Source organism: Papaver somniferum, chromosome 9, assembly GCF_003573695.1.
Source record: "Papaver somniferum cultivar HN1 chromosome 9, ASM357369v1, whole genome shotgun sequence".
NCBI lineage: Eukaryota > Viridiplantae > Streptophyta > Magnoliopsida > Ranunculales > Papaveraceae > Papaver > Papaver somniferum.
Window position 1 is genome coordinate 183,931,415 of NC_039366.1, and position 70,395 is coordinate 184,001,809.

The 70,395-nt window shown below is 37.4% G+C and overlaps 5 protein-coding genes and 1 long non-coding RNA gene across 12 annotated transcripts; 2 read left to right on the forward strand and 4 right to left on the reverse strand.

Annotated features, from left to right (window-relative positions):
- Positions 1 to 5,209: 5,209 nt before the first annotated feature.
- On the forward strand, positions 5,210 to 7,979 carry LOC113313181 (CTD small phosphatase-like protein). Of its 2 annotated transcripts, none has more exons than XM_026561921.1 (6): positions 5,210 to 5,729; positions 5,992 to 6,120; positions 6,187 to 6,328; positions 6,413 to 6,494; positions 7,358 to 7,511; positions 7,614 to 7,979. In XM_026561921.1, the coding sequence occupies exons 1-6, from the start codon at positions 5,361 to 5,363 to the stop codon at positions 7,758 to 7,760; spliced, it is 1,023 nt and encodes a 340-aa protein (XP_026417706.1). In that variant the 5' UTR covers positions 5,210 to 5,360; the 3' UTR covers positions 7,761 to 7,979. The 2 variants fall into 2 exon arrangements, with proteins under 2 accessions (XP_026417706.1, XP_026417707.1); XM_026561922.1 differs by having other exon boundaries at positions 5,211 to 5,729; positions 6,208 to 6,328.
- Positions 7,980 to 8,253: 274 nt separating this feature from the next.
- On the reverse strand, positions 8,254 to 9,144 carry LOC113312963 (calcium-dependent protein kinase 32-like). Its single transcript, XM_026561697.1, has one exon. It carries the CDS (start codon positions 9,142 to 9,144, stop codon positions 8,254 to 8,256), a length of 891 nt encoding a protein of 296 aa, XP_026417482.1.
- Positions 9,145 to 16,569: 7,425 nt separating this feature from the next.
- On the forward strand, positions 16,570 to 24,307 carry LOC113309809 (beclin-1-like protein). 3 transcript variants are annotated; one of them, XM_026558327.1, is made up of 12 exons: positions 16,572 to 16,899; positions 17,491 to 17,600; positions 18,366 to 18,665; positions 19,124 to 19,482; positions 19,623 to 19,793; positions 20,344 to 20,468; positions 20,626 to 20,674; positions 21,651 to 21,809; positions 21,977 to 22,062; positions 22,373 to 22,444; positions 22,905 to 23,054; positions 23,939 to 24,303. In XM_026558327.1, the coding sequence occupies exons 3-12, from the start codon at positions 18,524 to 18,526 to the stop codon at positions 24,174 to 24,176; spliced, it is 1,551 nt and encodes a 516-aa protein (XP_026414112.1). In that variant the 5' UTR covers positions 16,572 to 16,899; positions 17,491 to 17,600; positions 18,366 to 18,523; the 3' UTR covers positions 24,177 to 24,303. The 3 variants fall into 3 exon arrangements, with proteins under 3 accessions (XP_026414113.1, XP_026414112.1, XP_026414111.1); XM_026558326.1 differs by lacking the exon at positions 17,491 to 17,600 and having other exon boundaries at positions 23,939 to 24,307; XM_026558328.1 differs by lacking the exons at positions 17,491 to 17,600; positions 23,939 to 24,303 and having other exon boundaries at positions 16,570 to 16,899; positions 22,365 to 22,444.
- LOC113309810 lies at positions 24,214 to 25,612 on the reverse strand. The gene is made up of 5 exons (XR_003340759.1): positions 25,502 to 25,612; positions 25,363 to 25,403; positions 25,175 to 25,258; positions 24,716 to 24,812; positions 24,214 to 24,557 (listed from the first exon to the last, which is right to left on the reverse strand). It is a non-coding gene; the product is annotated as an uncharacterized LOC113309810 (long non-coding RNA).
- A 325-nt stretch (positions 25,613 to 25,937) lies between these two features.
- On the reverse strand, positions 25,938 to 31,797 carry LOC113309808 (axoneme-associated protein mst101(2)-like). 4 transcript variants are annotated; one of them, XM_026558322.1, is made up of 14 exons: positions 30,120 to 31,797; positions 29,330 to 29,477; positions 28,690 to 28,758; positions 28,271 to 28,355; positions 27,995 to 28,174; positions 27,738 to 27,784; positions 27,510 to 27,647; positions 27,301 to 27,437; positions 27,071 to 27,177; positions 26,855 to 26,961; positions 26,561 to 26,642; positions 26,430 to 26,477; positions 26,231 to 26,305; positions 25,938 to 26,041 (listed from the first exon to the last, which is right to left on the reverse strand). In XM_026558322.1, the coding sequence occupies exons 1-2, from the start codon at positions 31,697 to 31,699 to the stop codon at positions 29,426 to 29,428; spliced, it is 1,632 nt and encodes a 543-aa protein (XP_026414107.1). In that variant the 5' UTR covers positions 31,700 to 31,797; the 3' UTR covers positions 25,938 to 26,041; positions 26,231 to 26,305; positions 26,430 to 26,477; positions 26,561 to 26,642; positions 26,855 to 26,961; positions 27,071 to 27,177; positions 27,301 to 27,437; positions 27,510 to 27,647; positions 27,738 to 27,784; positions 27,995 to 28,174; positions 28,271 to 28,355; positions 28,690 to 28,758; positions 29,330 to 29,425. The 4 variants fall into 4 exon arrangements, with proteins under 4 accessions (XP_026414107.1, XP_026414110.1, XP_026414109.1 ...); XM_026558325.1 differs by having other exon boundaries at positions 27,738 to 28,174; positions 30,125 to 31,797; XM_026558324.1 differs by having other exon boundaries at positions 27,301 to 27,384; positions 27,738 to 28,174.
- A 344-nt stretch (positions 31,798 to 32,141) lies between these two features.
- On the reverse strand, positions 32,142 to 40,905 carry LOC113309995. Its single transcript, XM_026558531.1, has 27 exons — positions 40,609 to 40,905; positions 39,943 to 40,102; positions 39,761 to 39,853; positions 39,562 to 39,679; positions 39,269 to 39,437; positions 39,003 to 39,177; positions 38,747 to 38,857; positions 37,832 to 38,332; positions 37,108 to 37,710; positions 36,771 to 36,839; positions 36,388 to 36,504; positions 36,046 to 36,291; positions 35,862 to 35,909; positions 35,634 to 35,771; positions 35,365 to 35,529; positions 35,167 to 35,229; positions 34,951 to 35,058; positions 34,659 to 34,742; positions 34,527 to 34,574; positions 34,313 to 34,387; positions 34,022 to 34,117; positions 33,858 to 33,938; positions 33,693 to 33,764; positions 33,428 to 33,472; positions 33,236 to 33,319; positions 32,752 to 32,858; positions 32,142 to 32,662 (listed from the first exon to the last, which is right to left on the reverse strand). Exons 1-27 carry the CDS (start codon positions 40,818 to 40,820, stop codon positions 32,512 to 32,514), a joined length of 3,939 nt encoding a protein of 1,312 aa, XP_026414316.1. The 5' UTR covers positions 40,821 to 40,905; the 3' UTR covers positions 32,142 to 32,511.
- Positions 40,906 to 70,395: the final 29,490 nt, after the last annotated feature.

The following is a 70,395-nucleotide window of genomic DNA, read 5'->3' on the forward strand; positions in this document are numbered from 1 at the left end:
GGACGGTCCCCTAGCACGAACTAAGAACTATGTAACTAATAACCATCTCATTGCTTCGTATTATCGGGATCCAAAGAAACAATCACTATATGATGTATTGATCATATCATTGTAGCAAATGAAATATTTTTAATATTACATATACATAAAAGAAAAACCAATCTGATCATGGATTGTGATGTGAAACAAAAAAAAATGTAAATAAATGGAAGGGGGAGAAAAATAGAGAAGGAGAATATCAATGATATATAATTCCAATATGTATGGTTTATGAATAATCTCACACAAAGGCAATGTAATAAAGCATCAATATGTATTCGGCCATAATCATAATTAATCATTAAATGAATCTGGTTTATAGAAAAAATAAATACGAATAAAAGAGAGATTTGAGTCAATAAAGACCGAGTAGATTGACTCAGAAACAAAAAATTGAATTATGAGCTCTGTTGCAGAGTTCATGCCTAGCCATTAACCAAGAAGTGATGGGAACGACGGAACCTACTAAAGGATACCAAACACAAGTAATAATAAGCATTAACATTGAAGATGATATGGGTACCCTCCTCCTATAGTCGGGTACATGACAACAACACACATACAATTTTTCAAGGGATTGTTTGTGTAGTTACACGAAACCTCTGTTTATAGTGAATGATCGAGGCTAGGTTGCTTGGAAACAAAACTACCTTGTCTAGGAAAGGAAACACCAAGTAACCTGACCAAAATAGGCCTTTAGTCACATATTCACAGTTTTAGTTCGGGAATTGTTGCCACATGTTCTTATACAATTTCCTATTCACGAATTTAAACTTAGCCACACATATAAGTGTTGTTATATTAAATCACTCATAATTTCTTCGTTATAACTCGGAATTCAGTGATTCTTGGCTCGTTGAATTCGCATTCTCATTCAATACAACATGAAGACCTTTATAGGGACAAAGGTAATTCTAATAAAATATCTTCGAGTGTATACATAAATATATATTTACCGTCTTAGGAATTGTTCCATGGAGTGAGCACTTGTTTCTATAGATAGAGAGATAGAGTAAACAAGAGAACCAAAAGTTTGTTACTAACCTTTAATAAAGTTCTCCAAGATGTCTTCGTGTAGTCTTCAATCTTCATTTCTCAAGGATAGCTTTGATTCTATATTCTACTTCTTAAATCTAATCTAGTCCAAAACTGACATTTAGGAGACTAAATCAAGAATGTGTTTTTCATCTAAATATGACAACTAACTTGACATACCAATGCTAGTGTGCGTTCAACCGAGCAATGCTCTAACACTAATAATGTTCAAAAAATTAACCCAATTCCTGCCTCAAGGATAGAAGCTTTGCGAAATATAAAACGACCATTTGTAAAGACCAGTTGAATAATTTTGGGACACTGTATTAGTCTTAACTTCAGTTATATTCCTGATTGTTCAGCTCAAGAAAAAAAGTTTTGAAAGAACTTCTAGTTCTATGGCTTTAATAAACATGTAAGGAGACAAGAGGTCCTCTTGCTTGAGACCTTTTGATGGTTCAGAACTTTGCTCGGCGAACCATTAATTTTAACTCGATTAGACACTGTAGAAATGCACTCATGCATACGATGAAGCTCCACTTTATTTTATCAGAAACTTGTGATGATAAATCAAGTTTAAGAGCAATATAACCACTCTTAGATTGGGTCTAGTAGATGTTCCCTGCCTCTGTCCATCTCCAAAAAACATGACCAAACTCAATGATCCCGTTCACGTATGCTATTAGTTGTGAATCACTGCGAAAAGATGTAGTGAATGGACAATGATTGTCCGTTTTAAAAAGTAGAGAAGGAATAGTGATTGTCCATTTAACGTTTAAAAACCTTATAACTTAGTGGAGTCGACAGGAAAATAAGTCGGGACTTGCATAATAATCGTACAACTCAGTAGATAACGGATAATTATTAGTAGGAATTACCAATAGGTACCATTATAGTGTTCTTAGTTAGTGACAGGTCCACCCATTAAAGCCCACTAATCAGAGGTCCATAATTAAAAGAAAACATGAAAATGGACCAAATTTTTTAAGCCCAGGTCCTGCACACGTGTGGAACATATGAGGACGTATTTTTAAATACCGAAAACACCCTTAAGTATATAAAGCAGTAACCAAATCCATTTCTTCTTCATTTCTCGATCTATTCTTCTTCTTCTTCTTCATTTTCTCATTTGTGGTTCGGTGAAAAGCTCCGGCTATGAAGATCTTCTGAGGTGTTGATCAATTCGTGAATTCAAAATAAGATTAATCGGTAGGTTCACTTCCTTACTGTTGGTATAGTTTAGGTTTTCATTTTTCCTTTCTTCTTCAAAAGCTAATTTTAATTTAGGTTTTTTTTCTTCTGGGATTAGAGAAATTTTTATGTTTATAGCAAAATCTAATGTTTAGGTATTAGATCTGATGTTGATTCGGTTATATTCAAAGTTTTGTCATTGTTTTTGGATTCTGTCAGCGTTTTTTAATTGATTTTTGGGTTCGATCCATGAGTACGTATATGTAATACTGAAATATTTGTTTTGATTCTGAGGTATTTCGTAAGTTGATTTACCTATACTTATCTTTATTTTAAGTTTTTTATTGATTCTATCTTAATCTGAGATCCAAATCTCTTGATTTCATGGGAAAAAGAATTCAAAATTCAGATTTTAAGGTTCCGAAAAGAGGAATTAAATTCAGTTTTTTTGTGTTTATGATCTTCATGCTTGATTCGTTAATTTTTTACTTCAATTTTGGTAAAAATACTTTAGATTTAGATAGATAGTGATGTTTTATGTTCATTTCATTATTAGATCTGATGTTTTAACTCGGTTTTGTTGGTCTTTGGTTTGTTTTTAGTTTGCTTTTGTGTATTAATCATCAGTACATATATGATGTACTGAAGGTTTTTGATGAAAATAGTCCAGATCTAGTTATAAAATCATGTTTTACGTTTGTTTCGTTTGTAGATCTAGAATTTTAGTTTCATTTTGTTGGCTTTTGGTTTGGTTTCAGTTTAGTTTTATGTATTAACCATCAGTACGTATATGACGTACTGATTTTTCTGTGTTTGTATGCTTCTATATGTTTGGTTTCAGTTTTTGCTTGTGTATTAAACATCAGTACGTATATGACGTACTGTTTTTATGAATCTTGATCGTAATTATTCGATTTTTTGGTTAGATTTTGATGGTTTTAGCCTATTTGAACTCTCAATTTGATTTTCTAGTTATTTTCTTTCTTTATTTTCTCAAAATCATACTAATCATACTTGTTAAGAGTACTAAGAAGCTCTGTGTTGTAAGTTTTGTTGATTTGAATTGGATTGTTTAAGGAATTGTCATGATCTTCGTTGTTGTTGCAGTTTTTGAATCGTTTTTTTGGAATTGCTATTATGGATTATAGAGTGAAAATTGATAATAAATGTGCATATCTTGTTGTTCACTTGTTTCAGGTTATGCTAGATACAATAGGCCCTGAATTGCAAGTTCTTAATAAAAGTGAAAAATCGATTGCACTGAAGGCTGAATCATCGGTTGTTTTGAATCCGGATCAAGATAAAGAAGCAATTTCAGATGTATTGCCAATCAATTATGATGGATTAGCAAAGGTGTGCTGAAATTTTGGTTAAATCATAGTGTAATTTCAGTTTGGGCTTGGGAATTGTTGTCACATAATTCGAATATGTTTGCGTTCTGTTGATGTATATCGTAAAATTGGAAAACAATGATTAGGAAGAAGGATGACACCGTAGATGTTCCCTTGAACCTTCCAATTGTTGTCTTTGCGATACCTGTGTGACTATGTTATCCTAAGCTATATGATTATGTGCAGGCAGTAAAGAAAGGAGACACCATCTTTCTAGATCAATACCTGTTCACAGGAAGTGAAACTACATCAGTTTGGCTTGAGGTACGGCACTGAACTCTGACATTTGGAGGATTCATCAATTCTTTTTTACAGGCAGTTGATTTTTATTTCATGAATACGCAGTACGTATAAGGCGTACTGATAGAAACTTCTTTTGATTCTGTTTTATTCAGAGTTTTGTCACTTTTTTTTGTTTGATCCATGAGTACGTATGCGCAATACTGAAATATGTGCTGATTTATTTATAATTGATTCTAACAGATATGTACTTTACATGGAAGCGGTGCAGCAGATATGTACTCGAATTGTAAGCAGCGGATATATACTCGAATTTGTAAGCAGTGCGACAGATATGTACTCAGATTTGTAAGCAGTGCGGCATATATGTACTCAAATTTGTTAGCATATATGTACTCGAATTTGTGAGCAGTGTGCCAGATATGTACTCAAATTTGTAAGCAGTGTAGACACACACGTTTGGTAGTAGGGGGTATTATGGTCATTTCTATTTTTTTATTAATTTTGGACCTCCGGATAAAAAAAAATTCTGATTGGACCTTACTATAAATAACTATATGGGCTTTGAACCAATCAACAAATTTTCCTAATTATTATCCGTTTTCGCTTAAAAGTTGCGTAAATGGATCCAATTAAGTAGAAAACGGATAATGACTCTCTGTTTTTCGTTCAAAACCAGATAAGCACTACACGTCTATAGTAAAAACAAGTGATCAATACTATGGCTAGGCACTTCCCAGGCTGACATGGAAAGTTGATTTCAGAAGAGCTTGGGAAACTCCATAAAACCCTAGGAGACTCTGTTCTCCCGTGTTAAGAATTCATGAGCTATAATTATTGTCTACTACAATGTTTGTCTTAGCCCATTAAACTCAACACATCTAAGATTCTAGATATCTAATCTAATACCCTTGTCACGAATAAAGAAACAATTATATTGAATCCGTTATGAACTGATTCCAGCTGTGTTTCTCTTGTTATTATAAGCAACAAACAAAATGAGTTGGAATTTTAATAAAAACTTTCCATACTCTTTTCATTTTTATTGTTTTCGAGATACCAAACCCTTATTACGGTAATCGAAAACTCATAACCTACCCAGAACTGGAAATTCTTGATCAGACCTTCATCATTTCTAAAACTCAACACAATCCAAACTATCAAAAATCAAATCAAATCAAACCACAGAAATCAAAAATTTGTCTCCTCCTCCTAGTTTCAATTGGTCCATTTTGCACTCCATTGGTAGGTCCCACACTCTCTCATTCACTGTGGGTCCCACATTAAACTAAAACAAAGACACCCCCTCTCTCCTCCACCATAGAGAGAGAGGAGGAGAAAAACCAAAAACCAAACCTAGATGATTGAAATTTGAAAGGTGGCTTCTTTTGTTCAGTCAATAATCCAATCAACTAACTACACACTCACTTCCTCCTCTCCTGCTCCTGTTCTTCTGCTGTGAAAATGGCAGAGTTGGCGCAGCAAACCAGTACTAGTACAGATGTGTACACAACTGGAACACCTAGCAGTGGTGGTAGTAAAAACAACACAGTATGGAGAGGTTTGTTAAATTGGTTGAGTTTTTTCTTCCAAGTGTTCATTCAATTGCTCAAAGGGACACCATCTTTTACAACTAAGTTTCTTTCGTTTACTCATTTCCGCCATAGATTTCTTCTTTCTTCTTCTCCTTCTTTGGATTCTTCTCCTTCTTTCTCTCCTTTGCCTGTTGTTGATGAAGTTGAACTCGACCATCTTGAGTCACCACCTTCTCATCTCAATACCCCCACCACCAATAACAATAACAAAGATGATGAGGGCATTGGAAAATTCACGGTATGTTGATAAATCTACTGTCTTTTGGATCTGATTCTATGGGTTTTTGTTTCTGTTTTTTTTTTTTGGGTGTCTTGATTCAATTGTTAGGGGAGGAGATTGATTTGATTGAGTGGATGTGAAGTTTTGGTATATTAGGTGAATTGTGAAATGAGTTTTGATTGAAATTGAATAAAGTTTGCAAATTTAGTATGTTTTACTGTACACTTAAGAAAATGGGCCTTAAATGATGCACCCCCCTTTTGGCATGTTGGCATTACAGGTAGTTCTTGATTTAGATGAGACATTGGTGTCTGCGTACGAAACATCGAGTTTACCTGCTTCGATTATTGACCAAGCGAAAGAAGCTGGATTGATGTGTTTTGAACTGGAATGTGTATCTGTGGAAAAGGTATGTGTTTTGAGTTGTAGTTATTGTATGTTGCTTCTTTGTGCTGAAAAGGTAAGTTACTTGAAGGTTAATTGTTTCGAGTTGAAGGATTATGATGGAAAACCGAAGGTGAATCATGTGACGGTGTTTGAGCGTCCGAATCTGAAAGAATTCTTGAAGCAGATAAGTGAATTTGCAGATCTTATACTCTTCACTGCTGGACTTGAAGGTATGCAGTGTCTACTTCTATGTGTTCACATGGGTTTCAACTCTTGTTTTACTTTTTTTGATTGACTCTTGTGCCATCCTTCAGGGTATGCGAAACCGCTTGTTGATATAATTGACACCGGAAATCTATTTAAGCTTCGACTTTACCGGCCTTCGACATGTAGCACGTAAGTTGTCTTTGCTTTTTAAGAATGTTGCATTATGAGTAGCACATTACTTTTCTATATAGTCAAACATGAGTAGATAACAACACATTTTCAGACCTACTTGTCACATGACATTATGTTGGAGTCAACGCATATAGAGAGCTGATAGTCGCACACATTCGTTTGGTGAAGTGTCGGGGATCTACCATCCTACCAGATAACTACTTGGTGTCGCCTGCAACGCTCAATAAATTTTACCTACTCATTTCAAGAAGTTAAACTAATTGAAATGAGTCTAATGATGAGATTTATACTGCAGTGCAGGTCAACTATTGAGCTAACTGACAACTCCATGTTTATAGAACTTTGTAGCAAAGTGAGTACGAATACCAGGCGGTGTATTTGCAAGTACGAGATTTTACTAGCTGCCCCCCTTAGAGTTCTGTGCACTGTAAGAGGTAAACTGGATTATCTGGAATGGAAAGACTGACACACGTTTGAGTTATGAGTCCGTCAGCTATCCTTTTTATTTGTTTCCTAGACAGGAATTTCACCATCGTTAGGAGTATCTTTGCTTGACCTACCAGGTGAATAGGAGTTCATTACTATTGTCTGCTTGTTTGAGCTATCGAAGTGCTAAGTTTACATACCTTCCCAAATATGGCATGGGTCTCATCTTCAAATATGAGAGGAATGCAATGGCAAGCAATGTTTTAACATGAGGGATCACAAGTCTTTCTAAGGAAGCATGGCATAAAAAATGTTCAGCACTATAATGTTTTCTACTGTACCATCAATCTACAACAACTGATTTCTGACTTCTAAAACTGATACAGTTGTGGTTAACTTGTTAATGACCTTGCTAATGTTGTGTAATATAACAGGGAGTACAGGGAGCACGTTAAAGATCTATCTTGCCTTTCAAAAGACCTCAGTCGAACAGTTATTGTAGATAACAACCCTTTCAGTTTCTTGTTACAACCACTCAACGGAATTCCATGTGTTCCGTTTGTTGCAGGACAGCCTAGGGATGATCAGGTATAAAAAGTTACAGGACTTGGCAGTTCCTTAATATATATTTGCTTCATGTTCGTTCATAATTCTAATTGTTCTGTTTATCTGTCTATTATCCTTGTTTAGCTTTTGGAGGTACTTCTTCCTCTTTTAAAGCACCTCTCTCTGCAAAAGGATGTACGACCCGTACTGTATGAAAGATTTCACATGCCTGAATGGTTCGAAAAACATGGAATCCCAGCATGCAATTGGACATACAATTCTGTTTCTTAAGGTTCCTGAACATCTCCATCATTTTGTACACACGTATAATCCAATTAATGATGCTATTCATTGTATATTATATCAGTTCCTTGTGTATTTCCCAGTTCGTTCAGTAGGGCAAGTTGCATCAACTCATAGGGCAAAATTGCCGAACTTTAGCTATGTGATGGTTCAGAATATTGTTATGCGATTTGTTTATATCATATGCTTGAAGTCGTCTTCGTTGTCCTAGGGAGTATTGAGCTGTCTAAGCTGTTCCTGCTGTCTCCATAGCTGCCTGTAATAGCAGTTGTACATGTGGATTAAACTGTAACAAATTTATACAGAGCAAATTAACATTCTTGAATTGAGTTTTGTTAGTGTATCTTCAAAAGATTAGCTTTTGCATCGTCAGGTACCTCCAAACCTAAAATGGATGCATCATCCGTTCTTTTTGAATTTTTATTCTCTGCAGTCTGTTTCTTCTTATCTTTGTCTTGCGGCGTCGTATTGTTCATCTGAATCAATTGTTTGCATTTGTTCGTAACCATGGATGAACAAGAATCTGTTGAGCAGTTAAACGCTTACTTGGGTCATGCACTAGCACTTTCCTGATAAGTTTTTTCCCGCTCTTAGAAATCTTTGGCCATGGATATGTGCTCAAATCCAACTCCCCTTTAAGAATCAGTCTCCCAGTATCTTCGTAAGTGTGTGCAGACCATGGATTGTACCCACTTAACATGGTATACAGAATCACTCCCGCACTCCATATATCGGCCTCTGGTCCATAATTTTTATTGATAATCTCAGGAGCAAGATAATGAATGTCTCCAACTACCTCATCAAACTTCTCCCCGTATTCGAAACAAACTGAAAGTCCAAAATCAGACACTTTAAGAACAGAATCTTCATTTTCATCGACCAGCAGGAGATTCTGTGGTTTCATATCTCTGTGCATAATCCCATGCCTGTGCAACTCGTCGATTACTTGTACAACAGTCTTGAAAAGATTTGCAGCTGTGCGTTCCAGAAAAGGGCCTCGTGCTGCCATCCGATCGTAAAGATTCCCGCCTTCGCATAGCTCCATTACTATCTGTATTGATTCTTTTGCTACATGAACATCTTTCAGTCCAACAATATTTGGATGACGAATGTTCCTCATAACATATACCTCTTGAATATCATCGTCTACACCATCATCGCCATCATCATTGTCACCAATTTCGTCGTCTTCCAGCAGGATACATTTACAGGCATAAGCTTGGTTAGTTTCTTTATCTATGCAACGGTAGACGATCCCAAATCCTCCTCTGCCAATTTCACAACCCACCAGGTACTTCCCGTCACAAATTTCTCTTGGTGTCTCGCTATCACCTTCCAAAAACTGCTTGTTTTTGCCGTTTTCCAAATCCATCGATAATGATCTAAGATTTTTCTACTGCTTCTGGTTTTTCACTCTCAGTTTGTTTGTAACCACCAACTTGGGAACAGATGCAAACAATAAATAGAAACAAAAACTTGGCTAGGAAGAAAAATAAATAGTCCAATTTCTGTCCATAACAACCGACACGGTTTGACCGCGGATAAGTCCTCTTTCGACGATTTTCACGAATTAATCACAAGCAAACACTGCAACGGATAGTAACATCAAAATCAAAAAATTCATTAAAAGACTAAACTGTGATGAGTAAGAAACTGAGAATTACCCAAACTGGATAGCTGGTTTCAAAACTACTTTTCAAAGTCCAAAAATTATAATGCGTCAGAAGTAAGAAGTAAACTTATTTTGATTCACAAAAAGTTGACTTTTTTATTTATAGAAATCGTTTTTAAATATGACACCCAAACTAACTTCCTGTTTTTTGACTTCTAGAAGTAAAAAAAGTTATTTCAGGAAGTGCATCCAAACTAACTTCTTGTGAAGTACATAAGAATTTGTTTTTGGACTTCTAAAAATCGAAAAGTCAAAAATCAATTTCGATAGCTGATTTCAAAACGATTTCTAGAAATCAAAAAGTTATTTATTTTATGAAACAAAATTGTTTTGTTTGTGACTTCTACTTCTAATATTTTTTTTTTATGTGTGAAACAAAATAGTTTTGTTTTAGCTACACATCCAAATTTATTGGACAATGAAACTAATGTTGGAATGTGATAACGGACGAATAAGATGAATGAGGTTTGTAAAAAATGCACCTGTATCTGGACTACTCAATACTCGATATTCAAACTAAAGACAACCAACAACAAGTAGCTTATAAGACTCCACTCAGTAGCATTTGATTAAGAAAGTGAATTAGTGAAATTTAAATTTGAGACAGCACTCAACAATATCTTGGCTAGTGTTATTCCTTAGTCTGGATAAACAATCGTTCTAGTTTTTGGTAAAATCCATACTTTGTGATTGTTGTTGATGTATATAATAATAGTAATTTTTAAGAAAAATTATGATACCTCTGCATAGTCACCAACCCATAATCGATATTTAGGTTTTAACATCACTTTGAGAATTTCATGAACGTAATTTTTTTTTCACATGGACCTTAGATAGTGCGCACGGGTTATTTCTAGTAAAACATACGGCAAACAAACCATTAGTTTTTCTTTTTTTCTTTTTTTCCTTTTCCCTCTTGTAGTTGTTGATTTGTTACCTTTGTTTCTTTATACTGATATAGGAAAAAATCTTTACTAGGTTTTCCATTTTAGGTTTCAATTAAAAGCTGATGATTTTTGTCACTTTGTTTCTAGTCATTAAATTTTGAAGATAACTTGTAGGGTTTCCCTCTTGTAGTTGTTAATCTGTTACCTTTGTTTCTTTATTCTGATAGGAATATTTTTCCGTTTCAACAAAACACCTAACATATATATATATATATATATATATATTATCGAAGAGATAGAAAAAAAAGCGAGAAGATAACCCTACGTACCTCATCCATCGTCCTTAACTTCCATTCCTTCTGAAAAAAACTTCACATCTTGAGAAATAAGAGTGAAGAAGATGAACAGATATTTCCTTTATACTCTCTTGGAAAGTCTTCACCATGCACGGAAAATCAGAAGAGAATGGAAATTTAATGAAGATTTATCTTGTTTCCATCCATGTAAACTAGTGCCTCGCGCGTGCGTATTGGAAGTTGATTGTGTTGTTTAAGGGTAGTGGAATAGGCCATGTGTTATATGGTGCAAGTGGCGTGTGTCCTTGTTCATCTGTTACCTTTGTTTCTTTATTCTGATAGGAATATTTTTCCATTTCAACAAAACACCTAACATCTAACATATATATATTATCGAAGAGACAGAAAAAAAAAACGAGAAGAGAACCCGACGTACCTCATCCATCGTCCTTATCTTCCATTCTTTCTGGAAAAAAAAACTTCACTTCTTGAGAAATAAGAGTGATGAAGATGAACAGATATTTCCTTTATACTCTCTTGGAAAGTCTTCACCATGCACAGAAAATCAGAAGAGAATGGAAATTTAATGAAGATTTATCTTGCTTCCATCCATGTAAACTAGTACCTCACGCGTGCATATTGGAAGTTGATTGTGATGTATCAGGGCAGTGGAATAGGTCCTATGTTATATGGTGCAAGTGGCGTGTTTTTTGGCATAATTCTTGGATAAAAAGTATATCAACACTCAATGCACTAGATAAATTTGTATGTACATCAGTTATATATTTATTTAATAAGGTCAAAATCACTAAATAAGCAATTTACAAAAGACCAAAATGGTGAATCAACAAAAAATACATCATAACAAACATCAACCATGAAAGAATTACATTGTGGTTCCATAACTTGTATCACTCCCAACACTTCTTACATCAATTAGTACACTTCTACCACCAAGTTCTCTGATGGGAGGAGGAATGCCATCTCTTCCTCCTACATATCTCTTTTAAATCCAGCTGGCAAATGCGACAGTAATCCACTTCCAGGATGATACCAAAATGCAAAAAGACCACTCTCCCTTCCGGCATGTATAATCCACTTAACTATCATGCAATTAATCGCATATAGTTCATACTGGTCCGAGATCTGTAAGATCGCTGCTAAGCATTTATTATCTCTTAAGATTATTCCCAGCTCATATATCGTCAGCCTTAGCTCAAAGAAGTCGGCGCCATAAATAAATACCAAGTTAATAATTTACAACAAAGTAAGTTGATAGTTACAAATACAGACCTACAAAAAAAATATTTGCCTTTATGAATAAAAAATAGTTCGTTCAGTTCCTTGAAAAAGGTTATCATGCAACACATGACGTTTAATTCACCATTTAGGTGTTTTGTTGTAAATCATATAAGCCTAAATCATTGGTAAAGCTCACCATAAGTTCTGAAATCAATAGAAAGCTGTAGTTTATAAAGAAAATTCATGTTCAGGATTTGCACGAATAGCACCAGACAAAGAAAAATAGCTACCTTCTCATACAACTTCTTCTTTAAATGTTGCAAGTGTATACAAGCTTCTTGACTTGTATTATCTCCAACTCTAAACTATGACTTCAACACTCTCATATTATCACTTTTGTTCTATTGTAGTATATCTTGACTTATTTCACCAATTTTTTAGGTCTAGTTTTTTAATTATACTTTATGAAGCATTTTTTTTTAAATTTCCAACCCGCCAATATCCTTCAGTGAAAATTAGGTCCTTCAGCCTGAATAGTACAAAAATACAATCATTCGTAATCCGTACTTTTCCTATCTCTCAAGCAACATTGCAGACCGGGAAGAAAGAGATAAAGAAAGCTTATAATGAAGAAAATGAAGTTTAAATCGATGGCAACCAAATAAGGAATTCAAGTAGTTGTTCTTCTAAAATAATATTTAGATGAGCACATCTAAAGTTACTTGTTATTAGTCAGTTCATTCTAAGGATTGTCTTCTACACGATCCCAATCCATCTTTCCACACTTTTCCTCATCACCAGCTACATCTTTTTTTGCACTTGTTTTTTCCTCTTTTCAGCAGATCATTTTGTTTCATACCCAATAATAGGAGATAACAACTAATAGTAAAGATGACATTAGTTTCAAAGTACAAATACGAAACACATCATTTTTCTTGACAATAATATCTAACCAAGAAAGGAGGTAAAAATAGCTTACATGTCAGCATCTCAATTGATACTCACATTTTCATAATGATAGAGAGGAAAAAATCATCCTTGAATTCTTTATTATGCCTTTTTGCATTATCCAATAGAGGCTGAAAATGTGAAGCCTAGGTTGAAAGGATTAAACATCCATTGTCATGCTTAGCTCTTGACCAACTGTGCCAGTTCCATTTTCATATCTCCCTTATCCTCTCTCTTCTCTCTCCTTCCTCTCAGAACCTTAGGATACACCTCTTCATCTGTTTCCTTCTTTGCTCAGATCTGGTACTTTAGGGACCGGATCTGAGCAAAGATTTCTTGCTTTTGTAGTTCATCGTGATTTACAAGTTGATTATAATAAATTTCTTCGCTATTAAAGCGATTTTATTTTCGCTATTAGGGTGATTCAGTGTTTCTTTCTTTTAGATTTGTTCGTGATTCTTTATCGAGATACAAGCACATCGGTGATTCAACACTGCCAAGATCAAGTTCTTCATCAGAAAAATAGATCTAGGTTTTCCGGGGTATTCGCTACACATAAAGAATTTAGGGGAAAATTACTCCTCTCTCATAGGAGCACCTCTTTACAAAGAATAAAACAAATTAAAATGCTCGAATTATAATTTCGAATACCCTTCCTTCTCCAATCTCTATGTACAAGATTTGGGTGTTGTCGTTGTTGTAGATCGCTCTTTCTCTTCGCGATTTATTTGCACGTTGCATCTTGCTTGTATTTGTTTCGTTGTTTTTGATGTACTTGTTTTTCTTGAAACCATCATGTAAACGTTTCTTTTATGGAATGAAATACTTATAGTTTGATTATCAAAAAAAAATCCATTGTCATAACCTTTGAACATGAAATGTATTGTTTTACATCCTCCAAACATTTTTGCAAGAACATACAATTTTTCATGTAATGAAAAAAACATATAAACCAATAGCAGTTGATAAAACATGGTCACAGTTCAAACAATTGAAATTCTTCTCTAATTGTCAGGCTGCTTAATTATCAAAGTACGCAATCGTACTTTATAATACAAGGGTCCAAATACACTACTTCAAAGCAAGTTCCCAAAATTAAATTCATTGTTGCCTTTCATAAAGTCTTAAAATGAAAATAACTTGTCGTTCGAAGATTACCTTCGTGGAGTCAGGTGCATCCGTAAATTAAAATTCAATAATGAATCCTTAAAAAAAATACATAAAAACAAAATTATTTACTTCGCAAATTTTTCCAATTTGGAGAACACAGAGTATCTTTACTCATTTCCTATTTACCTCGTATAATGATTTCTTTCAACTCCACACACTTGGCAAATTTTTGAAATAACATTAATAAGATCAAACAAATGAAAATTAGTATTATGAGCACTAAGAAAACCAACATCCACTGCCAATGGGTGAATTAGTGGCTAGAGAGCATGTAAACATATTTGAGAGAGCACTTCCTAACAAATGCAAGGTCTATAAAATTGTCTCAAATTTTTGGACTGAACAATTATCAGATACAACTGGACACTCAACATGGTTGTGCAACCATTTGATACTAAAATGAAGACTACAAAGGTGAAAAATCTATCAGAATCTCTGAGAAAGAAAATTAAAACATTTGAAACCCATTTTCAGTTTCTAAAAGAAATTCGTTTTCAACGTTTTCCTCGTAAGAGTGCAAATACAAACAAATAAACACTAGAACATGAGTCCAAATAAATTCGTTTTCACCTAGACGGGGTGTTGATAAGGTTGACAAGGGTTACAAACAAGACTTTGTAAATTTTATAACCAAGAAACGAAGAATTACCCAGACTGGATAGCTGATTTCAAAACGACTTTTCAAAGTCCAAAAATTATAGTGTCTTTGGATACAGTAAGCAGAAGTCAGAAGCAAAACTATTTTGCTTCCCATACGTTGACTTTTTTGCTTCTAGAAGTCGTTCTGAAACGTTGCACCCAAACTACCTTCTTGCTTTTTGACTTATAGAAGTCAAAAAAGTTACTTCTGGAAGCGCATCCAAACTAACTTCTTGTGAAGAACATAACAATTTGCTTTTGGACTTTTAAAAATCAAAAAGCCAGAAGTCAATTTGGATAGCTAATTTCAAAACAACTTCTAAAATCGAAAAATTAACTTTTTAAGAAGCAAAATAATTTTGCTACTGACATTTTTTTTTTCCGTGAAACAAAATAATTTTGTTTTATTTACACATCCAATTTTTTCTTTTTTCTTTAAGGAAATTACTATCCAAATGAACTTTCCACTTTTTGACTTAAAAAAGCCTAAAAGCTGCTTCTACATCCAGATTCCAAACGACTTGCTAGGTTCTTGCTTCTAGAGAAGTTACTTCTCCCGGGATTCTGTGAAATAAAATTTTCTATTTCTTTGATAGTTTGTTCTCTTTCAATATCTCCTCTCTTTTCTTCCTCAACACTGGAAATAATTAATCTTCTTTCGATCAAAAACCCATTAAAATACTTTCAAAATTAATATCATTCGTTGTTTTAATCAGAAAAATCGTTAATTTCGTTACTTACGAAACTCCTGTAAAGATCGGCTCGGTAAGTATCATCTAATAAAATCCCAGTTCTCAATTTAAATTTGGTTCGATGATTTTCTTTTCATGTTATTCAAATTCGTAACCCTTAAATTAAAAGATGTAATTTTGTTTTTCTTTGATCATTAAAGAGCTTTGTAGTTCACATCAAACTTTTTTTTCCAGTATTTAGGTATGAATTCGTTATGGCTTGATAAATTGCAACGTGGTTATGCATATAATTTTTGTTGCTTGATAATTCTATAATGTTAGCAGTTAGAAGTTAGATTAGGGTTTTATATTAGAAACTCCCCTTAAGGCTCTGTATTTTTTTATTTTTGGGTTAAGCATTTGGGATTAAAATGTTGTTAGTCTTTTGCTAATTTTGCATTTATTAGGATGAAATTGTTTTCAGATACATGATGGTCGTCTGTAATGTTTGTGTAGAATATGACTTCAAAAGAAGCAATAAAAAAGTTCTTGTCTCGTTGTTTTATTGCTAAGCTGGATTAGCATAACACATCTGGGATATCACCCTAGATGGGGTTGTTGACAAGGTTGACAAGGGTTACAAATAAGACTTTGCAAATTTTATCTACAGTGTCCAAAACTTTGTAAATTTTATAGCTAAGAAACAAAGAATTACCCAGACTGGATAGCTGATTTCAAAACGACTTTTCAAAGTCCGAAAGTTATAGCGTGTTTGGATACGAGAAGCAGAAGTCAGAAGCAAAACTATTTTGCTTCCAAAAAGTCGATCTTTTTGCTTCTAGAAGTCGTTCTGAAACGTTACACCCGAACTAATTTCTTGCTTTTTGACTTTTAGAAATCAAAAAGCTACTTTCGGGAACATATCCAAACTAACTTCTTGTGAAGTACATAAGAATTTCCTTTTGAAATTCTAAAAATCGAAAAGCCATAAGCCAGTTTGGATAGCGAATTTCGAAACGACTTCTAAAAATCGAAAAATTAATTTTCAATGAAAAAATTTTGCTATATATATATAGTCTTAATAGCTTTGTTTTAGTTCCACATCCAATTTTTTTCTTTTAATAATGGAAATTTATATACATCCAAATTAACTTTCGACTTTTGACTTTTTTGACTTAAAAAAAATTGAAAAGCTCATGATTTATAAGGGCTGATATATAAGACAAAATGATCCACAGAATGGTATCCCTTAGTGGGACTGGTACGAGCCCTTATAAATCATGGAAAAGCTGTTTTTACATTCCGTATCCAAACGACTTGTAGGCTCTTGCTTCTAGAGAAGTTACTTCTCCCCGGATTCCGTGAAATAAAATTCTCTTTCTTTGATATAAGTTTGTTCTCTCAATTTCTTCTTTCTCTTTCAATCTCTTCTTTCTTTTCCTTTTCTACCTCAGCACTGGGGAAATAATGAATCTTCTTCCGATCAAAAACCCATTAAATTACTTCGAAAGTTAATATGATTCATTGTTTTAATCAGACAAATTCTTAATCACAAAAATCATTAATTTCGTTACTTACGAAACTCTTGTGAAGATCGATCCTGTAAGTATCATCTACTAAAACCCCAGTTCTCAATTTCAATTTGGTTCGATGATTTTCTTTTCATGTTATTCAAATTCGTAACCCTTAAATAAAAGATGTAGCTTTGTTTGATAATTCGTTATGGCTTGATAGATTTCAATGTGGTTATGCATAGAATTTTTGTTGCTTGATAATTCTATAATGTTAGCAGATAGAAGTTAGATTAGGGTCTTACATTAGAAACCCCCCTTAAGGCTCTGTATTTTTATTTTTGGGTTAAGGATTTGGGAATAAAATGTTGTTAGTCTTTTGTTAATTTTGCATAGGATGAAATTGTTTCCAGAGATACTTAATACAAACTGTACGCAGTGTTAAGATGATATGCATGCCCTATATTAGATTGTTATACATGATGGTCGTCTCTAATGTTTCTGTAGATTATGACATCAAAAGAAGCTACGTTGCCTTTGTTTGAAGATGTTAATGAAATTCACGCCGATGGGTTTTAACTGCATTAGCCATGTTGATGGCAGTTCTTGCACCAGGCTCTTATAAGCTTAGAATAAAAATCCTCTATATGACTGATGCACGTATTGATATTTTTCTATACAGACAATTATCAAGTCCAGCTTAGATTAAGAATTGGTACATCACTGTCTTAGCTCGACTGGTAGAGCACATGGTGTTTAGCCGTATAGATGTGGCTTCGACTCCCGCAAATGGTATAGAATTTCATTGAGCCAAGGCATATGTTCTTTTGATTCCCATTTATCTCTGTAATATGCAGTGTGACGTAGGGACACTAATGTCCTCACGTAATGTCGATGATGGCCGACACTGTTTATTCGGTTAGCCTTTTTCAATTAGTGGATGTCATTTTTCCTAAATTTTGATATCCTTAAATTGGTCAGCGACTAGATTATTGCAGCAAAACGGTCTTATATCATTTTAGAGATGTTAGATAGGTATGTTGGTATCTATTCTTTGTTAAGAACTGGATTGTTTTGGAATAAGAAGAGCAGTGTATTCGGTAATTATTGATAATTACTGAATGAATTATGCAGCGGTACCAATGACCTATGCTTGCTTTGGTGCATATTGTGCCAGTCTTCAAAACAAATACTAATAGACCTGTGACATTATTCAAGCCTTGCATAAACTTCATCCGTTAGCTGCTTGTTTGTTTCCATTACATGCATACAATTATTCGACATAGCTTTATATGATTGTGTGCTTGTGTCTCTGTGTACCCACACAACAATTCTTTAGTTGGTCATTTTGCACAAGGATTCTTTACTATGACTATCAAGTGGTATCCATTTCCTTTAAATTATTTGCAAGATATAGCAATGACGTCAGTCTGTTTGGTGAAGGAGGAGTTGTTTATACTCTATTGGTAGATGTAGAGACCCGAAAATAGTTGATGTTTTGTTTACTTGAGTCGTTATGTGTCAAATGCTAAAATTCTTATTTATTTGTGCTTGCAGGGGCCCGGAAATGCAACACTAACCTCATTAGCTCCCGTATCTGAAGCAAGTACTGCAGCTTCCTAGCCAAGTGTTGCGGCCTCCTCGACTTCAAAGACTTTAAAAATCAACCTAGAATCTCTCTCTGGTTCTGTAGGCAATAAAGAAATCGTAATACCATGAAAGATGATATCTCATCAGACAAAGGAATAAGTTTCCCTGTCGATCCAAATCTTCCTAGATGGCAGTGTCAAAACTGTCGTCACGCACTTTGTATTGTTGGTGTTGATTCTTACGTAAATGAATCCGCTTCTCGTGCTGGTTAGAGTTTTATTCAATCATCTCTTAATTCTTAAATTGTTTTCTTTCAATTTTGACTTGAATTTCTTACAATCTGGAACTTTAAATGAATACCCATTTTAGTAGTTAATCTGAATTAGAAGCTGGGAATAATTTAATTTTAGTTCGAATTTGCTCAGTCGATTCTTGAAATTGAGAAAAATCAATCTGTCTTTCTTCAAATATTGACAACAGTTCAATCTTATGTTGACTAGCTTAATTCCAAGAATCTCAAATTGCCAACTTATATTTTGCTTCCTTTAATCCTGGGTTTCAATGGATTAAATTACTATTTGGCTTTAAAATTGTTTGAATTTGATGGGTAAGAATTCCTATTAGACTCAAATTTTAACCATGTTGCTTGTACTGAATCTTACTGTCTCAGTTTGTTAGAGCTTCAGAATTTCCAATTTAATGTAAAGGATAAGCATGGGTTTCAGGAATGCAGGGCTCTTCTGTTCATGGAGGAGCAGGCAGCGTTATGGCTTCAACTAAAATGGATCATTCCTTTGTTGTTTTATCGAAGCAAAAAAACTCATCACAAGGTGGTGTTCCTCCCCGGCCTCGTGGTGGACCAGGTGATAACCGTGTGAGTGGGAAAGCAATGGAAGATTCCTTTGTTGTGTTGCCACCAGCTGCTGCGTCCATGTATAATAGTGAATCTGGTTCAGATGGAGGAGCTCATTTACCATCATCTGGAGGAATTCCTGGTAACCATTTGCATCCAAACAATTCTGGGTTTCACTCGAGTATAACTGTGTTGAAACGTGCATTTGATATTGCCACCACTCAGACTCAGGTATAATGCTCAAACTTCCTTTTTATCTTTTCATTTTGTTTTAATATTCAAACTATTATCTGTGACCATGAATCTGAAGCTTTTGTTATAACCTTGTGAGATTGTTGCTTTCTCTTGCCTTATCGTTATTTGTTATACAGGTTGAGCAACCTTTATGTTTGGAATGTATGCGGGTATTGTCTGATAAACTTGATAAAGAGGTTGACGATGTGAACAAGGACATTAAAGCGTATGAAGCTTGTCTTCAGCGTCTTGAAGGAGAGACACGTGATGTTATGAGCGAGGCTGATTTTTTTCGCGAAAAGTTAAAGGTGCTTAGTTTGCATCACCAAACTCATACTTCTTGTCTCTTACTTTTTGGCAAGAAAGGGAAACTGTCTTTGCCAATAAGCTATTTATTTACTGTGTGTTAGTGAATAGTTTCTAGTGTATGCTCAGCACTAGAGCAACATGTACAGAGTGACTTCTTATTTCACAACTTGACTACATCATTAACGATGTTCTCTGCTTTTCTTTATAGATCTTATTTCAGTCCTTTTTACTGCATGTTCTATTAATATTGATATAAATAGTGCTGATATGAAATCTATTTCCTCTCTGAAAGTGGTGACAATCAGCTTCTTATCCCCTAATTTGTCCGTCTTTTTAATAGGATTTCTATCTTAACTTCCTAATATGTCCGTCATCTGGTTCTAACCATCTTTAAGAAGCTACTATTTCCTCCACATTTAATAAGAAATTCTGTTACTCTGTTTATGCTATTTGGATTCCTTTAGTATGTAACCGTCTTCTAGTGGAGTTTTGCAATATCCTGTCTTACGTGTTTTTCGTTTTTACTGATTTTGTGGTTACCTTTTCAAGATTGAGGAAGAAGAACGAAGACTTGAAGCAGCAATTGAGGAAACCCAGAAACAGTGCATAGAAGTTGATGCTGAATTGAAGGATTTGGAAGTAAAATCTAACCGCTTTAAAGACCTAGAGGAACGGTAAGTGGTATCACCTATGATTTGTTTATTCACAAGCTGTAGAAGATTAGATTACTATTCCTGAATGTGCATCATTAGTTGGGTCTTCTCTTTCTTCTCCCCACCCCACCCCCAAAGATTGTTGACTATCTATCTGTTGCCAATTGAATGTAAATAGGTACTGGCACGAGTTCAACAATTTCCAGTTTCAGTTAACTAGACATCAGGTATTTTGATCTATCTTATCTGATTGACTCCATCAGCTAGTGCATTTTAAAATCTTTCAGGATTTATTTGTGAATATGTTGATTCCTGGTTTGTGTACTTTCTTAGAACTTCAGATATGCAGACAAGAATTATCTTGTTATACTTTTCTTATGTATTCTATTAAGAAACTCTTTAGATGTTCCATTGAATGCAGTTTTGCCTCATATTTGTCAATATTAATATGTACATAGTCAATGCACCTCATCAATAATAGCTGCAAACCCTGCATTCTGCATACTTTTGCTGTTCATAATTTTTTATCTGGTACATTCTTTTTCACAGTTAAGTAGACCCGTGAAATGTAACCAACGATAACTGGTAGGTTCTTAGGTTAGCAACTATTGATTTGGCCTTGGAACCCTTATTAATCATGCAGCTGCCTTTCTAATAGAGTGGTAAAGTGCTGGGGTGTTGATACCACAACTTGTGTTCAAAACTCATTACCATCTAATTCCTACCGCCCGACCCAATCAAAATGAAATAACACAAACTTTATTCACTTCCTTAGTATATCACCCTTTCACCTCCCAAGTATTATTCACTTCTAGATTTGCTATTCACCCAAAGGGGTTCACCAATCTCAAGAACTAGGGCTTTAGATGTGTGGACTGTGGATAATATTGCTAGGGCGATGACTAGGGCGTGGAAAGCACATCCCATTAAATGAACATAATAATGAAACACTTGCTAGTTTCATTTAACCAGAACCTTTTAGCTTGATCTGAGTAGATTTGGTTAAATCCAGAAGATGCCGTTTGTTCTTTCATGCTATCTGTTAACCATCCTGCTTTTTTACCAGAAAAATAGCATTTTTTTTTATTTTTTTTAAAAGCTTGGAGAATGTTGTACAGAATTGGTGTTTGTGTTCTCTATTTTTTATTTATTGCTTCCCAAGAAGCCAACAACTGTGAACTCTGAAGTTTTCGTGATCTGCAGGAAGAAAGAGACTCGATATTGGCAAAGATTGAAGTTTCACAAGCACATTTAGAATCTTTGAAGCGAACCAATGTTCTCAATGATGCCTTTCCAATATCGCATGAGGGAGAATTTGGAACCATAAACAATTTTCGACTTGGCCGTCTTCCGAAGATCCCGGTATGTAGTTCTGCAACTAGGTCACCCTTATTACTTGCATTTAAAGCTTTAAACATGAGAAATGCTTGCCTCGGGACTCATGAACTAAGGGTCTCTTCTCACTTTTGGTGGTTTCAGAATAGAGTTCTCTCACAGCTTTTGATATGTTTCTTTACTTCAATATTTAGGTTGAGTGGGATGAGCTAAATGCTGCCTGGGGACAGGCATGTCTTCTCCTTCACACAATGGCTCAATACTTCAGGCCAAAGTTTCCGTATCCTTTAATTGATCTAAGTCTTTCTGTATACAAGTTTGCAGTATCACAATTTCAGATTGACGTCATCTTATGGCATTTTCTCACCATGTACACCACTGCCTAGGTGATTTTTTACTTACCAATATGACAACTATTATGTGAATTATCTAGTAGCAGTAAGGTTATGCTAAGTTCATAAGTCACTTGACCTTAGCAGTCAGCACACAATAGATATGTTGATTATCTTTTTTATTGATACCCTATACGCTCAGAAAGTCGTTATTCCATTTAATTGTTCATGAGTTTTCCTTAATTTATAGGTTTCCAGGTATCGAACCAAAATTCTTCCTATGGGAAGCTACCCTCGGATTATGGATAGCAACAACAACACATACGAGCTGTATGTACCGATTATTTTTTATATCTAACTGCATTTGACTAAATAATTCGTAGAAATGGGTGTCTTCAATAAAAAAAAAGGGAGCTTGTTAATGGTCTCTTGGATCTACTGCTTCATGATCTAGTTAGAGTTTCAGTACAAAAGGTAGGTAGGGAGGAGTTTGATTCCACCATTTAGCGGGTTCCACCCAGAAACCATTCCTTGCCACTGCAAACCTAGTTGGAGACTGAAAATGTGGGGGTAAATCAGGAATTCTTGCGCAGGTTGAACTGTCAGATCATGTTGATTTATTTTTGGTAAATGAAAAAATAGAATATGTGCACCTCTTGCCACACAAATCTAGATCTCCATTCAATTTTTCTCCATGTGATTATCGATTTGTTTCTGACTTTTTCATTTCTTTTATTAGGCTCTTTTTTTATCTATTTATTGTAATAACTTAAATTGTTGACTTCAACAGATTTGGTCCTGTGAACTTATTTTGGAGCACTCGCTATGACAAGGCAATGACTCTGTTCTTAACATGCCTCAAGGAGTTTGCTGAGTTCGCAAATTCTAAGGATCAAGAAAACAACATTCCACCAGAAAAGTGCTTCAAGCTGCCTTACAAGTAAGATCATCTTCTTTTTTTCACTGGAAGAGAGATTCGCTAAAATCTCAGTGGTGATACAGGTTTCCAAATGAATTATTTTGTTATGTAGGAATTTACGGGCTTGATAATAGGAAAATAAATAGAAACTTTTGACAAGTGTGTTCTTACACTCTTCCCTTAGAATTATAAACATCATTTAACTAATCCATCTGAATGGTATTGAAAGCAGTCCAGGGAGGGAGTGGGTCCTAGTAGGTTCCCTGGGTGATTAATTGCAGTGATGCTAAAGGCCCTTGACATGCTATGACATTCAAAAATTTGTCGTGCAAACCAATTTTACGGGTGCTTGTGAAATTTGCTGTCTTGCTATCGACCATTCTCTTGTCTCTCTTTCTACTCTAAAGATCTCCCCTCTCTTCACTTTTTTTCCCTCATGCTAATATGAACTCCATTACCACCGACTGCAACTAGTATTTCTCTTGACATCTTTGTGGCCAACTGCAACTCTTAAATTCTCTAACAACTTCATCCTAATCTTTTTCATCTTTGACAAATCTTGGGATCTCTCAGGGTCATTTTCTTTTGTAAATCCAGTGTTCAGTTTGATTCCCTTTCTTCTTTCATACAGTTTAAATGGTTTTTGCTTCATCCATCTCATTTTGATTTTAGTGCAATTGAGTGCTTTGCAATGGCATAGATGACTTCTACAGGTAAGACTGGGCCAGCCTTTGTTGTGCGAGGTACAGTCCTAAGAATTGTGATAGCCTAACAGCCCAAATATCAGTGCTCCAACTGACCAGAAACCACTTGGATAATTTCCATTTTTGAGTAGACATGCCTAGATTGTTTTGATATCTTAATTTCCTGTGTGTGCTAACCTTGTACGTCTGTATGCTTTACAGGATTGAGAATGATAAAGTGGAAACCCACTCTATCACACAGAGCTTTAACAAGCAGGAGAACTGGACCAAGGCTCTTAAATACACACTCTGCAACCTAAAATGGGCTTTATTCTGGTTCGTTGGGAACACAAATTTTCAACCACTTTCTTCAATGGTATCTTCTCCCTCTGAAGTTCCAGCAGTTGGCTCTTTGTATGCGAAAAGGATGACTGGTAGTACCAAGTCTGAATCTCGATAGGATTCGTGAATGAAGATGAATATCTTGTAAATATAGATTGTTTAAAAAAAGTAAATTATTGCTATTCGCAAAAGATGTACATAAACTCTGGTTCTCGTGGCACATTAAAATCTCGCAAGACTTTTTATCCAGACTGAAATCAAAGATATGCCCGTTTGAAATTTGAACCCAACACCCACAGGGAACACATCAGTATCAATCCAGTTACTCAAACCACTGGTATTTTAGCAGGGACTTGCATTGACTAAATTACAAAAATTGCGCACCACCCATTTCCTAGTGATTGTAAGATGCTTCCATTGCAGAAACCGACTCTCAAATCATGCAATCCTTCTCTTGTCCCAAGCTCTACCAGGCTCAGCTTAGCTATCTAATGAGTACCTGAATCGAACAAACAGTTGATAGTAATTAGCTAGCTGTTGACGATTCTTTAGGATTTCTTAGCGTTTACCTATATGTAATATTCATTTCATTAAAATTACAGTTAACAAGAAATTGATCATTTTTATCAAAAAAAAAGAGGTTAGATTGTGAAGTACCTAGGTAGAGAAGATCGAATGCTTGGTGGTATGGCATGGGCAATCAAGGGAGCCTTCAGAGAAGCAGCAGTTCTGCTCAATGCACTTTCCAGTTGCGCTGCAGGTAACAAATTGATAATAATAACTTGGTCAATAATAGTAACCATTTTAATGAAAATGACTTATAACTGGGGCCCAAATTATTAATAGTACAACCCCTTCATCTTAGCAATTCTTGAGGTTCTGAATCTTCTGATATCAATTCAACCTGGGTAATTGAACCTAAACCTATAACCCAATTTCTTAAGCTGCACTCTCTAATGAGTTTACAGACTCTGCTGTCTCACCAGCACAAGTGATGAAGTTTGAAATCTTGGCTATCAGTCCAACGAAGAACAATGCCATACTGGAACGTCACCAACTCTATGTTCCATACCGTGTCTCAGTAAGCCAACAAGGCACAATCAAGGTATAACCTACCTGAAGTAACACTCCAAATGACTGAGGTTGCGTCAGGAGAGCACACTTCAAGAACCCAACCCATAACTTTGGGTATTTCTATATCTGCACTCAGCCAATGCATAAAAACTGTACATAAGGGACAACCAAGTAGATTGTTTCATGTGCAAGTCATCATCAAATTTTAGTATTAGCCAATGACATTATACCTGCTTAGTCACAAGTAGCGAGAGAATCTCCATTATGAAACCTACCTACAATGTCCATATTCACCAATAGTCAAACATATTACTACTATTCAATAAAGCAAGAAACTATTCTCTGAGATAATAGGGAAATGATTCGCACCTCAAACTCAAAGCATAAAGGAGCTATCCACAATTCAATGAATAACAGGCAAATGGCCCAAGTTACCAAGCGAAAGTAAAGTCCCAGAGGAAGCCGAAGCACGTGACATAAATTAATCCTCACCAAAGCTGGGAAAGCACCAATTGCTTGCATGACTGAGCGCACGAACAGCAGGGGAAGCGGAATCTGCTCGACCTGTAGTCGAAAATGTTCAGATTGTAGAAAATTTTAAGAGATGAAAATTGGACATCTAGGCATGAACAAAATCAAGTTTCCAGAGGCAATACCAACTGATCCAACACCTTTGCTAACACTTCTGGTTGCTCAAAACAAGCATTGCATGCATCCATAACCTGTGAACAGAAAAGTACTTGCTTAGCTCATGTGTCCAACATAGTGTAAAACCTGTAAACATCTATGAGAAGTATGACACATGCCTTTTTCATGGCAATCCCATGATTCCCATCTCTCTCAGGAACAATTCCATGAATTGCAATTAAGACTTCAGCTGGGAAGTACTGAACTTGAATGAGATGATCCCTGCATGACAACATTTCCAGCAAGTCATCAGTACAAAGACGAGTAATGATTTACAACGAAAATGAACCTACAGTATAACAGCATAAAGGCTGACATTGAGAGAAACACAAACGAGAAGAAAAAGGAAAGGGATGCAGATACGTGATACCATGGGGAAGTTTTCAAACAACAGTTCTGAAAGAGAATTACCTGCAGCATGCGAGCAGGTGTAGTTTAAAACTTATCTGCCGGAAGGTTGACAAGCTTAGGAAAAATTGGTAACACCTGATTAAACAAACTCATGAATCATAAGAGGGGAAGAAGATCACAGATCTTTGTCAACTATATCATGATAAAATGACAAAACAAAATTGAGATGAAACGGAAAAGGTAGATTGATCAAAGAAACCTTGTCTTCTGGTAGAGATGATATTACTGGAATGAGAATTCCAACATCCTGCAAGCAGCATAAAACAAGATACAAATAAATGCTAACAGTTTTGAATCAATAATAAATTATACACAGATTACGGATGCTACCTTTAGTTTCAAGTCATAACTTTCTGACAGTGGATACTAAATCTGGTGAAGGAACTGTTCCATCCGTTAATATATGTAATACCTATCCCAGAGGACCAGATAAATGCAATATTAGTTTCACTTTGAGATGAGCTTAACAAAGGTACAAAACATATTGCTTGTTTTAGTTTGACTTCCGCTTATAAAATATGTATAACTAAATAAGATTTCAGACATCACCATTTTAAATGCTCATCTTTTATCTACGGAAACTTCATATAACGAACAAACGAATGAACGAAAAGGTTGAACAACCTGTGATAGAAGGCTCTCATGGCCAGAAGGGGAATCTGAAATAATTGCAAGAATCTCGGTGAAGATCCTACTGTGCGAACTAATATTGGAATACGGTGATGAACTGCCTGCACGATATCGTCGATTGAACAGCTGTACTTAGAATAAAGATAACGGTAAAATCTGAAGTAGTTTTACTTATTAAAAACAAAATGTGAAAATAAATAGTTTTCAGACCTCAGTCACAGCCTTCGGAATGCTTTTATAAATAATAAAAATTTCCCTAAAAGTGAGCGTTTCTGTGGTATCTCATCAGAGTTTGTTCAATGAGCGAAACAGTGATACTTGAACACATCAAACACAACAAAGAAACTTAATCAGCAAGAAACTGTATATCAATACATATATATAGATAGCTGATCAAAAAAAAAAATACATATATATAGATAGATAGATAGATATGCTACCTCGGTACAGAGAGCGAAGTAGAGAGACATGCGCCGCTGCGCCTCAAAGATCAAGGATGTTGGCGTATTTGAGGTTGAGCATGGCTGATGAGTGATGGGTATTTGAAGCATCATTAGCTCTGTTTGTAGCCTTTGACCTACGGGGTACATTTTAACGATATTGGATATGAAAGTAACTTCAATCACTAAAATCACAAAGGCCAATATACCTTTTGTGCTTCAGGGGTTGGTCCTTCAGCATCCAATCCTTCTGTAGCATTTCTTTTTGTTACCCAGAGAAGCATTTCCCTACCGAAGTCTTCGATTTGCTGAGCCATGGATGATATTGGCTAAAGCTTGTTTACTACCTAAAAGGATAGCAACCCCAAAAGCACGGAAGTTAACGATGGAAAACGCCAACTTCTTACACTATCAATATCAAGTTTTATATGTTTTACCAGACTATTGCCTTCATCCGTACTTCTTCCAACTGATGGACTGCACTCTGAGAAGGTTGGGAAGGTAAAAAAGAGAACATTCAGTTAACACGACTCATTTAACAAGGTAATAAGGGTAGACCAAAAAGTGGTTCTACTTTCTCCTCATTTGGATCACAATTTCAAGCAGGATGCCAACAGCTCAGAGATCACATGTAAAGCAATTTTCAAGCAGACATCTCAAATAGGAAGTCTTTGCAAAATCAAGCTCCACACACCGCTGAGGCCTTGGGCAACTCTATCACCACTTTGGGTTTCCTCGTCAGTAATTTCGCTGCTTCCAGGAGAACACAAAGATTCTAACAATCAAATGCTGGCCCTGGCAGATAAGGGACTTCACCCAACAATCTACTCATAGATATGTCAGACGCTGGAAAAGAATCTCGAAGCATCTCAGCCTACATGAATATAATTTCCTTATTCATCAACTTTATGAGAATATGTCTTTACTATATATGTAGTAAAAAAAATCTAAGAAATACAATACTACACACCACTGTGAGAAGAAATGTTTCATATACTGAAGTAGCAGTTGTAGATGAATAGAAGTCATTTTCTTTTTCTGCCTCTCCAAATAACCTACAATAGAGTACACGCAATGTCAACTCGTGTAACATCACATAATTTATGTCAGCGAAACTGCTTTCACTACATAAAAAATATGAACATTAACATCAAAGATACACAACAATAAAAAAGAAGTAGAGGCCTCTTAACACATTTTTAAGACCCATTCCATTCTCATAAAGCATATTACAGAATATTTCAAAGATGAAAAACACTGATTAGTGGATTAGACATGTTAACATAACAAGCAAAATGCACTGCCTACCCTAATAGCTCATAAACAATAGAAACCACGGCACAACTACACAAGTAACTTAACCCAAAATCGACTTGAGCGAATAATTACCTCGTAGGTTTAATAATCTGACGATATATGCTCTTGTAAAAGCTTGCAAGGGTCTACCTCGAATGTGTACTGCAAAATTGAGATCATTTAAAGTTTGGTATAAATATCCTTCGATCAACAGACATGGGAGCGATAAAAAAAAAGAAGCAAATTACTTAGTTGGTCGGTCCTAAAAAAAACAGGACATGGTTCCAGACAATTGAAAAGTGTAGGCAATTGCATATCAATTTTCATTAAGCAAGTAACTAAATTTTATTACATGAGATTATTACTACTGCAACCCACAGATCTAAGTCAGGACCGGAAGACTAAAGCAATTTTTCAAGATTATAATTACCTCAACTATTACTAAGGAGGTTTTACTTATCAAAATTATAACCAGCAAAAAGAAAAACGAATGATAAAAGCATGCCTCCACAGTCAATTACCCTCCAAAAACCTTTCTGGACCTTGGAATATCAGGCAATATTATTCTACAGACTATGTTTACCTTCCAAAGACAAGTAACAAAAAAGACAAGGTGTCTCCAATAATGTTCCTCAACCACATTATAACAAGAAGCAATGAACCCATTTATGTCAGTCACATCTAAGGGAATACGAAATAATAAAGCAGTGTTGCAGGAGGAGTGAAAACATACTTTGATTGAAGAGTTCCCCCAATCCGGCGCACTGGAGAACCAAGGGAAGTTTCATCTTCGGTTGCATTCCAATTCCTCTGCCTCTCAGCTACTTCTTTAATCCCGAGTTATTTGTGCAGATGGCATCTTTTCAGTAAATGGTTTCCATCTATTACATGACTAATAACAGTGAGAATTTGCTATTCTTATATTTCAGCAATTGGTAGATTACAATGTTGTGTTTAATATTTCCAATTATGAATCTAGTTTCTAATAAAACGACAACATGTATATCATTCTCCTTATTTGTTACATCGTTCTACCTCGTAATCCACTAAAATAATCTCTACATTCAATAAATTGAAAACCAGTAATTTATCACTGAATAAGAAGTGTAATAAAACTGTCTAAGGGAGCCGTGAAATTCCTATGAAACCAATAATCTATGACTCCATTTGGTCGATATGATAAGAAAAATAAAATATATAGATATATAAAGATCGAGTACAGATGTTCAAGTGACAGAATAGCAACATATAACTAAAACCCTGAAAATCTTCTAAACATCCCAACACTGTACTACCACCCACTTCCACTATAAGGAAGTCAAAAAACAGCTTACAATCTAGTAAGTCAACATAGCCAGTTAACCATTAACATGCACAGACATATAAGCCGCAGAAAATTAAAAACACTAACTAAAATCCTATGGCAACATTAACTAAAATCACACACACACTTATGCTATTGAGAAGACAAAAAACCAGCTTGTAGTCAAGTAAAGAAAAAAAGAACTTAAGAAGTTGGTGACCTCACTGATGCCTCTGATATCATCGATGCAAGTTCATGAACCAAAACGTCCCTTTGCATGAGCATCTGCGCCTCTTGTACTTGAAACTCCTTCCATTTTTCTTCTAATGCCGCCACTTTCGACGGCTCAATCGATTGAATAGCTTTCTTAGTTTCCTCATTTAGAGAACTTTCTAAACCCAAAGCTGCCTTAGCCAATTGTTCAATCAGATTTTCAGACACACAGTCAGCATCACCAGCACCAGCTTTTCTCTTCTTCTTCTTCTTCTTGTTTCTCTCTTTGGTTTCACCACCTTCAACTTCTTTTTGCTTTTCAGCATCAGCATGGACATGTACATTTTCTGCTTCAACTTCTTTTTGCTTCTCAGCATCAGCATGGACCTGAACATTTTCTTCAGCTTTTCTCTTCTTCTTCTTGTTTTTCTCTTTGATTTCACCAGCTTCAACAACTTCTTTTTGCTTCTCAGCATCAGCATGGACCTGACCATTTTTTTCAGCTTTTCTCTTCTTCTTTTTCTTCTTCTTGTTTTTCTCTTTGGTTTCACCAGCTTCAGCAACTTCTTTTTGCTTCTCAGCATCAGCATGGACCTGAACGTTTTCTTCAGTTTTTCTATTCTTCTTCTTGTTTTTCTCTTTGGTTTGACCACCTTCAACTTCTTTTTGGTTCTCAGCAACAGCATTGACATGTACATTTTCTGCTTCAACTTCTTTTTCCTTCTCAGCATCAGCATGGACCTGTACATTTTCTGCTCCAACTTCTTTTTCCTTCTCAGCAACAGCATGGATCTGGACATCTTCTTCTTCTGGTTCCTCTGCAGCACCATCTTTCCTTTCACCATTTTCCTTTCCAGGTTTCTTAGACTCGGCTGCTTTTCTCTTCTCATCTCTCTTACTCTTTCGAATCTCTAGATCATCTTCATTCTCCACACCAACTGTTTCACTGCCTTCAACACCACCACCACCATCTTCTGGTTCACCACCACTCCCCCATATGGGCTTTGACAATTCATGACATTCCTGGAGATGAGGTGTTGTAAACCTCAACACTATTCCTTTCTTCTCTTCATCTTCTTTTGCTTCATATCTCTGTCTAGCTTTCTTAATTTTATTTCTGATTTGTTCAAAATTAACATCCACACTAATTTTAGTCTGGATAGATTCATAAAAAGCTGCAGAATTAGGGTTTTCACCTCTTTTAACATAATCCGCCATATCTTTGAGAAGCAGAATCTCATCGGCATCCGTCCAAACTCGACGAGGATTCTTCTCATTCACTGCTCCAGCATCATTCTTCTTCTTCTTTTTGGGTTTCTCAGCTTCAACCACCTGTGATTTCTCAACATTAGTAGTTGTAGAAGAAGAATTGGGTTTGAATTTGGAGACTGGACGTTTTGGAATAGAAATATTGGGTTTGAGTTTTGGAGGAGTAAAATAAGTGGATATGAGTTTGTTGATCTGTTGGCTGTGATTACTGCTTTCTTCTTCTTCTTGGACCTCTCTTTCTTCTACTCGGCCAGTGGAAGAAGATGAAGCAGCAGCAGATGGATTCTTTGGTAATCGAGGTGACTTTCGAACATCCATTCTACTGCAAATTAAGAAATTATGAAAACTGGAACTGAGAAAGTTTTTCTTTAGGGTTTTCGAAATTAATCTGTTTTTTGAATTTTTTTTGAAATTACTTTTCCTATGTCTGGAGAATATAAAACAGGAGGAGTGCCTCGTTTTATGAGACAGTACGGACACGTGTCGAAAGAGGAAAAACGGTGGTGTACTCTTTATTACTATACTACCCCGATTCTAAAATTTGAACTGTCTCTAACTGGTGGATAAGACGAGACTAATTTAGACTTTTTGGCAACTTTTAAAAATTCTTTCTTTCTCGGTGTAGGAGCTTCTTCAATGTTAATATTTATTTCCCAGCAGACCCTGCTATTTCCCAATGATATATATGGGGGAGAATAGAAGATACCAGAACATAAGCAAAAGTATAATCTTCTGAAATTACACCCACAGGCCACAGAGATGATGAAGCAGCTAAATTAGATAGATAAGATTGTTCATGATTCAGGGAATGATGTTCTGGGGTTGAAACACCCGACTAATCAACACTTTTAATCAAGTACTATCATTGACTAAATTACAAAAATCACGCACGACGCAACTTCTTCTTTCTGTGCACCACCCTTTTCCTAGTAATTGTAAGATACAACTCATCCTAGTTTACAACAATTTATCTGTGCATGGCCTTCTTTCACTTCCATTGCAGAAACTGATCCTCAAATCCCACCAATCCTTGACCTGCCCCAAGCTCTACCAGGCTCAGTTTAGCTATCTAACAGTGTACCTGAAAAAAAACTTTCCACCACGAATTCAACATATACAGTTGATAGGGATCAGCTGGCTGTTGATGATTCTTTAGGGTCTGTCGCTCCCTCTGCCACGGTGACAGAGTTGCTAGTTTCCGTCGTTTGGTGACTTGGACTCTTTGGTGCCTGACTGGAAACCTGAGAATCTTGTGCAAGACCTAAAACCACCAGCGTTGACCTGTCCATAACATTCATCTTATTAAAATTACAGTGAACAAGAAGTTAATCAAATTTGTATCAGTAAAGGAGATTAGTTTGTGAAGTAACCTAGGTAGAGAAGATCGGATGCTTGGTTGTTCAGCATGGGCAATCAAGGGAGCCTTCAGGGAAGCAGCAGTTCTGCTCAATGCATTTTCCAGTTGTGCTGCAGGCAACTAAATGATAATAATAACTTTGTCAATGATAATAGTACATTATAACAATCATTTTAATCTAAATGACTTGTAACTGGAGCCCAAAATACTAATGGTACAATTTTAAGACCCCTTCATCTTAGCAGTAAACGTGTCTTTCTCTTGAAGTTATGATGTCAATTCAACTCGCGTAATGAAACCTAAACCTATAACTTGATTTCTTAAGCTGCACTCTCTAATGAGTTTTCAGGTCCTGCTGTCTCACCGACACAAGTGATAAAGTTTTAAATCTTGTCTGCCAATCCAACAAAGAACAAGGCGATACCGGAACGTCACCAACTCTATGTTCCATATCGTGTCTCAGTAAGCCAATAAGGCATAATCAGGATATAACCTACCTGAAGTAACACGCCAAATGACTGAGGTTGCGTCAGGAGAGCACACTTCAAGAACCCAACCCATAACTTTGGGTATTTCCATATCTGCACTCGCCAATGAATGAAAAACGTATATAAGGGACAACCAGGAAAATAAATCATGAGTGTGCAAAACAAGTCATCAAATTAAAATATTAGCAAATGACATTGTACCTGCTTAGTCACAAGTCGCGAGAGAATCTCCATTATAAAGTCTACCTACAATGTCCATATTCACCGTAAGTCAAAAACGTGTCACAACTATTGGAATAAAGCAAGAACCTATTCTCTAAGATAGTGGGGGAAAATTCACAACTCAAACTCAAAGCATAAACTGAACTATCCACAATTTCATAAATCACAGACAAATGGCCCAAGTAACCAAGCGAAAGTAAAGTCCAACAGGAAGCTGAATCACGTGATGTAAATTAATCCTCACCAAAGCTGGGAAAGCACCAATTGCCTGCAAGACGGTGCGCATGAACAGCAGGGGAAGCGGAATCTGCTCAACCTGTAATTGAAAATGCTCGGATTGTAGAGATTTTTAAGAGATGAAAATTGGACATCTAGGCATGAAAGTAATCAAGTTTCCAGAGGCACATACCAACTGATTCAACACCTTCGCTAGCACTTGCTGGGTAAACACTTGTCGCTGCTCAAAACAAGCATTGCATGCATCCATAACCTGTGAACAGAAAAGTACTTACTTAGCTCAAGTGTTCAACATAGTGCACGATGGCCAATTTTTTGGAGAAGTATGACACGTGCCTTTTTCAAGGCAATCCCATCTTTCTCAGGATCAATTCCATGAATGGCAATCAATACTTCAGCTGGGCTAAGTATTGGACTTGAATGAGATGATCCCTGCACAACAATATTTCCAGCAAGACATCAGTACAAAATTTGAGTAGCAGTGATTTACAATGACAATGAACCTACAATACAACAACATAACGGCTGAAGTTGAGAAAAACTCAACCGAGAAGAAAAAGGAAAAAGCTGCAGATAAGTGATACCACGGGGAAGTTTTCAGGAAAGACAGTTCTGAAAGAGAAATACCTGTAGCATGCGAGCAAGTGCAGTTTGGAACTTATCTGCCGGAAGGTTGACAAGCTTGGGAAAAATTGGTAACACCTAATTAAACAAATTCGTGAATCATACAGAAAACTCATATAAGAGAGGATAAATATCATAAATCTTTATAAACTATATCATGACATTAAATGACAAAACGGAATTGAGATGAAACAGAAAAGGTAGTGATCAAAAAAACCTCCTCTTTTGGCAGATATGACAATACTGGAATGAGAATTCCAACATCCTGCGAGCAGCATAAAACAGGATACACATAAATGATAACAGTTTTGAATACAACCAATAATAAATGAAAGATCATGGATGCTACCTTTAGTTTCGAGTCATACAACTTTTTGACAGTATATACTAAATCTGGTGAAGGAACTGTGCCATCCGTTAATATATGTAACACCTGCCCCAATGGACCAGATAAATGCAGTATTAGTTTCACTTTGACACGAGCTTAATAGAGGTACAAGACATGATGCTTGTTTTAATTTCATTTTTGCATGGGTAAAATAAAATAAAATATATAACTAAATAAAATTTCAGACATCACTATTTTAAATGCCTATCTATGGAAACAATTGACAAACAAACAAATGAAAAAGGTTAACAACCTGCAATAGAAGGCTCTCACTGCCAGAAGGGGGATCTGAAATAATTGCAAGAATCTCAGGTGAAGATCCTATTGTGCGAACTAATATTGGGATATGGCGATGAACTGCCTGCACCACACAATCGAATAAACAGCTGTTCTTAGAACAAAGATAAAGGTAAACTTTGATGTAGCTTTACATATTAAAACCTAGATGCCAAATTAAGTGATTTCAGACCTCAGTCACAGCCTTCGGAATGCTCTTGTAAATAATAAAAATTTGCCGAAAAAGTGAACGTTTCTGCAATAACAGCGGTAAACTCATAAGAGCTTGTTTAATGAACAAAAGAGTGATACTAGAATGCATCATGTACAACAAAGACACTTAGTCAGCAAGAATAGAATATGCATATATATATATGACAAGAAGCATTACCTTGGTACAGAGGGCAAAGTAGAGAGACATGCACCGCTGAGCCTCAGAGATCAAGGAGGTTGCCGTATTTGAGGTGGAGCATGGCTGATGGGTATCCGAGGAAACTTCCTCGACACCTGTTTTTGACAATAGCTGGTCATTTGAAGGCTTTTCCACATCAGCATCCTGTATATACACTGCATTATTAGCTCTGTTGTAAACTTTGACCTCCGGGATACATTTTGGCTACGAAAGTAACTTTAATCACTAAAATCACAAGGCCAATATACCTTTTGCACTTCAGGGGTTAATCCTTCAGTATCCAATCCCTCTGTAGTATTTCTTTTTGTTACCGAGAGAAGCATTTCATTAGCGAAGTCTTCAATTTGCTGAGCTATGGATGATATTGGATAAAGCTTGTTCGCTACCTAAAAGCACAACAACACCAAAAGCACGGAAGTTAACGATGGAAAGCGCCAACATTTAACATCATCAACATCAACTTTTATATGCTTTACCAGACGTATTGCCTTCATCCGTACTTCTTCTAACTGATGGACTGCACTCTGAGAAGGTAAAAAAGAGAAGATTCAGTTAACACGTCTCATTTAACAGGGTAATACAGGTAGACTGAAAAGTGATTCTTTTTGCTCCTCATTTGAATCACAATTTCAAGCAGAATGCCCACAGCTTAGAGATCACCTGTAAAGCAATTTTCAAGCAGACATCTCGAATTGGAGGTCTTTGCAAAATCAAGCTCCACACAGCACTGAGGCCTTGGGTAACTCTATCACCACTTTGGGTTTCCTTGTCAGTAATTTCGCTGCTTCCAGGAGAACACAAGGATTCTAACAATTTAAATGCTGGCCCTGGCAGGTAAGGGACTTCACCAAACAACCTACTCAGAGATTTGTCAGATGCTGGAAAAGAATCTCGAAGCGTCTCAGCCTACATGATATAATTTCCTTATTCATCAACTGTATGAGAATAAGTCGTTCCTATATATGGACTAAAAAAAAATCTAAGAAATACAGTACTACACACCACGGTGAGAAGAAATGTCTCATATACTGAAGTCGCGGTTGTAGATGAAAAGAAGTCATTTTCTTTTTCTGCCTCTCCAAATAACCTATAGAGCACACGCAATGTCAACTCGTGTCCCTGAGGACATCAAACAATTCATGTCAGGAAACTGCTTTCACTACATAAAAAATATGAAAACTAGCATCAAAGATACCCAACGATACAAAAGAAGTAGAAGCATGCAACAAATTTTTTTAAGACCCATTTCATTTTCATAAGGCATATTAAGTGTAGTTCAAAAATCAAGAGCACCGCCTACCCTAATAGCTCACAAACAGAAACCACGGTGCAGCTAAACAAGGAACTTAACTCGGGAATCAAAATCGACTTGAGCGAATTGTTACCTCGTAGGTTAAATAATCTGACGATATATGCTCTTGCAAAAGCTTCCAGGGGTCCAACTCCAATGGGTACTGCAGATTTGAGATTCGGTAAATAAGAGTTTTAAAGTTGACAAAATTGAGAAACTAAACAGATTAACCTCTAAACAATGACTACAGATTGCAACAATTTTGCACCCAAATAAAACTCCGAATTTTACGTATCTAGCCGCCTGGTATATTTGTAGATATAAATAAAACGTGCACAATTGTCAAAAGTTTGAACCACGAGCTAAAATACTGCATGTATCAATTCTATGAAAAAATCACGTAAAAGAGTAAGTTTGCTTAAATTGCTTACCTCAACTCCCAAATAAGCAAGTAAAGAAAACCGAACATCAGAGGCTCCAGCTATTGATATTTGCTTGTAAGCCTCAATTATGCGAATGAAAGCTGTTTTTTGTAGTTGATCCTTTTGTTCATCAGTAAGTTCAATTACAGGTGCTGACATCTTCGGGAGGATACATTGGCTAGATATTGATGTAGAAACAACACTATTGGTATCCGAAGCAGGTACTTGTAGGCCAAATTCCTCGGTCTTATCAGCTAGCACAGAAACAGTTGAAGAATAGTCCATCAAAAAACTCCCATCTGAGTTTGTAACTTTATCCTGACTTTCTCCTTCTGAATCAACATTAGTCAAATGAGAAGCATCTGGTGCTTCTGGCATAGCATCAGCGCATACACTGGAGTCGAGACCAGGTATTCCACTCTCAGGTGTACCTCCATCATGCATGTCAGATGACATAGTTGGACTTTCATACTTTGGCCTGATCGGGTGACCAACACTTCCTGGATTAGTCATAATGATGGATGCTATTGTTGCAATAGTATCATTTCTGCTACCAAAATCCGAATCGATTTCAGGGGTGACCACTTCATGATGTTCATCCTCCAAGTGTTTCTGAAGTTTCAATCAAAAACAAACAAACACGCATCCATAAGAAAAAATAACAAGATTGAAAAGATTTTCATTGTAGAGTTTGCTGATAGAAGAAAGAAATCATAATACTTTGACATATTACCTGTTGAAACACAGCAGAAAGTGAAGGGATGTCTGATACAAGTGACATAAGATGTGACGCAAGGGTATTACTATCAGCTACATTCAAAAGAGAACTCATGTTCGACATTGTTTCTTCATCTTCCTCAAATTTAGAAGGAAGGCGCCTCATATTAGCCATCACAACTTCTCCTAGCAAGTCCGCAGAGATGCTTGATAAAAGAATCTCCAACGATCCAGCAGCTTTGTCACCTTGAGCCACCAATGCGCCAAACATAGCGACAAGCTGCTGCACAGTTCCTGTCTCCCCATCTCCGGTAGAGGATGTTGCTCCATTCGAAGAAAGGGTACCCTGATTCAAATTAGGTTTTCTTTCTCTGTTTGACCCCTCTGTGTTGATTGGTGATGATCTGGCACGTTTCCCAGTTACCCCATCATCTTGCTCTGGATCACCGATTTCTTGAATCATAGATCTTTTCCTTCCTGATTCTTGTCCAGCATCTTTGATTAGGGGCTTCTCTTCCTGTAATATACAACGAAATTAAGGCTGCCCTGGTCATTTATTGTCCCAAAGTCAATTTTAACTTGGAGAAGATGCTAATTGGGATGAATAGACGGCCATATAAATCTGATTTCGAATCCATAGTTACACAATATCTAACCAATTAAATCCTCAAAGGAAGGAGTGGATAAATAAAAATTCAATGTCAATTTGTCTTTTGCAAAGACATTATGATATGAGGGATTCGAGATAACCGGATACACCACAAACTAAACTTTGATTATGGGTAGTGCTAGGTATCACCTATCCACGAGCTTATGATACTCAAACAATATACAGTATGTTGACATGATTATGTATTTACGCCTAGTTCAATTCACCATTCCCAAACACAATTAAACCTGAAATTAGTGAAATACGAGGGAAAATAAGTACCTCAGTAGATTGTGACTCACATGTTCTCGCATCTAAACTTCCGGCAGTTGTATGCTCCACCAACTTTCCATCTTCCATTTCTCTCATGGCACCAACCAATCGCTCACACCACTGCAGGTAGCATTCTAATCCATTACTATATCTTTCATTCAAGTATATAAACAGGAAAAAAGAATTCTGCACTGGTGAAAACCATAATTTTTACTCAAATTTATAAAACTATCAACTGTATAATTTACATAAACATGGAACATACTGGAGCAGCACCCGGGTGTGTACATTGCAAGCAGGATAGGAATGCCTTTTTCAAAGCATGATGTGCACCAGTAACTCGCACCCCTTTGACCACAGAACTTGATGGTTCCAAGCCAAGCAATACCGGCAGAATACGGCCATAAAACGCAGGCCTTTTGTTTGCGATGGTTGAAAGACTGGTAACAAACATCAATCAGAACGGAACACAAATAGAGGATCAACAATCATTACCCAACTGCACAATACAACAAAGAAAAAAATACTAACCTATTGATGAGAACAATTATTGTTAGATTACTTAGTGATTTCACTGTGGGAAACCGCAGCTGATCGAGCAATAACCCTAGGCTTTGACTGGCTTCCATTGATAGATCACCAACATTTAGCACTGGATGGCCTCCACGCAACCATGATATGCTAAATCCCTCTATTTTTCCTGCAAATGAATATAGACAGCCATCAGAAACTCCAAAGTACTACAACCAATCTCAGCCAATCCATCATCAAACATCATTTACTGTTATCTCATTTCAGGGCTTAAAGTAACATGTAGGGGATACCTTCAGAAGATTGATATGGGGGAGGCTCCGAGGAGCCATTAGGATCTGGTGTGTAAAGAAGAACAATTGCTTCTACGAACTTTATTGCTAGCAGTCTAATCCCATCAGTTCCATGCTTCTATACATATAGAAAGACTGAATTAGCTCATATAGTCAAGAAATCTGAAAAGTTCTCATAGCCAATTCTCGAATCAATTACCTGAAATGCAATGGGACATACTGCGTCTTTGAACTTCAACATCCATTCCCACGATGTTATTAGTGAATCATCCAATTTGCTTGCACTTAAGCCCTAAAACAGCATACACCATGCTAATGTTAAAAATAGAAAACACTCACTGAAAAGATTAAAGAGAGTTATAATGTTGCTATATCTCTAACCTTCACTGCAACCTTCTCAAGCATACTGCGAAACAAATCTGTACCACTAGAAATGGCTTGTCTAGCAACTGCTGGTGTATCATCTTCCAAAAATGATATCAAAACTGGTAGAATTTCAGGTATCAACTCCGTACAAGTGGATCCAATTTCTCCAATTATCCTATATTTTAACAAGTAAGAAAAAAGAAGACAATCAGGATCCGGAGTTGCTCAAAAAGAATTCTCATGCCAGCAGTTCCATTCAAGGGTTCCTCCACCAGCAGCAAAACCTGCACCACCACCCCACCACCTCTGTCTCCAAATCATCCACCTGCCCAACTGCCTAATCCTCCGCACTCCATCAGTCCCACCTCCTACTCCAACACCAATCCCACTACCTGCCCCGGCACCGCCTCCCTCATAATCTCCATCAAAAGCCCCAACTCCACAGCACTACATAAAGAAGGTACTGGCATTGGTGCGGGGAGATAATTTGGTGGTATGGCTGTTGGTGCACCGTGGAGGATTTCTGGTGGAGCTGCTTTGATCTTGGTGGTGGTTAAGGGAAGTGCAGTTTTTTTAACAGAGGAACCCTAGAATCAACAATGCATTGAACTAATAATTAAAAATTTTACTAGACATGATAATCAACAAATAGAGAAAAAGAGGAAGAAAAGATACACATACTGTGCGAGTAATTTACGAATAGGACTGAAACGATCCTTCTGAAATTCGACAAGATTAGGGAAAAACTCAGAGCATAAAGAATCACCATTCTTTAACAAAATCTCTTTAAATTGATCCAAGTATTGGAGTTTCAAGGGCATATCAGTCGTGTATTTGATCAAGTGAAGAACATTGCTTGTCTTTTCTCTCGCATTTGATGTCATTCCCACCATTTTTGATTTCTTTTTCAAACCCTAGTTTTTGGTTTTATTTCAGAGAGGGGTTTTACAGTGTTTCTTTCATTACTAGTTGATTCTGGTCTAGTCCAGGGCAAGGAACACAATGTGAGAACAAAGGGTTAATGATGATATAGTGGTTTTTAGCCGGAGCATGTAGTGGTCTGTCTCTCGATTTGTACCCTTGGATTGCCTTGACGCTGACCTGATCCAACCATAGAAGAAAAAAAATTAGGAATTTGGTGAAGCTATTGGAAAAGAAATTTGAACCCATGCTCCTCGAGAATATTTTAATCTAGCAGCATCGTAACCGATAATATGAGTATACGCTAGTTGCAATGAATCAGCTAATTTAGACTAATTTTTAATTTATCAAGTGTTTTTGTAATTATCATCACAACCATCCATTTGTTTCAATTTAACATCGTGCGATGATATTATTGTCATCAATTTATTTTTTTTATTTTTATGGGTACCTGCATCTGCTTTATCTGTAAATGGTTACAAGTGTTACACCAATATAATAAATGATTTTACTAAATTTTGTTAGGTGTTTCCTATGACTGCTAAATCTGATTTTATTATTACCCGTGCATGATACATGGCTTAGTTAAATATTAAATCCCTAAGAAAAAAAGATAAACAAAAAGTTAATGCATATCTGCCACTCAAGAATATACGCGAAACCTGAATCTTTAATTATTTTATTTTTTTCATCTTTTTGTTCATAAAAGCATATTCGTTATTGAAAGAAAAGCTTACATTGAGTTATCCTTTTGTAAAACAGAGAGGATGAATCTTGGTGGATTTTCATATCACATTTGGTTACATTCATACTTCTTAGCATATTTGGCTAATCCATCTGTTGTTTTATTACTTGACCAAGTTAGGAAAGAAAAAGCGCTCGAGACTACTAATAGTTTCTAAAATTCTACTAATATCCGAGAGGAGATTACGATTCTGCCAATAAGAGTTTACAAAATTTGAAGACACTGCTTCAATGAAAGTTTTATGGTCTCTTTTTATGATGATGTTTCTCCGACCTTTACTCTTAATAAATTCTGCAGTTTCCTATAAATATTAAACCTTCAACTTGTGTAGAGTCAGTGGCTTTAGTAACTTTCACAATTTCCACTGTGTATCTTCTTGCATAATCTCATAATATTAATCCAATTTCATTGATTTATTAATTGAGTTATATGCAGCATCAAAATTTAATTTACATTAGTTTGCCGGTGTTTTTTCTCATTTTGGTTTGATTTTGTTGACTTGAGACTTGCACAAAGAGTTGGCAGCCAAGATTGGGATATTATTTTTTTATAGCAAAATTTTGTAATGCATATGATAATGTTGTTAGGATGGGTGAATTTTCTTTCAACGACTTTTAAGCATCTATATTTCCAAATTTGCCACATGACAACAGTGGTTAAAAGGATACTTTTCTCATTCTTGAAAGAGATGATGCTTTTGATTTTAATTCTAAGATATCGTACACTATTGCAAGGAGTAAAAATTCTGCTGAGAGTACATAGCATCTGGAAGAATAGCAAACTAGATAACTTTAAAAAATCACATTGCATGAATATGCTGTGAGCATCAATTTCTGATACTTGTTGACAGAAAGGACAAAAATAGTCATCAAGTTAGATGTGTTTGCCAACTCTACATCTTGTTTGTATAATATTATTTAAACAAACAATTCAGCTTGTAGGGAAGTTGAGATGTCATATTTTTAGCCAAAAATTGTGCCCTTCTTTGAGTCTTGAATCAGATCCTTGTATGTAGATTGCACAGTGAAGGTTACATTTTTTATTAAGCTTCGGTGACTAGTGTCTTTGGCATTATGTGGGAGTCTTATGTCTTGAATAGCTTTACACTTTGTGTTGGAGAAGATTTGCTGAACATTTTGAATATTCCATTGGTTGCTACTTTGTTGGGTCAAATTTAGGATAGTGTCATTCTCTTGGGTGTGTTGTGTTGGCGTGGATAACTGAGTATGATGAATACTACCATTCCAATTATGTTTCCATATCTCTATGCTTTAACCATCACCTACAATCCATACATAATATTTCTTCACTTTTTGCGGTCCTTTATGAATGCTCCTCCATCAGTTATTATTTATTTTATTTATTATTATTTCTTCCTAGTTTCTTGTATCAACATGATATAAATATGAAATGATCTTCATTTTTAACCCTTCATCATCACGTAAGAAACAAAGAAGCCTGCAGTCTTTTTACAATTTACCTTTATTTCGATTATCATATAGCCTATAGTTTTTTTTAAGACTATTTAGGGATCATCTTAATTTGTTTGGTTGGTTTTTTAACCACTTTCATTTTTCGGGAATAACTTTCTTCTACTGTAATTCATTTTCTCTGCTCAAAACCACATATTTTAATGAAGAATATCTTTTATGACCGTTAATTTTCTAGGATGAACTATCCTTTATTGTACTTTAATTTTTAGAAGAAAAAAAAATCACTTTATTTTATGGAAATAATTTTCTTCAATTGTAATTCATTTTCTCGCATGAACTTTCATTCATGATAGTTCGCTTTCTAAAATGATTTATTTCTTTAACACTTCATTTTGTGAAATGAATTTTCTTCCATTATAGTTATTTACTAGAATGAGCTCTCTTTTATAATAGTTTATTTTCTATAACGAATTTATATTTTTGCACTTTTTGTACTCTAGTTCATTTTCTGGAATAAACTCTCTTTTAAAACGATTTTTTTATCAAGCACTTCATCTTGAGTGAACTATCTTTTATGACAACTCAATTTCTATGGTAAACTCTCTTCTTTAACAATTTATTTTTATTGGATGAATTTTTATTTGGCCATAAATATTTAGATATTGGTTAATGTTTGTATCCTACTTCTTCAAAATTAAGTATTCAACACATTTGTTATATTTTAAAAGAAATCTTGTTAAAGAAGTAACTGAGAAGGAGTTTAGAGTGTTAACTTACAAATTTAGATATATTAAGATAGTTTCTTATAATTTTAGAATTTTATTCGTTAAGAAACCTTGCATTTTCAATTTAAACAAATTGAATCCAGTGTTTTAAATCAACGGTTGGAGAAAAGCAGACAAACTCTTAACCACTGACATAAGTCATATATGATTTTTTTTACAATGTTTATGTTGATGTCTTAAAGAAATATTGAATTCAAAATTTTAAAATTAAGAGAGAAGAAGGTTTTTTTTTTAATCAGTTAAAGTAATTTGAAGTGCTAGTGTGTGACAGCGTGACAGCGTGACTCTTTTATCTTTTATCCGACAAAACATGTCTTATCTAAGTCTATATCATAATATAATTTCTCATCTCCGTTTTGTCTAAATCCCAAACAAAAACACAACCTATCTCCTCTCCGCGCTGTCTAAATCCCAAATTTAGGGTTTTTGCGTCTCAAAGTTTTGGGTTTCTAACTTGGTTGATTCGAATTTTTTGTTTGTTCTTATTAGATGATCAGAGTAAAAAACAAATCTTGGTATCGTTTGCATGTTCGTTTAGGGCTGTGATTTTTTTTTTTAGTTTCTCCGAATAAAAGTGATGTCTAATATCTTTTAGGTGAATCGGTTTGTAGTATGTAAATATGATTTTCTTTATTTTCTTTATTCCGTTTCATAATTTCAATCCTATGTCAAAAAAGTAAATAAAAACAATTTGATAAAAATATTGTATACTTTCTTGAAGGATGTTGATGTGATACCAAACAAGAATTTCTTTATTTAGAGATTTGAATATACTAATCAGAGAAAGGTAAAGAAATGGTAATTTAAAATTGTGTGCTTATTTATATACATCAACGTTAGAACAACTGATTACACTTGGACTATTACTTGCATCATTTGGGAAAATAATTTTCTTGAATGGCTAGTTTCTCTTGTTAGAGAAAAGCTCATTGTAACTGAAACTTGATGAAGAAATATATTCTATCTAACCTACTAAAAAAAGAACACGTTACAACAAGGACGAACCTAAGATTTGTTAATAAGGATTTTTTAACTTTTATTGGTGACAATCGGTTTATATGAGCTCCCACATCCACAGACTCTCCTTAATCGTTTTTTATGTAAACCTATATCCTCCGATTACTAGTATTTTTGGTGAACGAAGAACACCAACCCAAAATTGACATAGTGTGAAATTATATCCACCAATTTTAGGTTGGTGTGTTTTTTTCTTCGAAGATCAATCGACATACTATGTTAGATAATAAGTTTAAAAATCTACTAATCATCCGATTAACGGGCACGTTAGCCATTAATAAAAATAATTGGATAAGAGGCTTTAAATTTTACTCCAAAATTATTTTATTTTTAGTGATATAATGAATAGTGTGAAATTATATCCACCAATTCTAGGTTGGTGTGTTTTTTCTTCGAAGATCAATCGACATACTATGTTAGATAATAAGTTTAAAAATCTACTAATCAACCGATTAACGGGCACGTTAGCCATTAATAAAAATAATTGGATAAGAGGCTTTAAATTTTACTCCAAAATTATTTTATTTTTTAGTGATATAATGAATAGGCCTCAAAATTTTAATAATTTTTTTGACTTAGCAAAAAAAAAAAAAAAAGAATTGTGTTCCAAAATTAACTTTTAGCATTTTTTTAACAAGGATATCATTAGAAGAACGACTAAAGGAGTCTTGGTTACAAAAGTAATAGAGTCATCTAATATATAAGAGACATTCCTTCTCATATTAGATTTATCTACTAGAAGTTTTTGAGTTATACATGCTGATGGATTATAATTCCAATCCAATTCTGAAAATAAAGTCCTTGCATATTTAGTTAAGGAGTTTGCCACTACATTGCTTGTTCTTGGCACATAATGAAAACCTAATAAGTTGTTGCAGGAATGTGCTATCTTATATACTTCCTCTAAAATGTTTTTGCTTCTCCATGAGACTTTTGAAGTGCGACCATTGAGATGATTGAAGAGACTTTCACAGTCCCCCTTCTATGTTGAAATAATGGATGTTCTTTTCTTTAGCGCAGTAAGTCGCCCGAAGAATGCCTACCACCTCTGCCTCTTGTGGGTCTGAGCTTGTGGATGGTCTTGCTTTTCCTCCTTCAACTTCACTTGTTTCATTTCTTAAGATTAAATCAAAAGTAGAATAGTGTAGTTCTGATATCCATGTTGCATCTACATTAATTTCGAGGCAATTAGTTGATAGGGCAGGCCAAGGAACTTTTTGCTTTCTCATAGTTTTGAAGTGTTTCTTGACCAATAAGAGATATGTTTCTGGATTCCTATTGAAATAAGCCACATTTTAGTAAGGAAAAGTTTTATTGATATTACTTGGTTTGTGATATGTAATCCTTGTTTACAGAGATCAAGAATACCGATTGTTTGGTCAAATTGGATTCTAATTGGGTTAGGTCACTGTTACCAAATTGATTTTGCATACCTACAATGAAATAGAAGATGTTATGTTGTTTTTAGTTCTTCTCCACATATTGGACAAGAAGGATCAATGTCTTTCACTTTTCCATACAACTTTTTATTAGTGGCTAGAACATTCTAAATGCACTTCCAAAAAACGACTTTTATTCTTTGTGATATGTTTAGTTTCCACGGAGTTTTCCAAAAAGTTTTAGGGATGGTCCTCTTTCATTAAGTTTATCATACAATGATTTGACTATATAGTTTCCTTATTTTGTTAGATTCCATTTAAGCTTGTCCTGTTTGTTGGATTTGTCTAAGAATAAGTAAATTCTAACAATTAGAGCAGCTATATCAGTAGGAAATAGAGAGTTTATAAGGTGATAGTTCCGATTTTTAGTAGTGGGATGATAAGATCTGCCACCAGAATGACATAGTCATTACTTGATTTTCTATACTGCATCAAGTTGCATTTTAGGCCTGGAATCTAATTATCTTCCCAGATATTGATGTGTAAATCATTTCCTAATTCGGCCGGTTCCTATGGGGGTTGGTTAAACCCCCCATTTGTGGTAGGCTTCTAAAAGGTCCTACAAATTATAACCGCAAGTGCACGGTCGTCGGTTGTAGCTCGTGCAAGTACGGGTCGATCCACAGAGATCGGGTGTGTTTTGGAAGTGTTTTAGCTAATTGGGTTTCTAGTTTGCTTTTGGGCTATGAAGCCTTTTGGCTTAAATTGGGCTTTGAGTACTAATGGGTTTGAATGCCCTTTGAATGAATTGGGCTTTGGATTCAGTCAAGGTTCTGGGCCTTTGGGATGAAATGTATTGGGCTTGGCTATTGAACTAGGCCTTTGGGTTAAACAACTGGGCTTTGGTTAAGCCTGAATTGGATTGGGCTCAACTTGCTTTGGAAGGCAGCAGCAGCAAACAGCTTGGCAGAGGCAACACAGCAGCAGGCACCAGTAGCAGCAGCAGGAGCAGGAGCTGCACAGCAAGGCCAACAGCAACAGCAACTGCGGCAGAACAAGCAACAGCAGCTACAGCAGCAGTGCAGCAGAAGTGGCAGCAGAGTTGTAGCAGGAGAGGAATAGAATGTACAAGATGAGAAAGCAGTGCAGCAGCAATAGAAAATGCACAGCAGTGCAGCAGCAGAAGAAGGGAAAGGCAGCAGGAACTGCAGAAAAGCAGCAGCAGCAGCTGCAAGGGAGCACACAGCAGGGGAAAGCAAAACAGAAAAGCAACAGAGTTGCAGGGCAGGGAAGAAACAACAAGGCAAAAGTAATGGAAGAACTAAACAGCAAAAACAAAGCAAAGCACAAAAGCCAAACAAAATAAGATGAACCAAGGCTTAAGGCCAAGGGCAGGGTTGATAAAGAAACTGAAATGAAGCAAGGCTAGGCAGAAAACAGGCAAACAAATAGAATGGGAAGAAAACTAGCTTGCTATGAGCACTAGTTTCTCCCAATGCTCAATCAAAGTGCAACCTAAGCATACACAGGGAATGGCAAGAAAATCAGCTTGCTTTAAGCACTGATTTCTTCCATTACACAATCAGCACAAAGCTTATAAGAAATCTAGCCTAGCATTCCATCAAAAGTGACAGCAAATTACATAAAACAGTGAACATTACATGGCAGTGAGCAACAACACACATGAACATAACTAACTGACTAACAATGATCAAAACTGAAATACTAACATGAATTAATTTAACCTAACATGATACTTAACACATTAACATTAACAGTGAATAACATAAGCAAGAAATTAACAGTGACAAAGTAAGAAATTAACAGTGAATGACATAAGCACATAAGCACATTTAACAGTGAAACATGAAATTGAAAATTAACAGGACATGAAAGTCCTGGATGTTGGCTACTCCAAACATGAGTTCTAACATATACCCATATCATCTATTTATACAAACAATCAAAAACCCCAAAACAGTGAAATTAGGGTTTGGTGAAAATTGAAATTAGGTTTTACCTAATCACTGATAGCACTCAATAGCTTCGACCCAATCTTCCTCTGACTCCCCTCATGCTATCCACGCCTCCAATTGCTTCATCTATCAATCTAATTCACCAAATCCAATCCTAACAGTGAAGAGGATGGTGGAGTTGTTGAAATAGCTTAATAGGTGATAGGGGTGATGATAGTAGTGATGGGTTGCGGTTGTTGTGGAGAGTTGGTGGTTTGGTGGCTGTTGCAGGAGGGGTGGTGATGATGGTGGTGCGGCAGGGAAGGAGGTGGTTCTGCAGAGAGGGGGGTGATGGTGGTAGATGGGTTCGATAGAATGGGAGAAGGGGGTTGTTTGGTTAGGTGGTAGGGCTCGGGTGATAGGGTGTTAGTCGGGCGTATCGAGTTTGATGTTCTGCGTCGCTGAGTCACTGGATGCGAAGCTGGTAGGTGAATCGGACGGTGATGTGAAGTGAAGCTTGTAGCGACCGTCAGATTTTTTGATACAACGAAGTTAACGGCTCTAGATGGGGTTAGGTGTTGTAGTGTAAGGCGGAGATATCAAACGTTGATGAACAGCAAGGGAGCGACCGTTGGATTCAACTACCATCTAATCTGAAGGCTTGGAATTTCAGCGCTGTGGTGCTCGGCAGAGACTTCAGATTTTGATGCTCTATGAAGGAGCGACCGTCGGATGCTTCTGAGAACTGATCTGATGGCTGAGAACGGAGGCGCTTTTGTGTGTAGAAAATGAGGTTGTGCGCACCATTCTTCGCGGCTTCCTTGCGTAATTTCTCCCGGCTTTTCACTACTTTTCTGCTCTTTTCGCTCCGCGACTCATCCGAACTTTATTTATTACCTAAAAATGCAAAATTAATTAATAAAAATATTTATTCTTGAAAACAATGAAAATACAGAATATGGGATAAAATGTAGAATTAATGCACAAAAGATGAGTTAAATGCCAATAAAAAGGGATAAATATATACAATATTTGGCACTCATCAAATACCCCCAAACCTGAATTTTACTTGTCCTCAAGTAAAACAAAACTAAGGAAATCCTAACTATACCACTGTCGCTGGTCTCTCGAATGCATTTAGCGTATGCACTAAGCCTTTTAAACCACTAAGTGTCCCTAGTGGACGAGTTGAAGTCTCGTGAAGGTTTACCAGAGGTGTGCCTACAAAACCTAAGGACAAAATATAAGCTCAGATTCCATCAAATGTGACATGTGCAAAACAGTTAAGCTCACAGCAAAATGGAGATGTCAATCTAGCTATCGAAGGCACAATCCTAGCACTGATAACAAAAAAAGACATGTGATAAGAGTGTAAAGTGTATCTACACATGTGTAAAGAAAGATTTGAAGTTATGACTACTAATCACCAAGAGATAGTTTCTCAGGCTAAGAACTGAGGTCGAAATCTAGCTAGCTGTCCGGACTTTACGAGAATTGTGAATGAGTTGGAGGTATTTCACAATTTCTCGCGTTGTACATCAATGGCATACACCCTCCTTGCTTATTACAACGAAACAACAAAAGATGACTAATTACATGACTCTTATTTACATTGACTATTCTCTCTTTTATTTTTGGAACAAGAGAGGATGAAATTGAACAAATACTTGATTTTTTTGGTATTTTTCTGATATTTTTTTTTTTTTTTTTTTTTAATTTTTTTTTTTTAATTTTTTTTTTTTTTGAACATCAAAACACTTTTGATACATATACAAAAGGAAACAAAAGATTACATGACACTTTGCAAGAGGTAGCCCTTTTTGATGCACCCAGTTAAATTCGATGGTTGTCTTTCTTAATGTAACCTCCATCTTCTATCCCAACCAACCAAAGAACAAGCTAGTCAAGTTTCGTTCAGTATTCTAAAGTGATTGGCAATCGTAACTTCCTATCCAACACCTTGAAGATCGAGGCCATACATGTATTGGTAGATCATGCGCGTGCAAATTTCTTATCACTATGTGAATTGTGCTAGAATCAGGGTGCCTAAATATCTAGACTAAGACTCCTAATAAAAATACATATTTGCACAAGAGTCAACATTTCAAGGTAAATGAGCTCCATTTTTATGATTTTTTCATTTTTTAATTTTTTTGAATTTTGATTTTTTTAATTTTTTTTTTGGAATTTTTCAATTTTTTCAAAAAGAAGGAGTTCGTTTTCAATTATAGCATATTATCGTGGCATCTACTCTATACCCCCAAACCTAAACTAAACATTGTCCTCAATGTTTCAAAATATGGAAAGGATTAAAATGCAACATATGGAAAGGGACATGCTGAGTAGAGTAAAAGGAGAGAGAATACCCGATTTCGGCGAAAGCAGAATTAAAACTCCGTTATTCAAGGCAAAAAATCCAACATATTTCAGCCGAGATCATATTGGATTAGAAAAATATATACAAAAGGAACAAAAGGGTTTTTTAAGAAATTTTAACTACTGGATTATATACAAAAAATTCACCATACACTAATAATCTAAAGAGTTGAGGATCAACCCAAAAGAAAAAGTGTAGAGACAAAGGAAGTTTCAAAACACTAAAATTGGACTTAAATGGGAGTGAGAGTGAAAAACCGAATGAATTACCCCTAAACCTAAATTGTTCAACAGGTTTACTTTTAAGCACAAAATCTAACAATTTTAGGGGTTCAGGATTCAAAAGGTCTAACTCATAATGGACTGTTTTCGGGACGGGCAAACATGCAATTTCCAACTGTGGCTCTTTAAAAGTGTTATATTTTGAAGCAAAATAGTCCAAGAGGACTTGGGAAGCACACAGTTCCAATCCTAGATTAGGAATTTTCAGAAAAATCGGTTTGACAATATGGGTACAAACCAAATCTAGGTTGGGTGGAAGGCCAATAGATTGTGACTCATGTAGGAGAATAGGCATATCATTATCAATCAAATCAAAATCTCCTAAATCATCTACACATGTCACATCATGCTCACAATCATCAATCAAATTTGCAAGATTACAATCAGAATTATCAACATCATCAACAGATTGATTTTCATGTATCGGCACAGCAGGGGAAACATCACATGGAATACTAGAAGAAATATCATGCATTAAGGTCGGGGCAGAGAAGCCTAATGTATTTGAACCCAAAGGTTCCATAACATTTTCAGTATAGACATGTTCTTCTAACATAACAGCATAATCATCATCATCATCATGATAGGAATTTTGCAATCTAGGATAATTTTCAATCCTAAGGTCGGAGCTATTACAAGAATAAAACTCTAATTCATGAGGGTGACTCATATCATGTGGTGTTGTTCCTGTTTCCCTAACGGATTCCCATTGATGGGTTTTTTCTGCAATCTCGGCTAAAAAATTCCATGCATCATCCACAGATTTATCAATAAACTCACCATTACACATAGATTCAACCATGGTTCGAGATTTAAAGTCTAGTCCCTCATAGAGGATGATGACAAGTCTCCACTTCTCAATTCCATGGTGCGGACATTCACTCAACAAATCATTAAAACGTTCAAAATAGTGAAAAACAGTTTCCTCATCCAATTGGACAAAACAATTGATATTTTGACGAATAGCGATGGTCCTATGATGTGGAAAGAATTTTTGGAAAAATTGATTAGTGAGTTGTTCCCAAGTGGTGATTGATTGTGGTCTCAAACCGTAAAACCATGTTTTGGCCCTTTCTTTTAAAGAAAATGTAAACAAACGCAATTTCAGAGAGTCTTCGGACAAATGATCAGGTTGCATAGTCCGACAAATTTGTTCAAACTCTTTTACATGAGTATAGGGGTTCTCAGAATCGAACCCTCGAAATATAGGAAGTATTTGTATCATGTTTGCATTTATTTTAAAAGGGTTATTGGTTTGAGGTAAGACAATACATGATAATGGAATTTGTATTGATGGATACATGTATTCTTGGAGAGCACGAGGTTGGTCCATTTTGAAATGACACAAAGCCCACTATTTGGTTTTAATGGGTTTTAAAAATTTGGTTTTTGATGGGTTTGGATTTTTGGGAAAAATTTGGTTTTGGTGGGATATAAAAGAAAATTTGGTTTTTAAAAAAATGGGAGCAAAAGAAATTTTTAGAAACTTTTTTTTTTTTTTTTTTTTTTTTTAAAAGAAAATAAAATTAAGAAAATAAAATTTGGTTTTTTTTTTTTTTTTTGAAATGGGAGCAAGCCCACTGTGCACGCCTCTAATGAAATGGAAGGAAGGCTGCGGCCCACAATCGGTTATCAGCTGGGTTTAAACCCAGAGTCCAAAATACAAGTCCAATGGAAAAATTTAAACAAGCCCACACAAAATAAATACAAGCCCACAAATTAAACAACAAGCCCAAAAATAAATTATTACAAACCCAAAATAGAAAAATAAAAAGCCCAAAAAAATTGGGTTAATTATTACAAGCCCACAATTAAAGAAATTTGGAAGCCCACAGGTTGGGTTCTCTCAATAGAATGGGTTTAGGCTTACCTTTGTAGCACAGCCCAGCTGCTCTGATATTGTTGCAAAAACCCAGTTGGGTTTTGGTTCTTTTCCTTGGTGGTGTCCCAACAGAGGAAAAACAGGTTCAGAATCAGCAGGTCCAACAGCAAATGAAATGAAGCAGATGCAGATGCAAATGCTATGCAATGAAATGCAAAAATAGCTAAGAAAAACACAGATAAAACACAGCACCAATCCCCGGCAGCGGCGCCAAAAACTTGGTAGGCTTCTAAAAGGTCCTACAAATTATAACCGCAAGTGCACGGTCGTCGGTTGTAGCTCGTGCAAGTACGGGTCGATCCACAGAGATCGGGTGTGTTTTGGAAGTGTTTTAGCTAATTGGGTTTCTAGTTTGCTTTTGGGCTATGAAGCCTTTTGGCTTAAATTGGGCTTTGAGTACTAATGGGTTTGAATGCCCTTTGAATGAATTGGGCTTTGGATTCAGTCAAGGTTCTGGGCCTTTGGGATGAAATGTATTGGGCTTGGCTATTGAACTAGGCCTTTGGGTTAAACAACTGGGCTTTGGTTAAGCCTGAATTGGATTGGGCTCAACTTGCTTTGGAAGGCAGCAGCAGCAAACAGCTTGGCAGAGGCAACACAGCAGCAGGCACCAGTAGCAGCAGCAGGAGCAGGAGCTGCACAGCAAGGCCAACAGCAACAGCAACTGCGGCAGAACAAGCAACAGCAGCTACAGCAGCAGTGCAGCAGAAGTGGCAGCAGAGTTGTAGCAGGAGAGGAATAGAATGTACAAGATGAGAAAGCAGTGCAGCAGCAATAGAAAATGCACAGCAGTGCAGCAGCAGAAGAAGGGAAAGGCAGCAGGAACTGCAGAAAAGCAGCAGCAGCAGCTGCAAGGGAGCACACAGCAGGGGAAAGCAAAACAGAAAAGCAACAGAGTTGCAGGGCAGGGAAGAAACAACAAGGCAAAAGTAATGGAAGAACTAAACAGCAAAAACAAAGCAAAGCACAAAAGCCAAACAAAATAAGATGAACCAAGGCTTAAGGCCAAGGGCAGGGTTGATAAAGAAACTGAAATGAAGCAAGGCTAGGCAGAAAACAGGCAAACAAATAGAATGGGAAGAAAACTAGCTTGCTATGAGCACTAGTTTCTCCCAATGCTCAATCAAAGTGCAACCTAAGCATACACAGGGAATGGCAAGAAAATCAGCTTGCTTTAAGCACTGATTTCTTCCATTACACAATCAGCACAAAGCTTCTAAGAAATCTAGCCTAGCATTCCATCAAAAGTGACAGCAAATTACATAAAACAGTGAACATTACATGGCAGTGAGCAACAACACACATGAACAAACTAACTGACTAACAATGATCAAAACTGAAATACTAACATGAATTAATTTAACCTAACATGATACTTAACACATTAACATTAACAGTGAATAACATAAGCAAGAAATTAACAGTGACAAAGTAAGAAATTAACAGTGAATGACATAAGCACATAAGCACATTTAACAGTGAAACATGAAATTGAAAATTAACAGGACATGAAAGTCCTGGATGTTGGCTACTCCAAACATGAGTTCTAACATATACCCATATCATCTATTTATACAAACAATCAAAAACCCCAAAACAGTGAAATTAGGGTTTGGTGAAAATTGAAATTAGGTTTTACCTAATCACTGATAGCACTCAATAGCTTCGACCCAATCTTCCTCTGACTCCCCTCATGCTATCCACGCCTCCAATTGCTTCATCTATCAATCTAATTCACCAAATCCAATCCTAACAGTGAAGAGGATGGTGGAGTTGTTGAAATAGCTTAATAGGTGATAGGGGTGATGATAGTAGTGATGGGTTGCGGTTGTTGTGGAGAGTTGGTGGTTTGGTGGCTGTTGCAGGAGGGGTGGTGATGATGGTGGTGCGGCAGGGAAGGAGGTGGTTCTGCAGAGAGGGGGGTGATGGTGGTAGATGGGTTCGATAGAATGGGAGAAGGGGGTTGTTTGGTTAGGTGGTAGGGCTCGGGTGATAGGGTGTTAGTCGGGCGTATCGAGTTTGATGTTCTGCGTCGCTGAGTCACTGGATGCGAAGCTGGTAGGTGAATCGGACGGTGATGTGAAGTGAAGCTTGTAGCGACCGTCAGATTTTTTTGATACAACGAAGTTAACGGCTCTAGATGGGGTTAGGTGTTGTAGTGTAAGGCGGAGATATCAAACGTTGATGAACAGCAAGGGAGCGACCATTGGATTCAACTACCATCTAATCTGAAGGCTTGGAATTTCAGCGCTGTGGTGCTCGGCAGAGACTTCAGATTTTGATGCTCTATGAAGGAGCGACCGTCGGATGCTTCTGAGAACTGATCTGATGGCTGAGAACGGAGGCGCTTTTGTGTGTAGAAAATGAGGTTGTGCGCACCATTCTTCGCGGCTTCCTTGCGTAATTTCTCCCGGCTTTTCACTACTTTTCTGCTCTTTTCGCTCCGCGACTCATCCGAACTTTATTTATTACCTAAAAATGCAAAATTAATTAATAAAAATATTTATTCTTGAAAACAATGAAAATACAGAATATGGGATAAAATGTAGAATTAATGCACAAAAGATGAGTTAAATGCCAATAAAAAGGGATAAATATATACAATATTTGGCACTCATCAATTTGCCATGCCAGCTGGCCTGGCAAACTGGTCGTGCCACTATGGCAAAAAGTTAACCGATCGAATCTCCACCGCTAGGGATCTTCATAAAACCGGTCAGTCTTGTAACTGTCGCTTATTAAATAATGAAGTAACTCCCCCCTACGTCTTCCTATAAATTCACCCCATTCAATTCAATTTAATCACACCTCATTTTCTCATTAACTCCATCATCTTACTCTTTTGTACCTTTAATCCCCTGTTTAATTTTTATTTTCAACTCAATGAATTCTTCTGACGGAGAAGTGCGTATTCATATGGATCGATTTGAAGAACAACAACGAATATTTGTTCAGGCATCTCAAAAAATTGATGATGAGTCATATGAAGATAAAAAACTAACCAACAATTTGCTGCAGTTATATTCATCGGGGAAAATACCTAGAGATCCAGAGTCAAAAGAAGTGTTCACAAGAAGATATACGTACGGGGGTCGGGATGAATGGCACGAGAAGCTGATGCACGATTATGTTCTTCCCGACTGTGTTTTCTTTGATGAAAATTTCCAAGGCCGATTCCGCATGCCCCGACATTTGGTGTTAAAGATTATTACTGAGTTTGTCAGGTAGAACCTCAATTTAATTATCAGTATGATGCACTGAATATTAGAGGTCATAACCCTGAACAAAAGGTTACTTCGGCCTTAAGGATTATAGGATATGGCAGACCTCCAGATTCTAATGATGAGTACCTTGCATTGGAAAAACAACCACATACAAGTATCTTTCGTTGTTTTGCGAAACAATGATTAATCATTCTGGTCCAACCTATTTACGAAAACCAACTGACGCGGATGTTAGAGAAATACTAAAGCAAAATCAGGAAAGGGGATTTCCCGGAATGCTGGGTAGTCTTGACTGCATGCATTAGGTATCGACCGGATGCCCTACCTATTGGGCCGGTCAGTATAAGGGTCTCTACGCAAAACCAACAGTTATCCTTGAGGTTGTTGCTTCTTATGAATGTCGGATATGGCACGCTTTTTATGGTCTCCTGGGATCTCAGAAGGATATAAATGTTTTACACAAATCGCCTTTGTTTGAAGATTTAAAGTATGGAATTTGTCCTCAGGTAAATTTTACTATTGTTGATGGTGGATTTTAGTTCAGGGCTAAAATTGTGAACCAAATTTATGCGCTGACATCCTGCAAAGGATAAAGCCACTGATAAAATGATGAATACTTCTTCACTTCGCTAATTTACCTAGAATGGAGCATGTGGCAACAATCCCATGTACCCTGTGAATTTATAGCATTATTAATGCATGCTTAGCCTTGTATTTCCTGCAAAACTCTCATTATTAGTGCGGCATGACGACTGAGTGTTGCTCTCAGCAGAGTAACACGAATCTCCAAGTGTTAATAATGAAGCATACACGAAATACCCGTATAGGCTAAATCTCTCGGTGTGTTATACTAGCCCGATTGAGCATATTTGAATCTGGACTGTCCATATCAGTCTCAGAAACAATCACGACCACGTAAGTTGGTCGCATGATTTAACCAGCCTAGACGATCCTCAGCAGGAGCAGGCTACCACCTTAATGACCACCAGCGGGCCCATTTATGCCCTGGTCGGTCGAATACATACCACGCCTCCCAAACGGCCACCGAACACCAGCCTATAATGGGATGGTTGGGCTGGTGTGGAGCAGCTTGGAAAAGCTTGTGCGCACAAGACCGCCTGCGGCAGTCTCAAATTCATCACGACCGTCCAACTTCACCAGCATGATTGGACGGCGTGGATTATACCATGACCGGTTGGACAAAGCTTTTCCTGCACACCGGCGGGCCCCCTTCACTTCTGCATAATCGATCCTCCCCTGACCTAGCCACAGAACCATGTACGGTTGCCCGAAGTTGGGCCGGCGTGAAAGCTTAAAGGGTCGCAGGAAATTCCACTAAAGGTCCCAAATTGATCACGACCATCCGATTTCACCGGCATGATTGGATGACTTAGATCAGACCCATAGCCACCAGGAAGGTATTGGCGCGTTCACCACCGGCCCAACGTGGGCCCCACATGGTTGGCCTCCCCGAAAGAGAAGCGTGGCTCGCCAATTCGTCCAGCCAAATGAACGTGGACGTGAAACCCTAATTAGGGTTTGTGGCACATCACATGTATCGCAAATCAGTCTCAACCATCCATCTTTGCAAGCATAGATGGAGGGTGTAGATGTAGATTCAAAGGGCCCAGAGCATGTCAACACAATCACCGTGGGACCGCCTACATACATGACTAATCGGTCAAGACCAACTATGGTTGGTCGTCTCGATTCGTGCGCCCAAACTAGGCATGGCCACGCGTTTTCAACTGCAAATCGATATCGACCACTCAACTTTTCCGGACAAATTGAATGGCTCAGATCACATCTTCACGAGACAGTAAGGTACGGACGTGTACACTGGCCCACCGACTGCACGCCTGACTGATCGGCCAAGACCGACCATGGTTGGTTGTCTCGAAACGCGCGCCCGAAGTAGGCACGACGTGCGGTCTTCAATTCCTTTGCAGCATGGGATTTCTGTCGCAAATCAATCTCATCCACTCCACTTTGCCAGACAAATTGAGTGGCTTAGATCGCATCTCCATGGGACAATGAGGTACAAACACCAACACCAGCATGCCGTCTACACGCATGCCCAATCGGCCCTGCCAAAAACGTGTCCCATGCTTAGATTCGACCAAGCTAAAGGTTGGTGTTCGAGCACCTCCTAAACCCTAATCTGACGGTCGCAGATGTGGGTCGCAAGCCATCTCGTCCGTCCAACTTTACCAGCTTGTACGGACAACCTAAGACAGGATTTAGGCGACCAGTGAGGCATTACCACGATCACCGTCCACCACTCTTCCACACAAAGTGATCGTCCAAGTCAGGACTTACCTGTACAGCCTCTAAACGATCACTCGAAGATGGATGTACGTGATGCTATTTTAAGATGCTTAATCCGCGACTTACTCCGTTAAGCCTTAAAACGGCGATGCTTCACACATGTTGAATATATTCGATGCATTACCTGCATAAAATACACATGATACTTCACAAGTATCGACTTCCTAAATAACTTAGTTATTTAATCTAGTATCACATGCTACTTTTTGTGGGTCCCACGATCCACACATTCGAGAATCAAACATGTCACAAACTGGGGGATACTTACTAGGGTATTGGTCTGTCGGTTTACAGCGTGCAGCGCACAACGCGCCATCACAAGAACATGTCAGGAAGACATGGACGGTTAGTGATGATGGGAGAAGTGGGCAAGACTGGTCGTGTGACACTAACACACACAAATCCACTACTCCATCACTCCACTTTCTCCACTTCCCATGAGAGACATGGGTTAGGCTCAATGACTTGTATAAATGGTTCTCCTCCTTATTTCCAAGACAGAACAAGACAATAGAAACCAAGTGTTGATACAACCGTATCCAAACACCAGAACTGATAGCTTACATTCTGCAAGCCAGTTCATCTTTCTGATACAAGTCATACACAACCAACACCTTCACAATCTCAACACCTTCTTCGCTTCCGTCCCTAAGATCAACCCCATCTCCTTCACTTTGTGACCGAAGCAAGCCTGGAACGGTCATTTCTTGGTTTAGGCCAGAGTTGTACAGATTGATTTTTCGAATCAAAAGCACTCCCGTGCAGTACATTTGTTTAGGGTTTAGATTCGTTTCTCATCCACACACCCACATTTACCAAAAACCGCAGAAACAATATTCACCCATAAACAATTGGCGACCACAGTCGGAGGTTAATCTCTCGGTTGTAAGGTCCATTTCTTCAAAATCCGGTTCAACTTTATCAATTTCGAAAAGGGTAGATCTTAGGACCAATTTAATCATCAATCCATTTCAAGATGGTAGAACTCAGGTCTGGATCAGCAATCAATTCTGATGGAGCTAGTGTGGATAACACTCTCGGTATTGATGTACCTGTCAGTGGAGCTACTGTGGTCAATACATCTCTTGGAGCCGTCACTTCTACCACCAACGCCAGCGGAGCAGGAGATGTTCCAGTAAGTGTAACGCCTCCCATCACCAGAGACAGAGCAGTCGCGAATCCCGACATCTTCTCCAGTGTAACGCCTCCGGTGGTCACCAGAGCAAAAGATTCCATTCCTTCGTCAGGACGAGGAGTCGGAGGGACGAGAGGAGGACCATCTCCCATTACCATCGCAGACTTGATGGAGAGGCAGGAAGTTCTTGCTAAGACTCAAACGAATATGGATACAACTCAGAAAGAGGTACTCACTTTTCTTAAAACATTAACTGATCGATTGCCACAAGAGCCGTGACAGCCCCTGGAGCCAACAAGGAACGCATTCAACGCACCCGGAGAAGGTACTTCAGCGGCGCGAGCCTACATGGACCTGATCAAAGAAGCAACATCAGATATGAGCGGTTCTGTCATGGAGACTCCTACACCGGGGACTGATCCTCACAACGATCCTCCTCAAGTCAATAGTTTCACTATGAACCAGAGGCTGGATCAGGAAGCAGTTTCTATAGGAAAGTTTATGCGAACTTTTACACCTCTCAAAGAATCAGCGGGCAATGACGTTTTGCTGCAATCAACCAGAGGAAGGTCACAACCGTGCCCTACATGTCACCGCACGCATCAAGGATTCAGAGTTCAAGAGGGCCCTTATCGACACATGAGCGTCTTCGAATGTGATTACTCTCAAGACTCTCAGGACATCCAAGGTTCGCCAAGGAAAGGTCGTACGGAAGCCTACTACAACGACGAGCCACGAGAGGAAGTACCGGATGCTCCACGACAGCTGCAGGACGGTACCAATTCCACAACTGATGAGATCGAAGTGGTCAACATTGGGGATGAGGAATATACTAGGCCTATCTCCATCAGTTCGACCTTGTCTGCGGAGGAACACACGATACTTGTGCAACTTCTCAAGGAATACCAGGACATATTTTCCTGTACGTATGAAGAAATGCCAGATTTAAATTGGTCACCCATCATCTAGATGTCATACCCGGATCCAAGCCATTTGCAGTTCAGACACGAGAAAAATGGACAGATCAGGTGCTGCATGGATTTCAGAGACTTGAACAGATTCCGCCCCCAAAACGATTATCCTCTACCTAACATCGACATGTTAGCAGATGCAATCAGCGGACACGACATGTTCTCCTCCATGGATTGATGTAGCGGCTACAACCAGATAAGGATATACGAGCATGATGAAAGTAAGATAGCTTTTCGAACTCCTCTCGGAAATTTTTATTATACTGTACTGCCATTTGGTTTAAAGAATGTCGGTGCAACGTATCAACGCTCTATGACGGCAATCTTACACTGGAGCCGATACCTCAAGAGAGCCGCCTAACAAAGATAACGATGTCCACGCGTCATGTCGAGCAAAATCTGGGCGAGTCACTCTATCAGACGATTGTGCATGTCTATCGTGCTATGTTGGAGAATCTGCGCTTTTGGTCATCCTATGGACTTCGTGAAGCTGTTGAATGCTCATCTACAACAGAATCTGCCCTGCTAGAAAGAACCAGTTTCGCTGAAGCAGCAAGAGGAAAGCCACCGAGATACAACATCTTGCGCGTCCAATATTGCCAACTTCAACTCTAGTACTACATGCACGACTGCCGCAATAATGAAACAACGTCCAAGATATTCCATATATGGATCGACGATAACTACATCAATGAGAGACGCTTTCAGAATTTGTCTCCCGTGGAAAAAGTATTTCTGTTACCAAAGGAGATTGCACCTGGGACTTAAGAGGGTGCCAAGTTCGTACAAGTTTCCACCACGCCTCTCCTTGCCAGTATCTTCTGATCACAGCTACTGCCAAGAACTGTTTTTGCTTGTCGATTGATACCATCCAGAGCTTCACCATATCAACGACCATTACGTACAAAAGACCCATCGGGCATACAAGATAAAACCATGTAAACCACGGTTGGGGACTGAGGCTCAGCACGAAGTTCCTTCACCGTCAGTCAAGGACTTCTTCAACACGAGAGAGATGGTCAATCAAGAAGCATGGAATTCACAAAAGTAAATCAAACTGAAGAGGAAGCCACTTCAACGCTCCCTCCAGCAGAAGCTGATTCAATGGTATATTCAATAGCCACCTCAATGCTCTCTCCGAGACCCATGTTCGCTTCAGAATCTTGCTTCAATGCTCTCTCCAGGAGCCACCTCCACATTTGCTTCAGAATCCTGCTTCAACACTCTCTCCAGGAGCCGGTTCAACGTTCGCACCAGAAGCCACTTTAACATCCTCTCGATCCGTTTCAACAGGCAAGCTACATTAATAATCTGCGCTTTGGTCAAGTTATCTTTGATGTACTCATTGCTCAACATACGTCTCATCCATCCTTCATAAGGGCCCATCGGAGCATGACAAACCTTGAAGTTGATAGGAGAAGGGTTATCTTGTGGAACAGATATTTTCATATAGTTGAAAGGGCACGGTGAACAACTCATCATCTATGTTCGGCATATCTTTGAAGTTGTCAACACTCCCTGACTTGGCATCAACATTATCCCCAGAAAACATCTTAGCAGGACCCCTTTTGTTCATCCTACAATAAAATAAAAGCGGGGGAGTTAGTACTTGTATGAAAATGCATGGGATGTGTAGTCACGCACGACAGGACATACATTCACGTTAAAATACACCAGGCTGGGCAAATCAAACAAGGATGGTATTGGGCCACGTCAGCAAACGAGGTCGGTGTTAGTCAAGTCCGCAAAGCCGGTGTTTGATAGACGCATTTATGTGTCTAATATGTCTCTATTGTATGTATTGTTAGTGCTCAATTTTGTATTTATTGTGTTCTTTTATGTCTTTGTAGGAATTCTTAGAGAAATAAGCTCTTGCGGCGATATTGGCTCAAAAAGTGGTGTTTTACACCCGCGGATAGAGTACTAAAGGCACCCTCGAAATGCACCGGAAGCGTCCCAGAAATGTGCCGGAGGAATCCAGAAAAATTACTATTTCCACCCGAATTGCTATTCGCACCCCCAGTTTGGATAGGGGGACACCATCTTCTTCATTTCAAAAACTGAATTTTGGCGGGAAAACGTGCATGAGAACTGGCAGAAGTTTGATCGAATTTTTTAACGTGTTATAGGGAGATTAAATGGCTGAGACTTGGCAGGAAGATGTGATTAAGCCTAAGGAAGATATTTTGGGTGTCGGGTCCGATCGAATTTGGCTAGAATCGTCTAGGAAATTCACGAGTTGGGAACAGCCGAACAGGGCAGTTCATGTCTGTCACGGGTTTGAGAGAATTTTTGAAGGAATTCGAACGTGTTCTGATGATGCATGGAGGACTCTAACACACTTTTGGACCGTGTAGAAGACAATTAAGGTGAGTTTCCATGAAATTAACAGCTGCAGATACGTAATCGAAATAAAAAAGGAAAAAAAATATATTATGAACTGTCCGAGTAATGGAAGATTTTTGGGAGTTATTGCAAAGGATTTCGTCTACCTGTTGAGTATAAAAAGACTTATGGGGTAGAGTAGAAGGCTGTCGAGAGTTTTGGGAGAAGAGAGGAGAGCGCAGGAAGCAGAAATCACGAGTTGAGTTTCTGCTGCTGCTGCCATTGAAGAACACCAAGAACACGAAGAACGGACTCGCGAGGGCAGTCGTTTATCACCAGCGTCTAAGACGCACAACCGTGGGTCGCAGCTCAGTCTAAATATCAGCAGCACCTGTCTCTTATCGTTCTTTTTGTGACGCTTTCTGTTGGTCTTACATTCACTGTTTTACTCATTTTTATCATTTTAATCAACTTTTGAGCAACATACATGTATTTTGAGATTATGATTAATATGAGAAGCTAAATCCCAACACTGGGGTGATGGAGGAAGCCTTAATTCATCTATGTGGTAATTTTATTTAATTCGATATTTACTTTTTGCACCAATTTTAATTGAATTAAGATTTTAATTAATTATTTGTGATTTCATTTGATGGTTTATGCTTAATCCTAGGGATTTTTGATATGCCATGCTTAAGAAATACAAGTAATATTTTGTAAAATCTACTTTGGCAAAGAATAGAGTTAATATTCATTTTGTTTTAAATTATAATTGCCTAGAATTAATTTCTGAACCATTTAAGAAATGAATTTGGTCGAATCCTAATCCCCAGTAACTCTCACCATTGTTAATATTTTATTGTATATATTTATATTTTTTTATTAAGTCTAAAAAAAATTATCCTTCACAAATCCGAGAGTTTGAACCTCATTACTACAACCACGAAAAATCTTTAATCATTTTGGCGCCGCCGACGCGGAATTGTGTTTAGGTATAAATTTTTTAGATTTATTTTTCTTTGTTCTTTTTTACGTTCTTTGGGTATTTGTCTATGTGATACAGGTTTTGAGGCTTGGATTGAAAAAAAAAAAAAAATAAGTTGTCAAATATTTTTGGCGATTTCGTAAAGACTAGGAGCAAAGATTAAAGCAAAAAGAACGGAAAGAAGACGAAAGACTTTTTTTATTATTATTATTATTATTATTTTTAGATATTTTTTTTAATTTTTTTTTTTTAGAAACTGTAATTAAAGTTTTTATTTTTGTAATCTTTTATTTTTGGACATTTTTTTTCCGGACATTGAACATTGGACATTTTTTAAACCCTACGGAAGGGTTATATAATTAAAAAAAAAATATTATATAAATTGTGTGCAGGGAAGGACGACGATTACTATATCGTCTCTGCCCCTCGGGTTCGCACACGGCATAGGAGTTGTGGCCCGAGTCGACGACAACGGTTCATCCCCCGTCTGGTACGGGAGGTAAGTCCATCGAAACACTCGCGAATCTCCTGTAAGCGAGTTACTGTATTCCTTAAGGTGATTCATTGATTGAGGACGAATTTGGACTGTTTTTAAATTCCTAGTAAAGGGCAAGGCCTGGCCAATACAAGATAAGGGTTCGGATTTCATCACCGCTCCCTTCTTGCCCTCCTTAGGAAAACGAAACCTAACGCGAACCCAAGCTTAAAATTTGGAATAGAACGATACCGATAGGGTAACGAGCTTAATAGGAAACTCGTTCGAAAAATATTGGTTGCTCTTTAAGCACACTCCAAAGTTCATGATGGTTTCTGTGAGTTGAATGCGTGACTGCGCCGCCTTGTGATAGCGGTGAGGCCTTGGGTATCAAATCTCCACTGAGCTTCCCTCGCCTCAATTCAACTTACTTTGACTCGGATTGATTCCAGAGGGGTTTGCTCAAATTGCAACGAATTCCCTTTCGAAAGATAGAAGCTGGTCTAGAAACAATCTAAGTGGAGCCATCATGCTTTTTGTTTGCTAGAAATCTTTAGGTTTGCTTTGGTGGAGTCGAGTCGGCCTTGTTTGTGATTGTATAGAATCCCTCTGTAGTTTATATTTCTTCGGTGATGAATCCTTTTGAGGAGACGCCACCTGCGATGACGTTGCGAGAATATATGTCTAGGAATTCTCGTTATCAAGAGACGTCTTCGGAAATGACTCTTGGTGAATATATGCGTGGGCAGCGATATATGGATACTCCAACTTTTATTGAGGAATCACCTCTAACGATCTATGAGAAATATTATAAACATAGACCATGTAGTTTGGAACAAAGATTGAGAATTCTTGAATTTCAAAAATTGTATCATGATGATGAGGATAGTGATGATGAAGAATCTGAAATATGTAGGCAGAGTAATCAGGAATTTGTTTCTCCAATTGAGCCTTATAATGATAATGTTATTTCTAGTTCAAATCCAAATAATTTTAATAATTGTTCATCTATTCAAGAGGACGAGGATTTGATTAGGAATACCACTGTTTTAGACGATGTAGTATTTCCTTTTGATTACGAAGCCGATAGTGGTTTAGAGGAACGGGTTTATTCTGAAAATGCTGTTTTAGAGTCTAGCGACTTAGAAACAATAATCTTAGATGAAGAAGATATACCCGTAGATATGAGTAAAGATGCACTACCTGATAATAAATTAGAAGAATCAATTGACCATTTTCAAGAATCTAATGATCCAGAAATTAGGGAGATTGTAACTAGTCTATCTAGAGACACTAAAAACTCTAAGTTTGGGGGTGATTATCACCTTCATAGTGCCTTACCTTTAACTCTCAGAAAGTCCCTTCACTTAGGACTTGATATCTGTGCCTCGACCATTTTACAAGATTACCTTCATACTTGTTTTCCCGAACCTAATGATGTCCATAGAGAAGCTCAGTTGTTAGAAACCCATCCTCTGGTTGATGTGGTTAACCCAGGCTATGATACCAAGATTGACTTTGTTTTCCCACCAAAAACTTTTCAACCAATTGTGGGAACTTTTGATTTTAAGATGAGTCGAATATTAAGTTCTGAGACTAAGCCTAAGTACTTTAGGTTAATAGAATCGACACATTTTCCTAAGAATGACCACTACTCTCACTGTGGTCAACTATGTAAGTCATATCTGATTGACTTAGAGGATCTACAATTATTTAGGTTATTACTTCGTGATTCTAAGTTCGTATTTGAGTTTTTACAGACTCTAAGACCTAGTGATTCGGATCCCATCTATGAAGAAACGCAGCCAACGAAAATATTCTATTTAGACCCTTTCATAGAACCTGAACCTGAACCGCAATTAGCGATAGTTTTCAGGAAACTAGGTAAGGGCATGCTTTTCTTGTCCATTTTCTTGGTTCACTGCAGTTTCCTATGGTCAGCTCTTTTTGGTTTTGAAGACCCACAGTTATTTCGACTGTTACTTTATGGTTCGAGTTGACTAATCCTTTCCTAAGTCTGGCTGAAGACTTTAAACTTAGCACTTCTTGGGAGGTAACCCAATATTCTTGCGACACGGTAATATCCTTCCTTATCTCTTTTGCTTCAAGTGGTAACAGTTTCTCCTTGTTCATGCTTTTAGTTTCATCTTTAAAACATTGAGGACAATGTTAGATTTAAGTTTGGGGGTATGGGAGAAACTTTTTAGTTGCAATAAATAAACTCCAGAGCCTAGAAATTTACGCCTATTAAGGATAGCACTAACCAATCTAAGTGGATGGAAACATTTTTGTTTTAGGAGCTGAGGAACCAATCTGACTAGATGGAAACATCTATAGAGTCTATTCATAAAAGCACAGAGCTCAGGTGTTAGAATTAACATGATAGTTTCGCCATATCTCGTCGAGTCCTTTTCACTTTCTATTTTTAGTTTTCTTTTATTTCAAGTGATTTGGTGGGGCACACGATTCAAGTTGTTACCTTCGCTAGGGTGAAATAGAGTGACTGAGTTACCTTTTCCAAAAAAAAAAAAAAGACCAGACCAGTTAGACCAATCGGAATAAGTATTAACACTTGGATAGCAATATGCGTGTGTTCTCCCTGTTTCCGTCGCCTAAGCAAGCGTGGAATGCAGGACCCGTGGGAACTATCGTGTAATCTGCTGACAAGAAGCATGCGCTTGGATCAAAAATATCTATTCATGCCGTTAAAAAAAAAAGGTTATTGTTATGTGTAGTCAACTGCTGGTTCCCTTGTATTTGCAAGTTTGTTGATCTAGATTTAAGTTATTGACCACTGGTTCCCTTGTATATACCAGTGTGTTAATATTAGTCAGACAGGTATCTCAGTCATTTAGGTTAGGTTCATCTTGGCAGAGGCCTTCAGACAGATATGGGAAACACCGTTCGCTTTTCAACCATCTACATTTTTCTTTCCATCTTCTTAATCTTTTCATGTGATTAGTCTGACTCCGAGTATGATGTCCATCGTGAAACTATCTTAGTAGAGCTCTGTCACTTATATGAATTTTAGTATGCTTGAGTGCAAACTCGTGTACAACAATTGGAATTTCGCATCAGGGTTCTTCCTCTTAGAGTCAATAATTGTATGCCAACCAAGGAGGTTCTTTAGTGCTTTCCAAGGTTCTGCGTAGATAGGTAGGGTCTGGAGTATTGGTTTTTGTGGGTACACCTCTGATAAACCCACCCGAGATTAACTCGGTCATTTTTCAAGAATAAATTTTGCTCGAGGACTAGCAAATAATAAGTTTGGGGGTGTTGATAGACGCATTTATGTGTCTAATATGTCTCTATTGTATGTATTGTTAGTGCTCAATTTTGTATTTATTGTGTTCTTTTATGTCTTTGTAGGAATTCTTAGAGAAATAAGCTCTTGCGGCGATATTGGCTCAAAAAGTGGTGTTTTACACCCGCGGATAGAGTACTAAAGGCACCCTCGAAATGCACCGGAAGCGTCCCAGAAATGTGCCGGAGGAATCCAGAAAAATTACTATTTCCACCGGAATTGCTATTCGCACCCCCAGTTTGGATAGGGGGACACCATCTTCTTCATTTCAAAAACTGAATTTTGGCGGGAAAACGTGCATGAGAACTGGCAGAAGTTTGATCGAATTTTTTAACGTGTTATAGGGAGATTAAATGGCTGAGACTTGGCAGGAAGATGTGATTAAGCCTAAGGAAGATATTTTGGGTGTCGGGTCCGATCGAATTTGGCTAGAATCGTCTAGGAAATTCACGAGTTGGGAACAGCCGAACAGGGCAGTTCATGTCTGTCACGGGTTTGAGAGAATTTTTGAAGGAATTCGAACGTGTTCTGATGATGCATGGAGGACTCTAACACACTTTTGGACCGTGTAGAAGACAATTAAGGTGAGTTTCCATGAAATTAACAGCTGCAGATACGTAATCGAAATAAAAAAGGAAAAAAAATATATTATGAACTGTCCGAGTAATGGAAGATTTTTGGGAGTTATTGCAAAGGATTTCGTCTACCTGTTGAGTATAAAAAGACTTATGGGGTAGAGTAGAAGGCTGTCGAGAGTTTTGGGAGAAGAGAGGAGAGCGCAGGAAGCAGAAATCACGAGTTGAGTTTCTGCTGCTGCTGCCATTGAAGAACACCAAGAACACGAAGAACGGACTCGCGAGGGCAGTCGTTTATCACCAGCGTCTAAGACACACAACCGTGGGTCGCAGCGCAGTCTAAATATCAGCAGCACCTCTCTCTTATCGTTCTTTTTGTGACGCTTTCTGTTGGTCTTACATTCACTGTTTTACTCATTTTTATCATTTTAATCAACTTTTGAGCAACATACATGTATTTTGAGATTATGATTAATATGAGAAGCTAAATCCCAACACTGGGGCGATGGAGGAAGCCTTAATTCATCTATGTGGTAATTTTATTTAATTCTATATTTACTTTTTGCACCAATTTTAATTGAATTAAGATTTTAATTAATTATTTGTGATTTCATTTGATGGTTTATGCTTAGTCCTAGGGATTTTTGATATGCCATGCTTAAGAAATACAAGTAATATTTTATAAAATCTACTTTGGCAAAGAATAGAGTTAATATTCATTTTGTTTTAAATTATAATTGCCTAGAATTAATTTCTGAACCATTTAAGAAATGAATTTGGTCGAATCCTAATCCCCAGTAACTCTCACCATTGTTAATATTTTATTGTATATATTTATATTTTTTTATTAAGTCTAAAAAAAAAATTATCCTTCACAAATCCGAGAGTTTGAACCTCATTACTACAACCACGAAAAGTCTTTAATCAGTGTTGGTCGAGATCGCAAGGCTAATATCCCATCACGCAAGCAAGACTAATATCACGTCACGCAAGTAGGACGCTATTGGGTCACATCAGGCCGGTATTGGTCAAGGCTGATCAAGGTCACAAGGCTGGTACTGGTCCACGTCAGCAAACAAGGCTGGTATTGAGCCACGTTAGCAAACAAAGCCGGTGTTGGTCAAGTCCACAAAGTCGGTGTTGATCAAGGTCACAAGGACGAACGAAACAAGACATCAAGGCCAGTGTCGATCGAAGCAGCGATGTCCGTCAGCAAGGTCGGGGTTCGTCAAATCAGCAAGGCCGGTGTTGGTCAAGGGGCAAGTCTGGTGTTGGGGTGAGGCAACATGTATGGTGTTTGGTCGAAGCAGGCAAAACCGGCCCCAAGTAAAGCTGGCATGCGACGGGTCTCACTTGATCAGGCACAACCAACCCCAGATTGGTCGAAGCAGGCACCGCCGTCCCTAAGCAAAGCAGGAACGCGGCGGGTCCCACTTGATCAGGCACTACCAGCCCCAGATTGGTCGAAGCAGGCACAGCCGGCCCCAAGCAAAGCCCGCATGCGGCGGGTCCCGCTTGATCAGGCACAACCAACCCATATTGGTCGAAGCAGGCACATCCGGCCCCAAGCAAAGCAGGCACGCGGCGGGTCCCACGTTCGAGCAAGGAAGGCATAAAAAGCCCACATTCGAGCAAGGCAGACATAACAATCCCACGTTCGAGCAAGCAGGCGCATGATGAGTCCCACGATCGAGCGAAGCAGGCGCAACAGTCCGTTGAGCGGGCACATCGGCCCCACGCTCGACCGGAGCAATCACGAAGCAGGCTCTCGACCGAAGCAGGCATAGCAAGGTCGATCGAAGCAGGAAAGACCGACATCATGCTAGGGGAACGCTCGCCTGGACTCCTCTTGAACGTGACATGCTCCAAGGACAGGACGACTCGTCTCTCCTGGTAACATCTAACTTTGTCTCATAAGTTTTATCTGTATATGTCACCATCTAATGCCTACCCCACAATAGTGTAACCATTATGTGCTAGGCATGGGACTTAATGTTGATGGTTGATTTTAATTCAGGGCTAAAATTGTGAACCAAATTTATGCGCTGACATCCTGCAAAGGATAAAGCCACTGATAAAATGATGAATATTTCTTCACTTCGCTAATTTACCTAGAATGAAGCATGTGGCAACAATCCCATGTACCCTGTGAATTTATAGCATTATTAATGCATGCTTAGCCTTGTATTTCCTGTAAAACTTTCATTATTAGTGCGGCATGACGACTGAGTGTTCCTCTCAGCAGAGTAACACGAATCTCCAAGTGTTAATAATGAAGCATACACGAAATACCCGTACATGCTACATCTCTCGGTGTGTTATACAAGCCCGATTGAACATATTTGAACCTGGACTGTCCATATCAGTCTCA

What these genes read in the sequence shown, in the direction of transcription:
- LOC113313181 (XM_026561921.1), top strand. Translation starts at nt 5,361, where the DNA reads ATGGCAGAGTTGGCGCAGCAAACCAGTACTAGTACAGATGTGTACACA. An exon ending in AGGGCATTGGAAAATTCACG is followed by an intron (nt 5,730 to 5,991) that starts GTATGTTGATAA and finishes TTGGCATTACAG; the next exon opens with GTAGTTCTTGATTTAGATGA. An exon ending in AATGTGTATCTGTGGAAAAG is followed by an intron (nt 6,121 to 6,186) that starts GTATGTGTTTTG and finishes AGTTACTTGAAG; the next exon opens with GTTAATTGTTTCGAGTTGAA.
- LOC113312963 (XM_026561697.1), bottom strand. Translation starts at nt 9,144, where the DNA reads ATGGATTTGGAAAACGGCAAAAACAAGCAGTTTTTGGAAGGTGATAGC.
- LOC113309809 (XM_026558326.1), top strand. Translation starts at nt 18,524, where the DNA reads ATGAAAGATGATATCTCATCAGACAAAGGAATAAGTTTCCCTGTCGAT. An exon ending in TTGCCACCACTCAGACTCAG is followed by an intron (nt 19,483 to 19,622) that starts GTATAATGCTCA and finishes TTTGTTATACAG; the next exon opens with GTTGAGCAACCTTTATGTTT. An exon ending in TTTTTCGCGAAAAGTTAAAG is followed by an intron (nt 19,794 to 20,343) that starts GTGCTTAGTTTG and finishes TACCTTTTCAAG; the next exon opens with ATTGAGGAAGAAGAACGAAG.
- LOC113309808 (XM_026558322.1), bottom strand. Translation starts at nt 31,699, where the DNA reads ATGGATGTTCGAAAGTCACCTCGATTACCAAAGAATCCATCTGCTGCT. An exon ending in ATATCAGAGGCATCAGTGAG is followed by an intron (nt 29,478 to 30,119) that starts GTCACCAACTTC and finishes GTCATGTAATAG; the next exon opens with ATGGAAACCATTTACTGAAA.
- LOC113309995 (XM_026558531.1), bottom strand. Translation starts at nt 40,820, where the DNA reads ATGGTGGGAATGACATCAAATGCGAGAGAAAAGACAAGCAATGTTCTT. An exon ending in ATAATTGTTCTCATCAATAG is followed by an intron (nt 39,178 to 39,268) that starts GTTAGTATTTTT and finishes GTTTGTTACCAG; the next exon opens with TCTTTCAACCATCGCAAACA. An exon ending in TAACCCCTGAAGTGCAAAAG is followed by an intron (nt 35,530 to 35,633) that starts GTATATTGGCCT and finishes GTGTATATACAG; the next exon opens with GATGCTGATGTGGAAAAGCC.